This window comes from Falco rusticolus, chromosome 6 (genome assembly GCF_015220075.1).
Source record: "Falco rusticolus isolate bFalRus1 chromosome 6, bFalRus1.pri, whole genome shotgun sequence".
Classification (NCBI taxonomy): Eukaryota; Metazoa; Chordata; class Aves; order Falconiformes; family Falconidae; genus Falco; species Falco rusticolus.
Window position 1 is genome coordinate 74,691,943 of NC_051192.1, and position 72,089 is coordinate 74,764,031.

Consider the following 72,089-nt stretch of genomic DNA (forward strand, 5'->3'; position numbering starts at 1 on the left):
TGTTGTGGTTTGGGAAACTGCATTTTTGGGGTACAGTGGACTGCTGTGCTGTTCTGAATGCTTGCTTCCAGTCCAAATTTGTCAGAACAGGAACAACAAGGATCTCTGTTTATACTTATGTTTGTTTAATTTTCTCCTTCAGCCCTCCTGGTTGCCCTAGCAGAAGTGATGCACCTACTCAGGGCACAGAATAAACTGTAATTCTGCAATAGTATAGACTCCATGGAGCTCAATACTGTAACTACCTGCATTGTTCTCTTTTTTAAGAGTTTAACCTTCATTCTGCTACACCTCCTTATGTTACCATGAGGCTTTTCCAACATTATTGCACATGCTATGAGTCTTCTAAAATCAGCAAATTCTGTACCCCTGTTCACATAGAGTTAAGATTAGGTATATACGTTACTTATATACCACATACTTCCAAATACATCAGATAAATTAGTACCTCTTCATAAGTGTGACTAGGTATGATTTTACTGAGAACAGAAGTAACAGAGGGGAAGGAACATTTCTTAAAAGAATTTAAACTTTTCATCCCATTATGAAAATATTACTTGATAACAGCAAGGGATTCTCCCTTTGGACCTTAATTAGAAGGAAAAAATACTTTAAAAATAATGATCGTTGATAGTAACAGACAGCAGGCAACTTTAACATATTTGGTAAACCAGAATTTCTTTTCTTCCCAGGCTGTTTTATAATTCATTATAACACTTGCCTGACAAGTGCTACATCCATTTGTTTCCACACAAGTCTCTCTGATGACACTCTCTGGACAGTAAGCAGAAAACATGTTCAACCTAGAACATTTACAAACCTGGAAGAGATATACACCGTCTTTCTGGAAAAACTGAACATTACTAGATGACCTTCTAGTAATCTTCCACAAAAATTATATTCAAAGCCATATTACAGCACTATTCTCACATATTTACTAATAAAATAATGCTTATGTCTTTAAGATGATGAAAAATACATAAAATTAGAGGCTAAATGCAAAGAAGGAAGTTCATGCAGCAAAGAGGTTTTACATAGCTGACGAGAGGAAATACAGCTGAAAAAAGATAACTGCGACAAAATGTTACATGAACAAAGATGGAAATAGATGAATTTGCAAGAGCAGAACTCTTAGGGAATAGATATTCTTTGCTCAAGGACTAACAACTCATATCCTATAGTAGGCTGGTTTTGTTGTAGCAGGTTTTTGCCAAGTTCAGGATGATGGAGAGCAAGATAAAATTCCATTGGTGTGATTAAGGAGAGATGTAGGCAGAAAAAAGGTAGTATCTTCTGAAAGCACTCTCAAATTATCCGTAGTATTCTTCACCCCATTTCTGCTAAGGAGAGCAACTCTAGATAATCCTTTAATCTCTGGTATGGGCTTTCCTTTTGTTTATTCTCAAAGAACACAGAAGTTTTGGAAATTATTGATATCAGAAATCAGCTCTGGTTAGTAATACTGCCCTGGCTGGCATGTGTAGAGATTGCTTTGAAGATGCATGGGAAACCTTGGATCTGCTGAGGCACTGGTAACTTTAGAATCCTTTCACCTTTAGCTTTGCTGCTTCTTCTCTTCTGTGGAATATTTTGTGGTTTTTCAGTCATTTAGAAGGTCTCTGAAAACTTTCTGAAAAAGATAATTGCCAAAAAAGCAACTTTCTCTGCTAAAACAACCAGACTCAGAAGCTGGACCTTGCATGACAAGATGTAAAGGATAGTTATACTTTCGTTGTGGGGTCACTGACATGATAGGAATAGGCCGTTATGAGTCTCTGGATTGTAGGGGAAAATGCTAGGAAGGTTCACAATCAAAATGTGAGTGTAGATCATTCTAATGAGTTTCTACAAAAGTGAGGCAGTTTATGGGTTTTTTACTAAGTCATAAGTCTGCAATAATTTTGTTAGGGTTCGGGTTTTTTCTTTACAGGTAGAACTTGCTCTCATATAAACTGTAATGCATAGACAGTTATGAGGCAAGGGGGGTAACCACTATCATCTGAGGCGGCAAAAACTGTGTCCCTGTGCTTTATGTGTCTACTTGAGCAGAAGCTTCATATTTGCTCTCACTGAAACAAAAACTGAGCAATCCAATATCGCTTTTGCTTGTGTGCCTGCTACTACTTGTTCTTATTCATATGATGCTAATGATGTGTGGTTTACCACACAGGCAGCATTACAGAATTATTCCAGAGCTGTGACATTTATGTTCCCACATATGGGACTGACAGACACCTTTCTACATAGGATTCAAAGAATTTCCAAATGTGGTAGTCATATTTTCAGAAGATCCAAGCACCTATGTAGGGGCTCAAGCACACACTGCTAGCTTATTCTGCTGGCAGACATCTATGAATAGACCCAGATGTTGTCAAAGTTTAGATGAGAGCCCAGTACTGTATATTCAGCATCCCTGGAAATTCTAGAGCATGTACACAATGGAAATAACCAGGCTTTTGGAAGCAGCAGTTGCAAAAAAAAAAAAAAAAAAAAAAAAGAAAAAAACAAAAAGAAATAATTCTAAACCACCAAGGAAAGCTCTAAATATGACAGCAATGAGTGAGACAGGCTTTAGCTTTAGCTTTATCTAAAAGGTAATTGAAATTATGTAATTGAAAGTGAAGAGAACTCATTGAGTGCTTGTTAAATGTGACTGTGATAGGCAGATATTGGTGTGAAATGGTACAACAAAGAAGATGGACACTGAGATCCCATCTTCAGCAGAGATTGCAGCTGTAAAATCTCAGTCCTCCCCAAACAGCACATTGAAATGAAGAGAACAAACATTACAGTGACCTGTATTCTGAAAACTGACATCTGCTGCACACTGAGAGCAGACTGAATTCTGTATTTCAGACGTGGTAACAATGACCGCATAGCAGATCTGGTTGCATGTTTAAAGTACCATGGAAGACAGCAAATAAAACGAAGTGTATTTTTCTCAGGTTGGAGGGCATGTTTAGAGATAGGCTGCACATGACGAAGGAGGCAAAGTTACCATGTTAATAAATGACTTGTTAGATACCAAAGACAAAAGTGAAAGCAGCCATATCAAAAGCAACAAGATGTCTAAATTGTTTTGAAGCAAGCAGCTTTACAGATGAAAGAAGGCAGCAGAGTCTACTGTGTGAAAGAACTGTGGCTTCCTTAACCCACAAAGGTGAAACAGGTAGACATACTTAAGTCTCATACTTTCTTCACAGTCTCAGTATCTCTCAAAGATGTCATCCCAATGAGCCCATTTTCAGTCTACTTTGATACTCAGTGTCACTCAAATGCTGGTAATAAGCTTACAGTGTTCATATGACTGGGTATGAAATTAATCTCATCCTAAAACATGTTTAAAATAAACCCTGCTTCTTTTTTTAAAATCTAAAGGGAGCTGTGGTTTGATCAGAGGCAGATATGCACAGTATAGATGTTGGAAGTTAAGTGACTCTGTCCTGTCTGGAGAGGTATAAAATTTTTGGGTGAGGCTCAGTGGTCTGAAGGTCTAATATCTTCAAAACATGCAGCAGCAAACAGTTTGAAAGAACATATAGGCACATTCTTGGGTTTTTTTTAATGAATGCTGAACGTCTAGCAGAGGTGAAAGATTTGAAATATATATGAATTATTCATAAAAGAAAGAATGTCCAAAATCAGGCTTCCTTCTGTGAACAGAAGTTCAGGCATAAGAATCACGTGAGTGCCCAGGAATGTTGATAAATATAATTTTATCACCTGATATGATTATATCAGGTGAAATGAACCTTTACAGAAGAACTTAATGCTACCTAAATAAATCTTGATTTTTACATATATTTATATATATATATATATATATATCTGTCTTAATAAAAGTATAAACTCTGCCGAGTACTTGAGATTTGATAAACCATACTAATTAACTTTTACATCAATATGATTGCTGTTAAGGGTGGTTTAAAGTAGTGAGCTAGCATGAGAGAATTCAAAAACTACATTCAGTTGAAAAAAAAGTATCCAGTTTCTTAGTAAGTTTTTCCAGGATATTATAGAAGAGTTTCTGGATAGGAATTTTTTTTTAAGTTGTATGTTTAAGTTCAGTTGACAGCAAAGCAGATGTCTTAGGGGTAGAAGTCTCTTCCAGCATCTATGAATAATCATAGAAACCCTCTGGAATACCACAAGGTAACGGAGATCACACTGGAGCCCCAGGGGCCTTCAGTGATGCTATGACAGATACAACGTGGATGGAGCAGGAGCTCGGTTAAAGAAGAGGTGGCATAATTCTGTGGCACAAAACACTGTGTTGTGCTGCCAAAAAACGTTCACTTGTGTGTGTATATATCCTGTCAATAATATTGAGGGATTGGAAGAAAACATGAAAAAAAAAGCTTTATATACATGGACAGGCTTTTCAGAGTCCCTTTCCTGGACCACTGGACAAATGTAATTCATATGGCAAAGACTAAACAGACAGTAATAACTTCTGTCAGGTCATAGAATCACAGAATGGTTTGGGTTAGAGGGGACCTTTACAGGTCATCTAGTCCAACCCCCCTGCCATAGGTAGGTAAATGAAATGTGTTCAGATGACAGGCCATAGATATGATTAGTGGGCTGGACCACCTCTGCTATGAAGACAGGCTGAGAGAGCTGGGGTTGTCTAGCCTGGAGAAGAGAAAGCTCTGGGAAGACCTTGTAGCAGCCTTCCAGGACCTCAAGGAGGCTTACAAGAAAGCTGGAGAGGGACTTTTTACAAGGTCGTGCAGTGGTAGGACAAGGAGCAATGGCTTTAACATGAAAGAGGGTAGATTTCAATTAGATGTTAGGAAGAAATTCCTTACTGCGAGGGTGGTGAGGCACTGGAGCAGGTTGCCCAGAGAGGCTGTGGCTGCCCCATCCCTGGAAGTGTTCAGTGCCAGGCTGGATGGGGCTTTGAGCAACCTGGTCTAGTGGAAGGTGTCCCTGCCCATGGCACAGGGCTTGGAACTCGATAGTCCTCTTTAAAGTCCCTTCCAACCCAAACCATTCTATGGCAGTATGATCCCATGACAGGGTTCAAAAGGATTGACTTGCCTGCATTAAGGGTACAGGAAAGCACGACCAGTATTTAAATAGAAAAAAAGAAAAACCTGGTGAGAACTTTGTCTTACTTATGTAGAAAAGTGATCCAAGCTGGAGTGCATGAAGCCCTGATATGGGGAAGAGATTAAAATTCTATTTGTATAAATTATTTTAAAAAAACAAGTATATATCCTTGCTGGAAGAATACTAGATACAATACATGGCATTTGTAGAAGAAATGGATTCATTTCCTTTAGCTTCAAATATGTGCAGTGTTTGTACTTTGTAACCAATGGAGAGGAACAAGCACTTTAGAGATCGTAAAATGCATGGGTCAGAAGATCTATTTTAGGTCATAAGAATTAGAACTTAGCAGTGCCATTAATGCCACAAATATATTAAATAAGGTAAGTGAATACCTACCTTACAATTTATACTGTAATATCTTAAATCAAATACTGTATATGAATATTATATGCATTTTTGCATATGTAATGTTATATATGATTACATAGTATATAGACATATATAATATTATTAACTTTTTTCCTGAAATTTTCACCAGGGTCATTTTCTAATCTATTCAGCCTTCAGTAATTGATACAGGTTTGCAACTTGCACATGCCTTTGCACTTAAGTGGCTTTCTAACACACGTGTGTTCACTGATTTGGCAGGAAAGAATGACATTGTATTCGTAATTTCTGGGGTAGCTTTGGGTGCTGATGATCCAGCCATTCTATGAATATCCAGATTCCCTTTGGCATTAGTTGTCCCACCCCAGATTTTTGAATTGAACAGGATGAATTCATGCTGCAAAGACTGCCTCCAAATTCCTGCCTAACAGTTTGTATGCAGGGCAAGATGGAACAGATGGTCTTCACATGGCAGGAGCTTGCTACAATCAATTTCATCTCTTTTTGCTAGGACAGCTGACAACAGCATTAATTTATATCAGTTGTTGCACTCTTAGGAGGGGATAGGTAACGTAAATTCTGACAATTTCTAAAAGAGATCCATGAAATCTCTTATGCTTGCACAAATTCAGAAAATGTCTGTTGGGAATGGTGCTCTTTTTGTGTAAGACTTTTTTTTTTTATTCAGTTCCAAGCTTACCTGTGCCAGGAAAAATTTTAACTGTTGCATTCCAAAGAGACATGCAAATCTCTCAATGCTCTGAATGCATCATCAGTCCCATGGAACTGACATCTTTTAGATACAGCATCCACTGCCTCTGCCTGGATACTTTTACTGACTGCAATATAATGTCCATTGTTTCAGTGTGAGAAATTCAATATGCTGTTTTATTTTTGTTATGGCCAATATCATCATAAACATTATATGCATCAGTTCTTTTTACAAGTGGAAAATATCACAGGTTAGTAAAGGAGATCTTTCACAAGTACCTCATATACGATTTTATGGAGCCCATGTAAGGGGTTACGAAGTTGGCCTTTCGTTAACTGTTATTTATGATGCTAAATTGTATCTCTGATTCTGGAAAACCTGTATCTTGAAATATTTACCAGTAACACATAGAATGGTATTTGGCACAGGTATGGATGAGAATAAGGTCTGAAACATTGCTATTTTCCACTCAACTTTGTAATTGCCAGTGCTGAGGCCCTGTGATTAGTTAATATCATGGGAAAGGAGCCAGAAGAAGACGTTAGAGGGGAAATATAGGGCAAGAACACAGATTTTTTAATGAATTCACATGAAATAATTTTGCAAAAACTAACCAGTTTATTATATAAATATTTGACCTAGATTTTGAACCAGCTCAGTGTCTGAGATTTACAGTCCAATGTTAAAATATGGCCATAGTTTCTCTGGGAGGTTTCACGAACAGCACACAATACAGATGATGCAGAATGAATCTGTGAAGTACACTGTCAAAAATTGTAGTCTGCTGTTTGGTGCTATATTAATAAAATGTATTATTGAGTTAGTTACAAATGGTTCTTGAATAGTGTCAGCATCAGTATAACAGATAAATGAGATAACTTTTGAACTCTCTCTAACATCTTTTATGAAGCTTAACCAATGAAACCTTTAGATTCCAGCACTGATCTCTTGGCATATCTGCAATGGTAATATGGAAGTCTTCTGCATCTGTAGGTGTAGAATTCAAGGACTGGTTGACCATTATTCATCATACTTAGATTGCACATATATAGTTTGCATGTTTTTTTTCTGTTATTTTTAATAAAGTAAATCTTCATATACTCCATTAAAGGCTTGAGCATCTAAATCAGTTGAAGAAATTGTCTTCTAGATGGGACACTGATGGTCCAGCTGCATAGTGGACTCTAATGACTGTGCCACAGAGGATGTTGTAATGTTTAAAAGGCTTTCAAAATTCAAAGAAGGATGCAAAGGTTTTAATGGAACTGTGCAAGAAGTTGATAGGATGAGATTCACCAGAGGTCAGAAAATAGTTTATTCGTTTCCTTGAATTAGGAAATGTTTTGGTCTATTAATCATAAATAAAATGAAAGTAGCTGCATAGTTTCATACATTGTTCTAATAAATATTTGGAGTAGAAAATAAGGATTTAACTTTCTCTGAAAAACTAATTCTTGTATTAATAATAGCTGATATACTGCCTGTGTCTGTTATTTATTTATGAGCCATGAGACAATTGATGTTCTCAGCCTGTAAGTCGTTTAGATGTCTCTTTCATGGCTAATATCTGCTGCCTTTCATAGTTTATTTTCAGGTTGTTAACTTTATAGTTTTCTCAGAATACTACTCAGTGCTACAGACTATGATTTTCTTTAAATAAAGCTTGAACTTAAGAATACTTTAGATTTATATGTTAATAATAGCATCCACCAAGTTCTCTCTGTTAAGAATTGAATACTACTAGATGTAAAAAATTAAGTGATGGGAATAGAATATGGGAACCTGATAGGGAAAAGGAGATGATGCAAAGGTTGACTTCCATGGGAAAAGCAGTATAAACAGCCTTTCTTTGTAGGGCAGTGCCAGAGTAGGAGAAAAAATGAAAGAAAAAAGAAAAGGAAAAAAAAAAAAAAAAAACCAAACAGAAAAACAGAGAATGTCAGAGAGAGAAAATATGCCTTCTAAAGCCTTGAATTGGGTCTGAGTGACAAGGTTTTGGAAGTAGGGGAAGGAGACTACAGGGGTGGCTTCTGTGTGAAGCTGCTAGCAGCTTCCCCTATGTCTGATAGAACCCGTGCCAGCCGGCTCCAAGATGAACCCACCAGTGGCCAAGGCTGAGCCCATCAGTGATGGTGGTAGCACCTCTGGGATAACATATTCAAGAAGGGAAAAAAATCGGTGCACAACAGCAGCCAGAGAGAGGAGTAAGAATATGTGAGAAAAACAGCTCTGCAGCCCCCCAGGTCGGTGCAGAAGGAGGGGCAGGAGGGGCTCCAGGCACCACAGCAAGAGATTCCCCTGCAGCCCGTGGTGAAGACCCACGGTGAGGCAGGCTGTGCCCTGCAGCCATGGAGGTTAACGCTGGAGCAGATCTCCACCTGCAGCTCATGGAGGATCCCATGCCAGAGCAGATGGATGCCAGAAGGAGGTTGTGACCCATGGGAAGCCCATGCTGGAACAGGCTCCTGACAGGATATGTGGACCTGTGGAGAAAGGACACCATGCTGGAGCAGGTTTGCTGGCAGGACTTGTGACCCCGTGGAAGGGACACACATTGGAGCAGTTTGTGAAGAACTGTAGGCCATGGGAAGGACCCATGCTAGACAAGTTTGTGGAGGACTGTGCCCTATGGAGTGACCCCATACCGGAGCAGGTGAAGAGTGTGAGAAGGAAGGAGCAGCAGAGACAGAGTGTGATGAACTGACCACAATCCCCATTCCTCATCCCCCTGCGCCACTCAGGCAGAGGAGATAAAATCAGGAGTGAAGTTGAGCCTTAGAGGAAGGGAGGGGTGAGGGGAAGGTGTTTGAAGACTTGGGTTTATTTCTTATTACCCTATGCTGACTTTTTATAAGAAATAAATTAAATTAATTTCCCCAAGTCAAGTCTGTTTTGCCTGTGATGGTAATTGTGAGCAAACTCTTCCTGTCCTTATCTGAACCTGTGAGCCTTTCTTCAGATTTTCTCTCCCCTGTCCAGCTGAGGAAGGGGAGTGATAGAGCAGCTTGGTGGGCACCTGGCCTCCAGTCAAGGTCAACCCACCACAAGCCTGAAGACCCACCGCTGCACCGGTGGTAGGATACAACCTGATCCCAAGGAGTAACAGAGCAAAGAAACAACCAAAAGTTCCAGCTATTGGGAAAAAATCATGACCTGGCCAGAAATTCTTTTGAACAAAATGGTATTTTCGTATGGCCTGACCTAACTGAAAGGATAAAAACCTAGATAACTTCCATAGGATCTAGGGTGAAACCAGCAGGCATTTTTTTATGGGTTAAATATCCACCAGTTTATCTTACCTACAGAGAAGATGGTAAATAATAAATAAATATGTATAAAAAGAAAACAACCTGTAAGTATAACAACTTTCAACAAAAAAATGGCTTTCTTTTTTCATGAGTTAACCTAATGAGGACAAGAAATAGATTTCTATATTACTTTTCTAGTTGCTGTTTTTTCTATAGCTTAGGTCAATGTGTACTTAGGAGAACCGAGATATAGGTTCTTGTTACCCACATAACATTTAATTCACTGCAGTATTTTGCTTTCTTCTCCTAGGTTTGCTTCATGTACTCTAATTTTAATTGAATTTTCACCTAGATTTCTAGTTTTAATCTTTAAATAGCCAGCTGTGGTTTCCTCTGACTACACTGCAAATGGCAAGAACTGGATTAATCCTACTTATTTCTATGCTTCAGGAAATAGAGATGTGCTCTTCAGGACAATATTTTATAATCATGTATAAACTTTTCATAAATTTTTGTCCAAAATCTGATAAAATAATAAATACAGGGAAAAAATATATTAAAAAATAGTGGGAAAAATAGACATGTTTTCAAAAAGCATCTTATTTTGTGTATTTAATACATTTAGTATTTTGCTTCACGTAGAACACATGGAGTACATCTACAGTAGTTAATTTCTCTACCTTCTACTCGTAAAGCCATTTGGTTTATTGTTTCAAGTCTACCAGAGAGATACATTTGTCAGTTTATCCCAAAGAGCCATCTCGTTTTAAAACTGTAAATGTTATTTCTTTCTAATGGGATCCAGTATTTTCTGTTCTTCATACAAGATTTGGGTTTTTAGAGCTATTAACCATTTTTTCAAGCAATAGTTGAGGAAAATAAATTGGTTTAGAGTTTGTATGTACAAAAAATTAAAGGGAAGCCTTAACATGGTAAGTCTGTGCTCAGCATGAGAAGTTTGGACACTGCATAAATCCCATTAGTTGCTCACAACTCAGTCCAACAAGCAGTATTCAACTACAGTAGAAGAACTTGAAACTGAAAAATAATATCCAATTAACAGAGGTAACTGTTCTGTGGACAGAAACATGAGGAGCACAAATAAAGGAAAATGAAACTGGGGTGTCTGGATGTTTATAAGAGTAAAATGAGGAAAACTCATATCAAAACTTAATACTTTGAAAAATAAAACAACTAAATGAAAAACCTGTTTACTTTGGAGAAGGAAGAAAATAAGGAAAAGAAAAATAGTCTATGACATACAGAAATTTTGGGAGTGGTTGATGGCTTGCATAAACAGAAGGCGGCAAAAGTCTAATTAAATTCACCTGCCATTGGTGTGAAAGGGAAGCAGCTCCATTTAATTTTTCTCAGCTATGGAAATTACAAAAATTATGATCCTTAAGGCTGAAGTAAACATTTTACAAAAAATCAAGACAAATAAGGGCATTTACATATAAAAGGGCTTTCAGGTTTTTAATCTGCTCAGTCAAAAAAAGCCCACTTAGGAACAAATAAGCCATTTTTATAAACACCTGGGAGAAAAATGCCAATAAGTATCTGCTGTATTTGGGGAAATGCCATCTTCTTCACCATTCATGAATAAGGCTAGCTTTTATACATGACCACAGCTTCACCAAACTAACTCTGCTTGAAATCTTCTTATGGGTAGACTTATTTAAGACATGCATCTTTTACTCAGTTTGAAAGAGCTAGAAGATACAAGCTAGTGTTAAAACAACAAAGCTAACATATTCTAGTTGACATAAGTTAGCTTTTGCTAACATAAGTTAGGAGAAACGTTGGAGTGTAGTAGGTCAAATCCCAGCTGCAGAACACCATGGAGACCCTGATGTTAAAGTAACTGACTGTGTTAGCTCATAGCAAGATAAAAGTTGCTGTGCCACCTGGATGTTTCCAAATATGAGTAGAATGCATGGAATGGTCCAGACAGCAATGGCAAGGAAGGACAAGCTGTGAGGCTGAGCTGTGATTATCACTATAAAAATGACAGTACTGAAGATGGACCACTTTGGAATCAGTGGTGATGTGTTTACTGAGATCCCTGATCTATCACCTGATCTTGTGTCATCTCCATAACAATTTGAAGAAAGAGGACAACAATGGAGAAATAAAATTCATGTTTGCTGAAAGAGTTAGATCTGATTTCTCTGTTTGTTTAGGCAAAGATTCTACAGACAAGTGGAATATTTTCTTTTTTTAAGGTTTTCCAGGTCATGGAATCAAAGAATTGTTGAGGTTTAAATAGGTCTCCGGAGATTATCTTGTCCAAATCCTCTTCTCAAGCAGGGCCATTCTAGAGTTGGCTGTCCAGGACCATATCCAAACAGCTTTTAAATATCTCCAAGGATGGAGACTCCACAACCTCTCTAAGCAACCTGTGCCAATACTTATCACCTGCACAGTGAAAAAGTGTTTAGTGATGCTCAGACAGATCCTCCTGTGTTTCAGTTTGGGCCCATTGCCTTTGGTCCTGTCACTGGGCACACTGAAAAGAGCCTGTCTCTGTCTTTATATCCTCCCCGCAGGTATTTACGTATACTGATGGGATTCCCCCAAGCCTTGTCTTTTCTAGGCTGAACTGCCCCAGATCTTTCAGCCTTTGCTCATATATGTGGTGCTCTGGTCCTTTAATCATCCTTGTGGCCCTTCGGTGAACTCTTGCCAGTATGTCCATGTCTCTTTTGTACTGGGGAGTGCAGAACTGGACACAATACTCCAGATGTGGCTTCACCAGTGCTGATAGAGGGGAAGCCTCAGCTCCTTCAACCTGCTGGCAATACTTCAGTGCAGCTGAGGTTACCATTCACCTTCCTTGCAGCAAAGGTGCAGTGCTAGCTTATGTGCAATATGGTGTCCACCAGGACCCCCAGGTTCTTTTCTGCCAAGCTGCTTCGCAGCTGGGTGGCCCTCAGCACATGTCAGTGCATGAGGTTTTTCCTCCTGAGATGCAGGACTCCATACCGCCTCTTGTTGAACATCATAAGGTTCCTATTGCCCCATCTCCAGCTTATCGAGGTCCCTCTGGATGGTAGCTTGAACCTCTGACGTATCAGTCGTATCTCCCACTTGGCTGTCATCTGCAAACTTGCTGAGGTTTTCTGAAGAAGATGACAAAAACATGCAATACTCAACTATAGTCAAGTGAGTGAAGCAAACATGTTTTCTAGGACACAGCTGAACAGGATTAATCACTGCCTATTAATCTACCCTGGCCGCAAGGTACCTGCAATGTCCCACATGATATCTTGCTAGAAAGGGAAAAAGTGTTGACCTTTCCCGACACTCACTCTTTTTCAGGGTCTAATACAGCTGGCAAGAACAGTATTGTAATGGTAGATTTTTAGAAATTTGTAGATTAAAGCATATTCAGAAACATATCTGTCTATCATGTCCATATCTTGAGTTCCTAAGAGCTCATCATGTCCATAATCTAGATCCTTCATTAACTTCAGAACAGCTACTGAACCATGCCACTGCTATATTAAGGACTAAAGGTTTTGTGATGTGTTGGTGACAACAGTTATGTTATTTTGTGTCAAGGTTGATCTTCCAAGTCCTGAGGATAGAGCATTCCTGGTAAGAGAGACTGGTTTCTGGGAAGGACTTCCAGGACTATAAGGATTCCAGACTGTGGCCATCTGTAGTGAAAGCTGTGAAATTTTCCACTTTCAAAACAGCTTTCCAACATTACAAGTTCCAATAGCCTTGTCAAATGAAAACAAGGAAAACAAATAGATATTTCTATCTATCTGCTATAGAAACAGAAAAAGAGTTTCCACTTTATGTAAGTATCATATATATGACATACCTAACAAAAGAAACTTCCATTTTTTCTCAAAATCAGCTTTTATTTCCTGGAACTGAAGAATAAAAAGAAATGTCATGAAGTATCCTTGCTATTTATTTTGTCCACAAAGTATGAAATCAGTTGTGGTAGATAAGCTACTACGATTCAATAAAAAAATAAATAAGCATCCTGCGGCATAGCTCCTATTGTACCAGCTGGTGCTGGAGAAGTGGTGTACCTGGGATCAGCAATCTCTGTAAAAGACCATTTGTCTCTTATCAGTATTCTTTGGGTTTTTGTTTTATTTCTTTTACTGCAAATCTTTCACTAAAAGTAATAGGAAATGGGCTCTGTTGAGATAGCATTTATATAACTTTAAAACTCCACTTGCTGTAGTCTTTAAAAACATAAGAACCTTTTAGCCTCATTTCCCAAACAAACATGGCTTCTGTAATTACACTTTCCATTTTTCTGTCTCTTTTCACATCTACCCACTCATTTGTCTTCCTTTTGATTAATTGAATCTCCTAGCCAGGTTCCACCAAATTTGACTGAGTCTCATAAATTCACATGAGATTTGTGATGATCAGCAACAAGGATAGATGTATGTGTGAGGAAGGACAGGGAGAGGGAAAAGACAGGGAGAGGGACAGGGCAAAACTCCAACTGAAGAAGGAAGTTTACAGAATGTGGGAAAAGGGACAGTCCACTTGAGAGGAGTATTGGAACATTGTCACAACATGCAGGGAGGTGATGAGGAAGGCTAAGGTCCATTTGGAATTAAATCTGACAAAGCATGTCAAAGACAAGACGGGCTGTACATCAGCAAAAGGATGACTAGGGAAAATGTGGGCCCACTGCTGCATGAGGTGTGTGTGCCCTGGTGACAAAGGACACAGACAAGGCAGAGTTACTGAATGCCGCCTTCAGTCTGTACTGCCAAGGCCAGCCTTCAGGAATGCTAGTCACTGGAGGAGAAAGGAAGTCTGGAGAAAGGAAGACTTTCCCTTGGTCAAGGAGGAACAGGTGAAAGATCACTTAAGCAAACCTGATACCCACAAATCCATGGGCTTTGATGGGTTGCACCCACAAGTGCTGAAGGAGTTGGCAGATGGTATTGCTAAGCCACTCTCCATCATTTCTGAAAGGTCACGGAGGACAGGAGAGGTGCCTGAGGACTGAAGGAAAGCCAATGTCACTCCAGTCTTCAAAAAGGGCAAGAAGGAAGAGTCAGGAAACTACAGGCCGGTCAGCCTCAGCTCCATCCCTGGAAAGGTGATGGAACAGCTCATCCTGGGAGTCGCCTATAAGCATGTAGAGGAAAAGAAGGTTATCAGGAGTAGTCAACATGGATTCACCAAGGGGATATCATGCCTGACCCACCTGACAGCCTTCTATGGTGGAAGGACTGCCTGGGTAGGTGAGGGGAGAGCAGTGGATGTTGTCTACCTTGACCTCAGCAAGGCTTTTGACACTGTCTCCCATAACACCCTCATAGGTAAGCTCAGGAAGTGTGGGTGAGACGAGAGGACAGTGAGATGGATTGGGAACTGGCTGAATGGCAGAGCTCAGAGGGCTGTGATCAGCAGCACAGAGTCTAGCTGGAGGCCTGTAGCTAGTGGTGTTCCCCAGGGGTCAGTACTGGCTCCAGTCTTGTTCAATTTATTCTTCAGTGCCCTGGATGAAGGGACAGAGTGTGCCCTCAGCATGTTGCTGGTGATACAGAACTGGGAGCAGTGGCTGAGACCCCAGAAGGCTGCGCTGCCATTCAGCGAGACCTGGACAAGCTGGGGAGCTGGGCAGAGAGGGACCTCATGAAGTTCAACAAAGGCAACTGTAGGGTCCCGCACCTGGGCAGGAATAACCCCACGCACCAGTACAGGCTGGGGCTGGCCTGCTGGAAGGCAGCTCTGTGGAACAGGATCTGGGAGTTCTGGTGGACAGCAAGGTGACCATGAGCCGGCAGTGTGCCCTGGTGACCAAGAAGGCCAGTGGGATCCTGGGGTACATTAGGGACAGCAGGTGGAGGGAGGTGATCCTGCCCCTCTGCTCTGCCCTGATGAGGCCACATCTGGGGTGCTGTGTCCAGTGCTGGGCTCCCCAGTTCAAGAGAGACAAGGGACTACTGGTGAGGGCCCAGTGGAGGCCTACAAAGATGGTGAGGGGACTGAAGCATCTCCCTTATGAGGAAAGGCTGAGAGACCTGGGCCTGCTTAGCATGAAGAAGACAAGACTGAGAGGTGATCTTACAATTGTCTACAAATATATTAAGGGTGAGTGTCAAGAGGACGGGGCCAGGCTCTTTTCAGTGGTGCCCAGTGACAGGACAAGGGGCAACAGGCATAAACTGAAGCACAAGTTCCATCTGAACATAAGGAAAAAATTCTTTCCTCTGAGGGTGACAGAACATTGGAACAGGTTGCCCAGAGGGGCTGTGGAGTCTCCTTCTCTGGAAACATTCAAAACCCACCTGGATATGACTGTGTACCCTGATCTATGTGCTCCTGCTTTATCGGGGGGGTTGACTAGATGATCTCCAGAGGTCACATCCAGCCCCAACCATTCTGCGATTTTGTGATTCTATGATATGGAGACTGAACTGGGATTTTATTGAGTGGAAAGCTGAGCTGAAAGTTAATGGTGGTGGGAAGTGGGTAAGGCTGGAAAAAGGGAACGACTAGGAGATTTTATGGGAGTATATAGGAACATAAGTATGTAAACACAAAGCTAAAGGAAACAAGAATTTGTCTGTGTGACATACCAGCCAAATCAGTCTTTTCTACATAGGTTTCTTTAATAGTATAATGTGATTTCAGTCTTCCAGTTAATGATAGCTCTTTAACAGGAGGTAGAATACAAAGTATTCTGTGTATGAATAGAGTGTAATTATTGTATTGTGTGTCTAAGTGATGAAGGCTGAAAATAAAAGTAATGAAGTTCTGTCCTTTAGAAGAGGAAAAGTGCAAAATTCCTATATATCATAATGAGAAATTCCAACTTAAATTGTTAAAAGCACTTCTCTCAGTTTTTACTTTTGTAATAATTAATACTTAAAATATTGATTTATTTTCTTTCTTTTCCTTTTAAGTTGCAAACATTATATTTTTGTACATTTGGACTTGCACACATTTTGTACTCTTTATGGGGTTGATATACGCTAGCAGCTACAGACAAAAAGTCAAATTGACACACATCTACTGTTTCTTCAAGGAGTTACTTCACATGTCATTCAAACATTTAAAATACCGAAGTGCTGTCTTAATTCCTTGGAGCCTGTATAACTCAAAAGACATAGTAAAAGTGTTGACATCAAAGTGAATACCAAACAAACATGAAGTGAAAATCAGATCATTTAAAATGCAAACACATCTTATAACTATGAAAGCTGAAGATAAAAGCAATGGAAGTGCACAAACCTGCACATCCTTAAAATAAAGCATCAAGAATCCAGTAGTTACAAGAATGATGTAGCACCACACATCCATTCCTCAGTGATTTATATCAGAAGTAGCTGAAATATCTACTAATGCCTCTATAACTAACTTAATATCTGGTGCAAGTCTTTAACTGTCTTTTCAATAATATTGCTTTTACATGTTCCTTTTAATGTTCAGACTTGTTTATTCTAACCCAATTCCTGAACATGTTCAGTCTTATGATATTTTGAAGAAAAATAAGACAAGGCTATGCATAGATATTCTCCTTATGGTTCCAGATGTGTTTCTATCTTTTTTTTTTTTTTTTTTTTCCTAGTGGGGACAGAGATGCAGTTCCTGACAAGGAAATTGCACCGAGAAAAGTGAAGCATTGCCTTGCATAAGGAGGCAAAAATGCTGACTTAACACCACATGTAACTCTCTCTGTTTCCCCACCTCAGATTAGCTCTTAGACGAAGCAAAGGCCAGAGTTTTGTCTTTTGGGGACTCTCAGGTGCATTATATTGAATTAAGCCTCAAATCTATTCCATCTAAAGTCTAGAATTAAGACATCAATAGTGCTCAGTCAATTTCATAAAGAACCAGTTTCTTGTAAGCATATAAAGCATGCAGGAAACAGTTGATACAGTTTAAAATTGTATTAAGTTTGACAAAAAAAAAAAAAACCTGTTGGGAATTTATTGGCATTCTCTACACTTTTTGTGTTTTATACAGGGGTATACAACACTTTCACTGATTTTTAGCAGATACAAATACATGCATTTTTTTCTTCCTTCACTGATACCTGTCTTTAAGATATGACCACTCTACTGTTTCCTCTGATTTTTCAAGCTGAGAAGAAAAGCTTCAGCGCTGACCTTTTCCAAACACTTAATAATTTCTTCAATATACCAGGCATGGATTTAACAGCTGATCAATCTACTTAGCTTCTGGTGAAGCAAAAATTCTAAGTCTGTAACCAAAGTGGTCCAGGTGTTGGGAACCACACCTAAGGTAAGTATTTCTAGGACTCCACAAGCAGAGCAGCCTTCCCCAAATACGACCAACTAAAGTTGGTAAGAATGTGTGAATCAGTCTCAGTCAAAAGCAGTCAGACAGCAGCTATTGTGCCATAGCTGGTAACAATCTGCTTCATTTTCAGCTTTCTATGTCTTTCCGTAAGCCAGTCGCAATGGGAAATAACCATTATCTCAACAGAAATCTATTCTACTAGAGTAAGTTGCAGTGATGCTTACCTTTATGCAAAGTGATGTATTTGTTGAAATGTAAGCCTTCTGGGGAAAAAGCAACTCACGTTGCTACATGCATTAGTCATTCAATTAAGAGACCTGTCTTTAGCTTCTGTGCGTACAGCCTTCCTAATTTATACCCCAGTATTGGCTCATTCATTTCTCACATGGCAGGTACACAATGGGTGTCACAGGGACCCTCTGACTTGTTTTGCCTTGCAGTCTGTACATCTGAGGTTTGACAGACCATGTCTATGTTGCAAAAATAACAGGTTCAAGGCCAGTCCCACCAAGAGCAGTACACAGATGATTTAGAGAACAAACCAGTCAGGCTGGGCTGAGGCACAGACTCCAGTTTAGCTGGCTATTGAAAATTACTATACCATCAAGTATACCCAGATAGCCTGCTGCAGGCCTCCTGCTGTGACAGGCAGGTGGAAAGATGCTAGGGAGAGTTGAACATGCTTTCTTTGTTCAGAGCATTCTACACAATTCCTACATCCTCCCTGTGCCTGTCCCTTCTGGGGATTATATACATGATGTCACTTTGTAGTAAAAGAAACCTATGCAGGTAAGAAACCCACGGTGCCAGTTATCTTCTTGAGCAAAAGCAAAGCAGGGAAATGGCTGACTGACAGACTGCTTTGCTGCATGAGTACCCTTTTTACCCACACCTTAAATCAGCCCTATGCCCGTGCTCCCAATATCCATAATGATTGTGTGCCCTGGCTTCTGATTCATCAGAAACTGTTTACTCATGGGAATGTAAGGACAGTCTTCCAGAAAGGCCATTGATTAAAAAGACACATGAGCAAATGCTTATAGAGCTTCAAAAACCTTTTTCCTTTTTTTTTTTTTTTTTATTTATTTATGTTCTCCATTGATTTTAATTAAACTCACTTAAATTGCATCAGGGCATGGAGAAATATTAGTGGTTGTTAACCGAGACTGGGATTTTAAATTAAATATCTGTTGGAGGTGTTGAAGTACAGATTATGTAGGCTAACTGTAGGCACTCAGAAAATGTTATGTGCCATGATGTTTCTTTATGCTGGCTCAAGAGAGAAGCAGCCATACTGAAATATCACCAGCAGGTCTATTTCCAGAGAACTTCAAGTCACGAAGTTGTTGGGTCACAGCTTTGCTCTCAAGTTTATTTTTAAGGAGTCCCAAAGTCATGGCTACTGTAAATCATCATCCCAGTGTCACATCAAGTATGAGTATAATCTCTTCAAATATGGATTTGAGACTACCACATGCTTATATGCAAAACCAAGGGAGACATATTTAAAATAGTGATAATTTAATCTATCCATTTCTTTAGATTGCTTAAATATTCATACATCCAAAGCTCTGGGTGCACATACCAAATATTAATAGAAAATCCAGGAATATAATAAAGTCATGTGATCTATGTCTCAGAGCTACTTTGTCAGAGGAAATCACTGCATTCTAAAAGCTTTATTGCTCTGCAGAGTTGTTTGATTTTTGCCTCCTTTTTCTTTGACCTATATGTTAGTAGAGAACTTTAGGAAAAGAACTTCTTTCAAATAGGCTTTCAAATACTCTGTGTAGCTTTAAATGGAGAAAAAAAGAGAGAAAGGAGAGGTGAGATGGAGAAGGGAAGGACGAAGAGAAAAGGGGAAGGGGAGGGAGAAAGGGAAAACAAAGGAAGAAAAACAGAAAATAGAGACAGAAAAAATAGGAATTAAAAAGAGGAAAAAGAAAAATAAAATAGAAAAAACAAGTGCATGTTCTGGTTCAATATATTTAACAGGAAAAAAGTGTGTTTCTAAAATACCTTGTTATTGGGATAGAGCTTCATTATCCATTAGACTAGTTCAATGAAAAATGTATTTATTTGAAAAGCCTTCAATCAGAAAATTTGAAAAACAGTTTGCCATCTCAAGCCTCCTCAAAAAAAATTTCATCTGACCTGATAAGACAAATCAGGACCACAGTGGTGATTTAATGGACCAATCAGCAATGTGTCAAATCTGATTGATGTGCCCCTTCAGAAACCTGAGAGGTGATTTGATCCCCACCAGCACAGACAAATCTTCCCCAGAAGACCCCATTGCTAAAACAAGCTGTGAAAAAAAAATTCCAGTCAACTGTTTCTTATTTTGCCCTTGAATTGAGGGAGGTGATTCTTTTTTTTCTTTTTTTTTTGTCCAACCCCTTTGCTTTGACTTGATTTGAATAGTATTGTCCTGACCTAAAAATGTAATTTATGACAAAACATAGCTCTTATGTTTCAAAATGTCAAATGTTTTAGCAGCTGGTGAAAGTTATCTCTCTGCTAAATTAAGAAAGTAATAAAAGTAATTTGCACAAAACACCAGTTCTAATAGCTCTAAATGTATTTTTAAAACAATGACATTCACACTTAGAGTCAAGAAGCATAGCTACCTTCTTTCTATATTTTAAGTGAGTTACTGTAGAATTACTGCAGAGAAAGGCAGAGGGCAAACAACCAGAATACACCAATCAGGGGCTCATTTTGTTTCAAAACAAAAATTACAAATCATTTCATGTTTAATGATTATTTGGTTTTATAAAGTATGCATATTTGAAAGCTTTATTGGAAAATGTAATAAAAACTATGGGTTTAACTTGTGTTAATGGAAAACTACATGAGTTGCTTTGCTGCTTCCGAATCTGTTAACTGAAAAGGTCTCCATCCTCTCTGCTTCACAGCCTTACACACAGAAATCAATTTTTTAAATAAGGCCTTACTATAATTTGACATACTAGGCTGCAGATATACTGATCCTGTGTGTATTAGTAGATGACATCCTTGCTAAGGCCAGGGACATTAAAGGCATTGCAACTAATTTCTTGTATCAATTAATATTCATTGTTATATAATTAGGAAGTTAGCATACAGTTTGTGTAACGCTGAGTGCACCATGAAAAAGATAAAAGATGTAAATAAGCAGATTGTGAACAAACACTGTCAGCAGAACAAATGAGCTGGCCAGGCTTCTCCTCCCTGCCAGGACAACTCCGTGAAGCTCTGCAGCTTGCTGTGATGGAGGTGCGCACACAGAGGGAGATTTCAGGAATGCAGAGGTAAAGTGATGATAGCAGCAGCATCCTCTCTTCCAGAGCTGCCCCCCAAACCTGGTGCTGTGGGGCAGGGGAGAGGCAGCCCGCTGACAGTGCTGCTGTGCAGCCATCCTTTGCTATGGCTGTCCAGCGGCACAATCTAGTGTCCTGCCAGATCATCTTGGGAACAGCCTGAAAAAAAGCAGCTCAGCATCTGGGGGTTCAAAGGTTCAAAGACATCGTTTGCTCCTTGGTCTTTCTGGGTGCCCTGTGTACACCCAGCTCTTGAATGTGAACAGTGATGGATATGAGTGGGTAGGTAAGCTGCTAGGTAGATTTGCAAGAGAAAGGAAAAAGATAATCAGTTTAATATACAAAATGTATCTATATAAATTGTTTCTCCACATAAGATCTGCAAGTAATTTCCATTTAAAAGGCATGAGCTTGTAAGGGAGAATTGGAAAGAGAAAGCAGAATATAATTTCTTCTATAAAAACTTAGCTCTACATGATGTTTATTTTTCTTTATGAAGTATAAAAAAGTCTGTTTAACCCCTGAGCAGTTGAATAAGGTAATTATTTGCAATGCATTGGCAGTAATATGAAATTTCATATAAAGTATGCGTGATCTGAATCAAGAGCATGTAAGGTCATTTCTTTTTAATGATGTCAGTTCATAATTAAAATCAACACAAGGGATTTAGTTTTGGAGGATGGGAGCTAATCTTTAAATGTGCTTATTACAGATCTTGCATCCAATCCCAGTCTAACTGCTTTGTTAAAGTGTATTTGGTGTGCTGCTCTAACAAAAATCAATTTTAACACCTTTCTGCAAACAATTCCCTTCCTGTTAGAATAATTTTCATTTATAATTACAAAATCATCCGTGTAACAAGATACAGTTAGAGTTTAAAGAGTATAGTTTATTTTTTTAATTACATTTAATGAATAATCGAAAATTATATTAATCTAATGAAAAGAAATTTGAATTTATGATTGTTTCATTTTAATTTTTGTTAAACCCATTTATAAGATGTTCACTGCAAGAATACCCATACATGTTCTATAGCTTGAAGTTGTCATTAAATATCCCAAATAGGCTCAAAACAGTCTGATCACTTATACCTGCTAAGTCCTAGACTAGATGCACATGAATGTGGTCAGATGCCTACAGTGAAATTTGGTTTCTATTAAAACTGAAGACACAGTTTCTAGTGATGTAGAGAGGTCAGTAGTTTGTCCATGGAAATTCACATCATAATCAGCTAGGAAGGTCTCTGAGAAGAAATGCTGCTGAACGTCCTTCGGTCTATGCAGCTCTGACCTAAAAGGTAATGATGACCCTCGGCCCTTGTTAGCATCCATAGAATCTGAGGGTTTTCAGCATTTTCTCAGCAGCTTACAAGTGCCATGGCATAACCCCAAACCAAGAGCCTCTTAAAGGTACATGTACGGCTCTTGGTGGCTCTGTGGACACATGGGGTCAGATTTTTTCAGTTAGCCCTGAAGGTCAAAGGCACACTTACCCTTTAAAGGTACTGGAAGTCATTCTTTGACAAGGAGTATATAATGCTTTAAGAGATTCATCTGATGTATCTTTATCCAGCCAGAAGTTGATTGTCTAGTCCAAATCTTCAACTTTTTTTAAGTTTGGCTGCTGCATCTACTTTATAAAAATACCTTAGGTTGAAATAGTTTAGGTTCTGGAGGTTTCCCTTTTTATAGACTGAGTGAAAGAGAAGTTTAAATCAGTAGTTAGGTTGTATGACTGTCATGGTTCAAACCTAGACCACAACTAAGCCCTACACACCCGCTCACTCACTCCCCCCTGCAGTGGGATGGGAGAAGAGGATTGGAAGGGTAAAAGTGAGAAAACTCATGGGTTAAGTTAAGAACAGTTTAATAATTAAAAGAAAATAAAGTTAAAATAATATTCATGATAGTACTAGTACTACTAGTAGTAATAATAATAGTATTATCAATTTTAATGAAAAGGAAAATAACAAGGAGAGATAAATAAAACCTAAGAAAGGCAAGTGATGTAAATGAAAACAGCTGCTTACCACCTGCCAACCAATGCCCCGCCAGTCCCTGAGCAGTGGCCCCCTGGCCACCTTTTGCCCTAGTGTTACTGCTGAGCAGTATATCCCAGACCATATCATATGGTCTGGGATATCCCTTTGCTCAGCTGGGATCAGCTGTCCCAGCTGTGTCCCTTCCCAGCTTCTTGTGCACCCCCAGCCTCCTCGCTGACAGGGCAGTATGAGGAGCAGCAAATGCCCTGGCTCTGTGTAAGCACAGCTGGGAAATAAGTAAAATATCCCTGTGCTATCAACACTGTTTCCAGCACAAATCCAAAACATAGCCCTATACTAGCTACTGTGAAGAAAATACCTCTATCCCAGCCAAAACTAACACAATGTCTAATTTTTGGTAACCTTGATTGTAAGAGACAAATTCGCCATGAAGGCAACTAAAATTTCCAAAATATTTATCACTTCAGGTGTTATCAGTTTTCCTATATCCTGCTCCAGGCATCGCGAAGTCCCATGTGCTACAGAAAATTCTGTTCTGTAGGCACTGGGGAATGACAGTTGGCTGGATCCACCAATGGGCACAATCTTACATTATTTAGAAGTGCTGCATGAAGGAAAGAGCTGCTATTCAGGATGTTAAACTGAGCCCAACCTCTTAAAAAAAAAAAAAAAAAAAGTTCTCTCAGCTGTGATTCCACATAGAGTTAAATCAGGAATGGTTTTGATTACGAAATAGAGATACAAACTGTAATTCATACCTCCAGATTGCCTATTCTGGCCATGCAAATAGTCATTCTGGACTGCAGAAACACTTCTAGTGCCATTCTGAGATATATTATGAAATTATTCTGATGCAGATTAAGGAAAAAAACCAACCTGATTTCTGGATATTTTTAGGTTTACCAACTGCAGTATGCTCAATGTTCACTCCTGATCCATCAGAAACCATCTTTAAACTTGAGAAGCCAAGACTGTATCCCTAATTTATATTGATTTTCAGAAAATAGGGTTCAATTTTTATTCAAGCTCTGTTGGTAATGAGAAATGGACATTCCATCATGAAATTAACAACCTTTATATGTGTGGCTTGAAACTGTCATTAAACACACTTTTTATTTTATGACTGCACATCACACTAATATCCTTGACTTAGAAAATCTGTCTATTTGAGAGAAAAAAATGATGGAAGATAATGAAAAAAATTATTTACAACTTCGGTAACTAATTTACTATGGAATTTGCAGCAGGACTGTGTAGCACAAAATCTCCATGGTAAAACAATCTGCATCTCCTAGCTCACTACTGCTAAAATTGTAATCCTGATTAAAGATGTTGTTTCATATGGAATTATTTCAGTTCGAAAATCTATGCATAGTAGTGACCTATACTTTTTATACAATCAGCACAGAAAAAAAGAAAAAATAAAAAGCCAGAAAGTGCTGTTGGCATAATATTTGAACACAAGCCTAGGAAATAGATAGCATTTTCTTTCTTATATTAATTTATTCACTGTTTTGATATTGATGGCATTTCTGCATTTCCCTAAACCCAAAAAGATTCTTGTTTGTACTTTTCATAAGACATCCTCCTTAGGCACATACGATTTCAGTGTGCCTTGTTGCATGTAACATCTCTGCAGAGTTTACTTAAGGTGTGTGAGATGCTCTAATACTCTCACCTGATAGGTAAACTAAAAAACTAGGTAATAGCTGTGAGTGACAAAGTGACTGCTCATATTCATGTCCATATATTCTGCTGACTTTGAAAAAAAACCAACAAAAAGTCTTCTTTTGACAGTTAGACATAAGTAGCAATCACAGTTGGGTAGAAAAATAATCATGAAAACCCTTAAATTTATACGAGGTAAGCAATATAATTTTTCAAGTTTCTGACAAGAAATAGGTTCAGAGATCAGTTTGTCATATCATTTTGCAGGATACTGGGAGACATTTCTTCCTTCAAGGTTATCATATGCCATATGCCTTGCTCTATATGTTTGCCAAAAGTCACTTAATGCCATATGTCCTAAGCCATTTGTTTTCCAGATAGTATCTCAGCTGTTGTAGACACTATCTGATGAAAATACTCAGAAAAACCTAACGTTTCTGGGTAAAGTAGGTATCGTTAGAGACATGTACATTTTAAACTTAAATATTGACTTCTCCTTAAGGCAATTTTAAGTGACAACCATAGTTCCACCTCCCATGTAGAGCAATTAGCAGAGGGGACAAGTTTTTCTGCACAGGCAGCAGGATACAAACCCAAACGGGCCACACTACCTTTTCCTATCAAAGGTATTAGAACTTCAGGCTGAGAAACCTGTCAAAACAATGTTTAAGAAGCTGTGTTTAATCACAAAATGTTTACCAGGGTAGCGAATAGCTGAGAGGAGCGGAACGGGGGAGCGCATCCCTCATCTGTAATCCTTTCTTTCTTTCCCACAGCTGTTAGACAGCTGCCTTGTCAAGCAGTTCTTGAAGATTCATAAATATCAGTCTTTCTGAAAAAAAGGTTTGTCATGTGCCACTGCATAAGATTCAAGACCCTAACTTAGGGCAGAAACAGTGCAGCAGGCCACCCACCACGCTGAGCTGTTCTTACGGAGTTAACCACCGTCTTTCTCAAGAATCTAAAATAGGGATTTGTCAGAGTAAGAAGCATGTTTGGGGAAATATATTATTAGATACTGTTAAAAATCCTAGAACTTTGCCTTAAAAGTTTGAGTATCTTTTTTCAAAAGTATTTGAGTATATTTTATTACAAGTTTTTTCTAGATTTTTGTTAGTAATTTTAAACTTTATTACATTTCATAATTTTACCTTATATCTAGCTGTTAACCTCAATATTGGATAAAATAGCATTCAAAGAAAAGCTTGTTTTAAAACCTTGAAAATGACATATGAAAAAACGGAGATACAGGCATTGCAGTTGCCAATGATCTAATAACCAGATCACAACAGAGATGTTCTCTTACACCTAGATTATGCTAATTCCTTGTTTAGTTTAGACAGATCAGTTGTAGTCTTTGAATTTTAAAAAACAGTTGAGACAACATTACTCCCCTCCTTTGCAGGATGCTGTATGGATTAACTATTTAATGTTTATTTAACTCTTTGGAGATGGATTGCTCTATTTAGGTACTAAGTACTACTTTCATGAAGAAGAATAATGTTAAATGCTTACTAAATGGCAGCGTTGTGGCAACACAGCTGTTCAATTTGGAGTTACAAAATCATTCTTTCTCTCCCCTTCAAGGTCTGACAGCATTCACAGCATTGTCTCTGCAGAGCGGGAAAGCACCGGGCATGCATGGCCATCACTGAGGGCATCACGGTTCTGGAAAGGCTGTGTTTACCTGGCAAAAATACAGCAAGCCAAATACTGATCATATGCACAGTTGGAAGGCAATTAGAGTACTGGGAAAGAATAAAATGGTGACTAAAGTTGTGATATCATTTTAAAGGATTTTTGTGTACTTTTGTCCTATGCTTTCAGTGCAACCAGCTCTTTAGGCAGGGTTGAAAGTGCAAGATCAGAAATTGTGTTTTCCTTTTGGTATTGTACCCTATATGGGTACTGAACACCAAATATTTACTGATTTACACCCCAGAGAAAATACTATGAGAGCTGGAGACTGCTAAACATTAGCCTCTCTAATGAATGAGTGGGCAGCACATGCTGTTCCAGCCCCATAACTGCAGTTTTCAGTGTCACACAGTGGCACATTTTTTTTAATAAATTAAGGCTAGAATTCAGTTCTATATCAAAACATCTGAATTTAGATGACCTTATGTATGGAAGGCTCTGTTCCATTGACTGTTAGAGTTAGTGGAAGTGTGGTCAGTATGGCCAGCGGAGCCTGCAGAGGAAATTGGTTAACCAGGTCTTCGATGTTTATTTATTGTCTTCTGAATACCCTGCCTGCAGTGACTAGATTTTCACTGATTATAACAGGAGTTAAAACATCTAGTATAATTGCAGGCATTTGCAAATAAATCTGTAAATCCCAAACAACCTCTTTTCATAAGGGCACGAATCAATACTGTAAATTGAGGTGTTTTGAGGTAGAGATGGTCTTGGAGATCCCACTGGACATGAGATGTTACTTCAAAAGGGTCAGATGCCAGCATCAAGACAACTGCAAAAAAACTCTTAAACGTTCTATAAACACAAATAATGAAGTGGCAATGAGTTTTTTTAAATAACAGTCTGTCGAGCACCCACAATTGATTTCATTATAAGTAGAACCAGCAAAAGACTAAAGAGGAAAACCACAAAGAGATTTCATGCAGAATAAATTTGAATCCTCTCTAAACAAGTCCTAGTATAGGCATACATAATATTTTGTGGGTATTTAAATAGGGACAATAGATCTTGTAATGTTGTTTCTTTTTTTTTTTTTCTTTTTTTTTCTAATAGGAACGGCCATCAGGTGACAGTAATAAGCAGTTAAAACATGCAGTCACTCACCTCCTAGGAAGTGTGTTGCTGACAATTTGGAATGAGATATGCTACCCTGACCCAGTTTTCTGTAACAATCATAGAACGCAACAAATCGGATTTGTTTTGGTCTTGAAACTGCTAAAGATGGGGGTGGGGGTGTGTGTGGGGGTGATGGATATTCAAAAATCTGTATTTTCAATGCTACATGTCCAGTTGCACAGAATCATCACACGTCTTGCACAAAACCAGAGCTGTTGAGCTTCAGGAAATGCAGCTCTGAGTTATAACATGTCTTGTTCTATAAAAGAAGAAATTAACAGGGCTTTACAAGGAGAAGTCAATAGAAAATTTACCATCTTTTAAAACAGAGGTCTGAACTCTGCATGAAAACCCCTTCATGAATCTTGCTGGAAATATCTGTTAAGTTACTACAGTTGTTCAAGGATCAAAATAATTTATTTAATTAGAAGTGACAGAATATGTTCATCCCTGTACTGCATGGTATGGAATGTTTCAGATACCCATAAACTAGCAGACTGCTGACGAAAAGACCATTTCTATAGCAGCAAATTCGTCAGTGTCTCAGTAGCATTCCAAACACAAGCAGGTGATTGTCAGTGCTTTTAAATTGCTAATGTGCTTCCTGACATGTTTTTGACCAGCATGAAGCTCTCAGGCAGCTGATTGACATACTCAAAGTTGGTGGTCAGTACAATGATTTCTAGTCAGCTTTCTAACTTGGGGGGCGGGGGGGGGGGGAGTGTTCTTGTTTGTATGTTGGTTTGGGGGTTTTTTTGGAGTCTGTATAAAATGAAAAAAAAATATATAAGAAATAGAAATCAGTGGTCTGACACTTAATTTTCAAGGAAATTCACATTCCCTTTATTTTTGAACTTTTTTTTTGCCATTCACAACAAGGAAGTCTTAAAAGAACATTGAATTAAACATCTAACTAAACAATTAAAAATACAAGACTGCAAAACAAGCACAGTTACAGTTTTAAAAGATATACAAAGGGTAAAGAATTAAAAAAAAATCTGAGAAAAGTTACAGCATTTTTGAGAGAAAATATATAAAATAATTTTTCTGGCTGAAAAATCTTAATTTAAATATATAGAGATATGTATGCCCCAAAGAAACAATCCTATAAGAATTTGCAAATAGATCAGATAAGAAATTGTTTATATTTTTTAAAGCTAAAGATGAAAGCCTAAACAGCTACAGAAATTAAATATGGAACCCTGCTGCTTTAATGCATTAGTAAAGCTGTGATAAAGGAATGAAGCTCACCTAGAATTGTTTCCCACTGAACAGAAGCTCTTATCATTGAAATCACTTTAGATAAGCACAACTTTACACAAAAAATGTTCATAACAATCTCTAGACCTAACTCTGAAGACAGAAAGAAATGTTTATTTCTTCCTGCTGATGAAGAAAGGAGCGTACAAGTTGTAGGACAGTGCCATTTGGCCATTGCATGCAGCCAAACAATGTATTTAGGACCAAGGCATACAAGCTATCTATAATATCAGGGTGGGAAATTCTTGAGAAGTAGTGACTCAGAGATACATTAAGATTTTTTGCAGACAAGTGATTAGTTTCATTAGTTTAGTCCTTGGATGCCTAGTGGAAATATTTGCTACAATCAGAGAGGTGATCTTGAACACATACCCAGATTCCTTAGCTCACCAGTAACTGTAAAGAGATTAATTTTAATGTCACTTCTTTGAAGCTAATAACAGTTTAAAGGAGAGTCGAACATGCTGGAAAATAAGGCTTAACATTTGTGTTTAAGAGCTTCATCTATTTCTATTCAGTTTAGAAAGGAAAGGCTGTAAGGACAGATGTTTGATAGAAAGAAAAGACATCTGATGTGGAGAGAATGAAGAGAAGAGAGGAGTAAACAGAGGTGGTTTAGTTAAAGAATAGCATCATGACATCCCATCAATAGGTCAAGTTTCATTTCATTTGACCTATCAGATCTTGCTGTTCTTGAGCTGCATCCAGAAGTTTATGACCAGAAGGGAAAAAGATGCTTCAGGGTCACTTTATCCAAAGTCCTAATTTATAGAAATTTAAGAAATGAAAGCAACTTGTTTTGCAGCACTGAAATTTCGATTTGTTTTTTGCTGGTACAGGCAGGTCTTGATTATCCTCAAGCTACCACAGTCTGAGAACATGCAATTCCCCATTTCTTTTATTCTCTCAGACCTCAGTGGTTTTTGGATGTTTTTGTGAGAATCAGCATTTTTTATTTTAGTTTGTCATCAAGATTTTTCCTGTGCCATTGAACTGACAGCAGGAATTGAGAAGATGTCAAACTATAACTGGGGTTTTTTTGCTGACTACTTCCAAAATTACTTATCTGAATGAGTTACTGCTTTTTGGACAAAGCTTGATTCTTGCAGTTTGCAACACAGTAATGACATAACAATCAAATAAACATGGGCAGAACATGGTAACAAAAATAAAACAGCTTCCCAACCCCCACATCTGCTGCAGACACCACCATAGACAGTAACATGCATGCGAAATGGAACTGTACTGATTTGTATTTTTTTGCCAGAACTTTTAAAACTGAAGCAACCTTGACATTTCTAATGGAAATTTCAGACCAGTTGCCCCAAAAACAGTTAAAGGTAGTTCTGCCTTGGCAGTCCTATTTGAGCCGGGTCAGGACCCCATTTTAAATGTGATACCAGGGCACTATTCCATTTTGAGTATGATATGCAAGCAATGGTCTGACTTCTTTTTGTTAAAATCCAGTATTGGTTTCACAAGAATTATGTTACCGTTTTGTCTTCTGTTCAGGCTTGAACCTCATAATTCTGGAGTTCTCCAGTAGTTTACATAAACATGGTTACTATTAACAGTCACTTCACAACTCTTAGAATCACAGGCAATCCATCATTTGTACAGCAAGACTGATTTTCTGAGATAAAGTTTGGGGGTTTGATTTCTAATAATCTGTTTTCCTAAATACTTCCTGTGAGGAAAAAAAGGACACTGGAGCAAATCTCTGTGCAGTTGTCCAGCATGCTGTTTAACTCTCACCACAAGTCTGTGCAAGGACGATTTGCAAAGTAACAGATCTAAGATCCTGGCTAAACTTTAATATATCTTATCCATAAATATGACCCCCTCTGCTCTGTCTTTCACAACAGTGGGTAGCTGTAGAAGTGAGACACAGAAAGCAAATTGTTTTCGTGGTGAAGTCTCAGAAGTACTCAATCCTTCCTTTCCTTTCTCTGCATCACCTATTTTGTTTTTAGGCATGTTGGACAAACTTAGCTCTTGTGTGTTGAAACTAAGCTTGTTGCTACTACATCAGTCAAGCACTAAAATTCTCATGGATCTACTGCAAAGTGGGTAATTTGAGTTGGGTTTCCTTCTTCTGTTGCAATATGGTTCATTATTAGTAGCCCATGAACATGTATGAGAAAGTTCACAGGGTGGAGAATTACTCTGTGCATTCAACAAAGCTGGACAGGGTTGACTGTCCTGAGTTACATCTTTATGGTTTTCTTTGCAAACAAAGAGATGGAATAGCTTTTATTCTTTCTAAAATGCAAGACAGGACTTAAAACAACAGCAAGCTTTTCTTTGTGATGAGTCCTAAGCACCTTAATTAGCTAAATTATGCTTTGACTGTGGTGTTTATTCTTTGATTCAATGATACACTGAGTTTGAAGTGTAAAGCAGAAGAAATGTTTCTATTCTGAGCAATTAAAATACAACTAATTTCACAGAGCCTTACCTCAGAACAGCCTTAAATATGACAACCTACATTTCTTTATAAAGTCTGACCATGCATCACTGGTTTTTTAATATGTCCTTATTTCTCTATGCCTTTGCAGTATTTTCAGATTTATTTCCTTTCTATATATAGATTGCCTAATACATACTGTATTCAGTAAGTTGTCAACATTTTAAAATCATTGGAAATAATTTGTGCAGATCTGGGGGAGATTGAATTAGCAAAAGTCTAGTCCAGGGCTATTATCCTTAAGAGCTGTCAAAAGTAATAATACCATGCAAACCACTGAGTGTAATTGTTCTTAATACTTTCATAATCTGAAGTCACAACAAAGGTTTGCACCATGTTTGTATTAAACCACAATAGCAGATGAACTGTCTGCAACTATTTGTATAGCTGCAGTAGTTTAATCTTTCTTAATATTACAAAGCTTTGCTGACTTACTTTGGTGAGTACATGTGGCTCAGATGTATAAAGCTATTTAGGACTGTAGCCTGTATTTAGGTCCCTGGTTCCCATCAACTGTTAGAGGAACTAGCCACTGAGATGAATCAGGGGACCTCTGCCTGCAGTTCAAGAGGGCTGCCAGTAGTTTCTCATAGTCCAGAAGTTCACTGAAGTACTTTAGAGTGTTTCTGATAAAGCAAGAAGATAAAGAAAGATGTATTTCTTTGACATGGAGTTCCTCTTTGCAGCCTGCAGCTGGCTTAGGACAACATATTTGGGTTTATTCTACCTGAAGTCTTGCCCAAGACTCCAGCAATGTGATCAAGCTACATAACAGACTTCAGCTTGCGTTCCTTAACTATAGACTACAAGCAGGGGTACACAGCCTTTCGTATATCATGTCCTTCAAGGTTTCTGGTACCAACATCAAAGATGTACATCCCTTGGTCCTTGTTCTTTAAGAACTGAGAGCATATTTGCTTTGAACGTGCTCTGAAAGTCTGTGGACAGAGTATACCTAAGAGTGCAGAATACCACTATTTTGTTCTTCAGTACAATTAATACCTTTGCCACAGAAGTGGCAAGAATCTGCAGTCTTTCACTAATCCTGAAAATGGGAGGCTTCCCACCTAGATTGTATTTCCTCAGCACCTAACTGTCCTAATACACAAGGACTCTGAAGTTTCTGCCATACGAAGGAAGCAACAGCTATTAAGTAGTATCATTCCTAAACAAGACTATTTTGTTCCTTTTAGTTGAGAACCAGTTGTACTGAAATGACAGTTACTTTTTTTAATGTAACTGTTGCATTACCACAAAAAAAAAAAAAAAAAAAAAAAAAAAGTCATAGATCATATTCAGCACCAGTAAGATAAAATTTTATTTCCTCTTGTCTTAATTAGGGTCGCTTCTGTGAGTGGAGCCCCTCACTATGGAACACAAAGGTTTTATCAAAAAATAGTATTTGAATGAAGACAGACTTCAGACTGGCAAATCTCGCCAATTGTAGTGGGAAAAGTTACATATCTGCATTATCATCTTATCTTACTTAGAAAAAAATATATCCTTTACCATTATATTTAAGCAGTACTATTTTTTTACAGCACAGCACATATACTTTGATTCACTTTCCATCAAATAATTGAGTTTTTCTTTATCCTATAGTGTCAAATAATTTTTGTTGTTGATTATGTTTATCTAACATTTATAAAATTTGTTGCTGTTTTTGGTATTTGTTGGTCACATGTGACTTCCATATTGCTTTTGCTCTGCAACAAGTTTTCTATCTTAAGGTGCCATGGGGATCTGTTCCTTATCTGTCCATTCATTTTAAACCAGACATAAAACATGTCTGCTTATCCTGAAACTCCAAGGTAATAGAAGTTCTCCAAGCTTCTCAGAGCTTGCAGCCCTCTTACCCACTGCAGATAATTGGATTTGACCCAGATTCCAGTCTTCAGCATGATGATCGATGCTCCATTGTCTGGGTCTCATCACACTCTCATGACCTCGGCATCCAAAATTTATTTGACCTTAAGCATGCTTTCCGTGCCAAGTCCTGCAGCCTGGGAGCATCTTGGTTTCTGCTGACAAAGACATTTACCTAGAAGTTGCAGATTTCTGTTACTGTGTAAACGTGGTGCCACCTACAGTATATGGTCGAGAAAGCAATCCTTGCTCCTGGCCACTCCACTGCCCATCCCAGAAATCCTGTGACAACCTTGTAAAGTTTGTGTGATATGAATTCTCCTTCACACAGGCCATCTAAAAATTTGGGCATCCCAGCTTAAACTGGGTGGGTTTGCTTCCTGTTGCCAGTATGGAGAACTGGTGGAATGAAAACCCTCCTGAAAGAGATTAGTGAGGAATGTTAATCATCCTCGGGAAGTGCCTCTATAGACTGTGAAGGGAATGCAAACAATTGCTTAGCCTAGCCACAGTTTTAGATCGCTGAAATGACATGAGATAACTTGCACCCTTACTTAGATATCCCATGTTGCTCACTGTTTTCTGCTGCCTTTGTTCTGACTAAATCGTATAACCGAACCTAAACATTTGTGGGAGCAGAATCTCCCACAATTATGAACTGAATGAATTCAGTAATGAATTAATGATGAGTGCATCCATCTGCCAATAAGCTGGATCAGTTACTAAGTAATTCCCCATAAGAAAATAAACAGAGTCATCAAAGATAGCTGAAAGACAAAGTACTTTTTTGGGGAGCCATTTGAATGAAAAAAATTTTTTTTTTCATGTCTCTTACATGAAAATGTCATCAAGGGGTGGTTACATAAATTGTGAAAAATATGAACTGTGAAAAATCAACTAACATCCATGATTTACAGCATTAATAACTCTACATAAATGAATACTTATATGCTCTAATGTGCTATTCACATATTTTAGAGTTACCAGTGGCAACTTTTTGCCACACTGATATGATATCCTGATATGATCAACATGGTGGCAAAGGACTTCCACCTTCCTTTCTCAGCATGAAAGGATTTGGTTCAGGAAAAAAAAAAGGGCGATGGGGGGAGTGGGGGGGAAAAAACTCCTTGGTTTATAAGGACACTTTCCAATTTAAAGAATAATCTCAGAATAATTCTACTTTTATTTCCAGTGAATAAATATTGTAATTACTAACACTGTTTCTGCAAACCATCAAGTATACCAAAGATTTTAAGGAATACTAGTATATCTGTGAAACAGTCTGTTTCTAATGCATTCTGTAAGTGTTGTGGGCAGGCTTTTGCAGATGCACTTGTAAAGTTTCTGAGTATTTAGTATTTCTTAAAGTTTTTAATGCCTCTTGATCATTAAGCCAAATGACCTGTTTTCCATTCATACACTTATTTATTTTGTGGACTGGTAACAGTATATTGTGTTTCTTAAGCAAGGCTTTCAATTTTTTTAGATGATGTATTAAAAAGCACCTTTCCAATTTTCATACTGCTGCAAAAGAAAAAAATATTTTTCCAGATAAAGGTGAAAGACATAAATTATCTGTAGATAATTTTACTGGAGCTCCATGAGAATGCTGATAAATTTTTAAAATTTAAAAAAAAAAATGTTGAGGAAAAATATCACAACTTACATTATTCATAACTATATGAAAAGGAAGTGATAATTATCACTAATGTCCTTAATGTGAGCATTTATGAAACTTGCTCACATGCACATGGCTGATGTATCACTGCAGAAAAGTAAATTTTGCATGTAGTGCAGGGAAAACACAGTTTTGTTTCAGGTTGGCTTACTTACAGGCATAAACTAGGTTATCTGTAATCTCCAGAAAATTAGAACAAGACAGGCTTACAATACCTGAGAAATATCTCTTTTTAACATATCCCAAAGGAAAACAAAGTAAAACTACTGAAATATTTGCTATGATAGGTTTGTCATAAGAAAATGAATTGCTGTTCTCTTCAGGCTCTTCACACTGGCATATTTGAGTACAATCCTCACTGGAGAGTGGAGTTTGGAACAGCGTCCACTGGAGGAGATAAATGGTGAATAAATACAGTCAAACAGTGCATACACACATGGAGATGAATCATCTGCTCTTTCTAAACAGGTTCAAGAGGATGTGTTGACAACAAACTTCATTGTGTCTCTACAGGTCAGCAACAAAGGAAACTTGCTTTGGGGAACTACAAAGTACTAGCCCTGGGAAAGTCACGGAGTGTCTTCCTGACACACGTTTCTGTGCAGATGAAGGATAATCAGGTAATTGTGAACAGTCAACATGGATTTACCAAGGGTAAATCATGCCTGATCAGCTGATTCCCTTCTTTGGTAAAGAGAGTGAGGCAAGAACAGTGGATGTCATTTACTACAACTCCAGCAAAGCTTTTGATACTGTGACATTACAAACTAGATGGGTGGACAAGATTGGTTATGGTTGTGGTTAATGTACTGTGTTCCATCTGGAGGCCAGCACCAAGTGCAAAGGGTCTGACCTGGAACTTGTTTAACATTTTCATCAGTGACATGGAGGAGGCAAGGAAGGGAACTTCCATCAATTTAAAGCATTCAGAGGGACATAGATGGGATGGAGCAATGGGTCTAGGTGAACCTCATGACATTCAGTGAGGGCAAATGCAAAATCCTGCACCTGGGAAGGAAAAGCTCCTTGTATCAATCCATGCTGTGTGCACCCAGCTGGAGAGCAGCTCTCTGGGAAAGGCCCTGGGGGTTCTGGTAGGCAGCCAGCCGAGTGTGACCCGGCAGTGTGCCCTGGCAGCAGAGACAGCCAACAGCATCTGGGGCTGTACTAACAGAAGGATGAGCAGTCAGTTGAGGGAAGGGATATTGCCAGTTTTGGGTTCTCCGGTATGGGAAAAACACTGATAAACTGGAGCAGGTTCAGCCAAGGCCACCAAGAGCTCGGTGTCTGGAGCACTTGCCCTGTAAAGAAAGGCTGAAGGAGCTGTTTTTGTTCAGCCTGGAGAAGGCATGGCTTCAGGGGGATTTAACAGCAGCCTGCCAGTACTATAAGATTATGAAGACGACAGATGTAGACTGTTCAGTGGTGCATGGTGGGAAGATGAGAGACAGCAGACATAAATTTAAACCAGAGAGATTTAGGCTTATGGCAAAGAAAAACCTTTTCCCCATAAGGAAGGCACAACAGTGGAGCAGGCTGCCCAGAGAGATGATGGAGGCTCCATTCTTGGAGGTTTTCAAGACTCAACTGCAAAAAGTCCTGAACAAATTAGCCTGACCCGATAGCTGGCCCTGCTTGGGGGAGTAGGTTGGACTGGAGACCTCTTGAGGTCCTTTCACACATGAACTGGCCATATTGACTCTTTAATGAAAGCATGTCTACCAGGGCATGCTATCTTCCTTCATACGGGAAAAGGTGAGACAAACATGACATTGATGCATGCATCTGCACTACTGAAACAACATTTATACAATGCCTTTCTCGGTTGTTACAATAGCAATCCATTTTAACCATGAAAAAAGGAGATGTTTTTTTGTTGAACAATAGTTTTCACAGGACACACACAAAAATTCTAAATGTTCAGAGCTCCTTATTTGCTCTTCAAACAGGTTTCTAAGCCTGAAAAATGAGAACATTTGGTACAGAAAGCTGAGAAGAATGCAAAAAGCAGTGTCTAAAGAAAGAGAATCACACTGTGCTTACCTTAGGAAGCTGCCAGTGTATGAACGATGAGTTTGGAAAAATACTTCAAGTCATACTGAATGCTGTGATGAAGCTGAGGCAATAGCACAGAAAATGGAGAAACTTTAAATTGAAGAGTCATGAAGATTTGTTTCAGCCGGGGCTACAGTGCTAGATGTGATTTCTAAAGCTAATGTGCAACACTAGTCACATTAAGTATGTGTTTAAGTGCAATTTGAAATCAGAAGACCCCAGTGATATTGAGAGAGAGGATTGTGGTTCATATTCATTTGAAGAGGAGCTGAAATTTTATTATGCTTATATTAATTGGCATATTTTTATGAATTCATTTTTTAGTTTGGCACCCACTCAGACTTCATTGCTAATGCTGCAGTAGTAGTATGATGGATTACTGTGTTTTTTCCATTATTATTAAATTTAATTATTTTTGCTTATGTACCCAGATGTGAACACTGTCAAGAGTTCTAATCTAATAATACAGACTGTTTGGAAAATATGTGCTGTCAATTAGAGGCATTTTATAACAGAAACGATAAAAAGAGTCATTAATGAAAAGTAGTTTGCCTCCCTATGTACTGGCTTCAGTTAATCAAAGGTGCTTTGAAATTGAAATCATTAATTAACTTTGTCTGGTTTTGCACTGATCAAGCACTTTCAGAGTTGCTAGAAATCTGTGAAATTAAGTTCCTCCATAAAATAAAACAAAATTAATGTGGAATTTTTTCCAAATATATTTCATTCTTTCCTCTCAATAATGTATTATACATACACTGCTGCCAATGTTTAAGTAGAAGAAACAAGCAAAATTAGGCTGGGAAATTACATTGTTGCACTTCTTTTTTTAATGGTACCTCATTTATATTTTATATGATCGTACAATAGATAATGAAATACATCAGTCCAATGTATCTTATTTTTTTCTTATTTCCCTGTAATATTTTTAACAGGGGCACTGATTAGGACTCTTAAAAAATTTATTGAGAAACAGAAAAGCTGTATGACTAAATCCCTGTCAGGACGATTCTGCAAATGAATCTTTCTGACAAAAGTGTGCCCTCTCAACAGTTCTCTAGCATAAATTTTACACAAGGAGAGAGTGATGGAAATCAGCAAAAAGTGTTATATTAGCTTCCCTCCTTGCGCAGTACTTTCCAGGCCAGAATTTCTAGTGGCCGAAAACACCATTAGATCTGCTGCATGGGTTTTACTTCATTTTGACTAAATTATCTTTTTTTATTTTTATGGAAGGGGTTTCTCCCAAAAATGTTTTTAATTTCACCAGAAGAATATAAGCTTACATTTTATATTTTGTGGGGTCATATGTTTAAAGATTTATATGAAACCCATTTTCTTCTTTATAATTGCAGTCTGAGAGGGAAAATTCCTTCCTTTTTTCTGCAAAATGTTTAGTAAACAAAATTCATCAATAGTCCCTAGCTACTAAAGCATAAGCAACCAAATTGCACTTCTTAGTCCAGCTTTTAGTTTAAAAATAAAAAAGTAAACATGCACAGAACAATTATAAATATTAGCAGTTGGAATAAAGCAAAATTTAGCTATTTATTAACATTATTCATGACAAATTGAATATGGCAAAGAGAAACAGTCAGAAAATTGATCCCAGGGAAACAGTCATACCTCCATTACCTGCTAAGGGGTTTTCCCTGGGTCTATACTGCAAACTTAGACTGCAAAGATGTTCATGTAGGACTTGTTGTACAGAAGGCAACCAAGAGTCCTTGCCTTCCCCCGACAGCAGCAGGAGTTGAAAGGGCTCAGCTGTATGATAGGGAAAATACGCACCTTTTATTTCTCAGAGTCAATCATGTTCTGCAAGGTCACAGGCTAACAATAGAAGATTTTTAAAACCTTTTGGCAAAAGGGATGAATAAACTGCTTTTCAAAATTTGTGTTCATTTCAACTCTCATAGCTGTAACATAATAGTAATTGCAATAATTTGCTGTATTTCTAGCATGTTGATAACAGTATAACACAAAGGAAGAGTGACAGATATGTTCTAAAAATGGCCATGCATTTACTGTATGTCTTTGCTCTCCATGGGGAATGCCAATACTGTTCTGTGTGGGTGAATAAATCTAAGACTGTACATAACACTGGAGTCTTTGGGAATGAATAGTTAATCTTATAGAATCATAGACTCTTGATAGATTTAAAATTAAATGACATGTCAGTCATTTTAATATTAAAAAAAATGTATAGTGTTATATTATCCTTATGGAAGCCCATAAAATGGCTTTAAAAAGCTACAGCAAATTACTGACCATTAAATACTTATAGCAATTTCTGTATGCTTTTCTACATTCCTTACTAGTTGGCTGCCTTACTACTAAACTCCATAAAATTTCTTCATTTGTACTTGTGGCTGTAATTATCAAAGCTTGTGATTATATGACTGACCATATTCACATGCATGCATGTTTAGCATAGCTTGACTATAATCTTAATTGGAAAGAGCATGTTACTGAAAGCCGTAGTAATCTTAGCTCCAATATTATGAGCCATGTCTTCTTTCATTTTTCAGAGTTAGCTGTCATTAGGGTGACATATCAGCTCTCATTATGACAGTATGTCAGATTATACAACATAAGTGTTCATGATATGTCAAACCTGGTAGGACTGACTAAGGCAGGACTTGCTAATACAATATAAAAGTTTCCAGTTTGTTTCTTCCACCACAAATGTGTCCTGTTGTATCAAATCCCAATATAAACAGATGCAATTATTACTGGCCAGCATGTGTGAGCACTTACCACTCTGCCTTATTTTGTGCATTGTGAGATCCTTCTTTGGTGGATGTTTTCTGTGCTGTGCACAAGGAGAACTGGAAACTCTGAATCATAAATCCCCAACTCTCCCATTTTGTGCCTGAGTAGGTACCCCTATTCTGTGCCAAGGGATAGCCCTGAGCAAACATCCTCCAGCATTGTTTTCTGAAACTATTAAAATGAACATCTTCTAGTAGTTTTTCTCTGCCTCACACCCACACACACCCCCATTGGGCACAGCCCATTCCTCCACTGGAGGTTAACGTGGCAGCCGCACGTAGAGCTTGAAATCCAAAGAAACAAAGGAACAAGAACTCTAGGAGACCTTCTCTTCTGAAGCACACTTCCCACAAGGTCTTTTCCCTGGCACCACTATGGCTCCAGATACCCAGTAGTAGCCCTTCGTACCTCATTAGGTCAAGTTGCTGAAAGCATATTAACAGTTCAGAATACTGGAATCAATAGCTAAATGGAAGTAGGAGGCTAAGGACAAGACACACTCAAAATCAAAGCAAGAAAAGCAAAATAACCAAGAAGCTGGATGATGTCACACTTTACAGAGTTGTTGCGGGTTACATTGTAGTTATTTCATCCCTAACTGCAAAATATGCCAAAGAGCAAGTGCTAAAGACAAAACTGTTTTGAATGTGTAGGACCAAATAACAACTGCCAGAGCTTAAGGGGATTTCTTCAAGTGGCCAGGATGCCAGGAAGTTCTTAAGCACTAGAGGGAAACTATGAATGCATTGGTATTATATGAATGAAAAACTTGATTCAGTCAAGTGTAATTTGACAGGAAGATAACAAAAAGAAACCAGGATGGATGCAGTAGCAAAGATTTTTATGGTAGAATAACCTGAATTATCTATAGTTAATAACCAACATGCAAGTGAGGTGTTTCTGACAGATTCCTGGACTGTATAACCATTCTTATCCATGTTTTATTCCTTAACTTTACTAATGGTATAAGTGAAAGTATTAAAAGATTGACAGCAAAACCTGAACTCAGATGGCTCTACTGTCATGGTTTAACCCCAGCTGGCAACTAAGCACCACACAGCTGGTCACTTACCCCACCCCCCCCCCCCACCCCCTTCAAGAAGAGCAGGGGAGAGAATCATAAAAATAAAGGTGAGAAAACTCACCAGCTGACATAAAGACAGTTCAATAGGTAAAGCATCTGTTACGATGGTCACTCAGGACAGGAGAGGTGTTTTGTTGCATGGAGTAACTGGACACCAATTATAAAAAGTAGGCTGAGAAGCCCTTTATAGCAGAAAAGCCCTTTACAGCAGAAAATCTCCTCACCCTAAAAGGAAAGAAGCATTTTAAGAACTAGAAGCCAGAGTCCAAATTTAAGATACATTTAGACAAGACAGAAGGCCCTTCTTTTTTAAAAGAAAAGCTAACTAGCTATAAAAACTTCGTAGTGTTCTGTCATATTCCTAGCTATCACTTTGAATCAATATTGGCTGTCAATCTTTAAAATGTGCAGTAATACAAGTTCCACCAGTACCACAGGAATCACTGAATTCTGCAGCCTGGATTATGCAGTATTTTATACTAGCTGATTTACTTTGTCCTGAAAAATTTACAGCCCATACACAGTACAAAAATATCCAGACCTGTAGTAAAAGCAGTTAGTTAGAACCACCTGTTAAAAAACATAGAAATTTCCCAAACTGCCTGCTAAACAAAGCAATACTCTGCACCTCCTTGCAAGCCCGTTTCCTCCTGCTGCTTCTCTCTGCCAGAAAACCCCTTCTCCATCCATGGGTTTTGGCAGATTACATTTCTTTTTCTGCCCTCTTTCTCTTGCATCAGGCCGGTAAATCTCTTTTGCTGGCCTGTTTTTTGTCCCAGTTCAGATGGTCTCTCTCTGCCTCCAGACCTGCTCTGTTGTCATCTTGTGCCAGGCCACTGGAAAGGTGTCTGGGCTCAGAACTGCCTTCCTGCTTCTTTGGAGGGTACACAAGGGCGTCTTTCCACAGCATTTGCAAGTAATGCCAATATTCTGCTAAGCTCTGCCTGAAGGACTATGACTCACTCTTCTGGCACTGTAAATACACCTGACAGTATAAATATATCTGGGTAAACTGCTAAATATTAAACATCTTGGTGGGAATTTTAATTTTAAAATCTCTTTGAAGCTAGTGTACAGGTCCAGCCAGGGGGAAAAAAACTGAAAACTTTAGCATCCGTTGCAAAAGTTGTGGGAGATATCTTGGCTAGCCTTTAGTAAATGACTCTAAATTAATCAAAGCAGGGGTTTGGACAACGATAATGCCATAAGCATCCTGTATGTGCATGCTGGCATCTGCTTTGGTGGTGAGAAGACTTTTCAGGTGATGAGTGTGAGAAAATTGTCTCTGTTACAGCTCCAAAACTTTGCAAAGGATGTTTTCAAAATATTTACAGACTTTGCTTTTAAAAACAACAAAAGGAACAGTCTTCCAAAAAAAAAAAAAATCAGAACAATATTGAGCTGTCCTCTAACCACTACAGATTATTGAAGAATTACAACTCTATTAACCTCTGCAGGACATTTGTCCAAAGAGGATGAAAAATCTTACCTTTTGTCTGTTGTTGCATCCAAGAAGAGGATCTTTCCATTTTATCAAAACCCTGAAAAAACTATGGAATTCACTTAGTAGTTTTTGCATCAAATCCTAAAAGGAGAAAAAATATATATCCACAGTCCTCTGTAGGCATTTTTCAAATTAACTAGTCTGCAATTTATGTAATATATAATCAATTCAACAGATTTTAAGGGAACTTCAGAACAGTGCTTTCTGGAAAATTTAAGGATACTTCTCTCTGAAATTGCCATAAATATGACATTTATCAGGACTGCCCTGACAATCAAATGAAATAACTTTTTGTCTACTGACAAATGAGGAAATTTTTTGAAAAAGGTTTTTTAGTGGTACGGAATAGTTCAGACACAGTATGAAAACAAAGCAGATGAGAAACAAAATTTTCTCTGGATCAAATATAAGAAATAGATATTAAAAGATTTTTATAATCTGAGTGAAGAAAATGTGACACCTGCTTGTCGTCCATTTTCCTGTTCTTAATACATTGACTTTTTTCACCCTTCTGTAACCCATCAAGTTCCCTAGAAAAAAGGAAAATATAAATCAGTGCTATAGTAGTTTAACTAAGATATTTCCTTTGTAAACAGAGAAACTATGTGAGTATGAAAAAAGAATCAGGAAAACAGTCATCAGCACTGCTGCTTAAAATTCTTCCACTGATGCAATTTCATTTGGACATCAGTTGGTAGAGTCATTTTGCGCTCATGTATACTGTCATTGTTGGCACATTTAACAGGCAGGCTTACCTGATGCTCAGCAGAGTAAATTATGTCACTGAACAGAAGTGGATTGAGGGGATATTTTTTAAGTGATCTAAGGGAGATCTTCTTTTAGCCATATAGCTACTGCCAAGATTCTCAGTACCTCTGCTCAGCTGCAACTATATTTTCATGGGTACACTGCTGTAATTTCGAAGTAATTTTTTGCTGTAGGATGAATCTTACATTCATGACTTAAACTAAGCTGTTTTTAAGGAAAAAGGAAATGTAAACAGTAAAGATAAGATCAAAGATGATGTTTTACAAAGTCAGCCAGCTATTTAGGAGGGCAGTTCCTATTTCAAACATGACTGCCACATTTAGGGTCAGATTTTCTGGTACTCAAACCCAAAAGTTATGCTACCTCTGTACTGTGAGTTTCTTAGTTGTGGCATCAGAGTTGAGATTATCCTTGCTTTATTTTGGAGGATATCTCAGCTCTTGGAGGTCAGCGTGCCTGCTGAGGGATGTGAAGATTAAGATGAGTTGCATGCTGATGCAAACTGGAGTTCCCACCTTGCTTATACCATTGAGTTTCTTCCGCGCTGGGAGCAGGTTTTAAGGAAGTCTGACACGTGCTTGAGTCTTTCAAGAGTAGACTCAAGATGCTGCCATGGGATAAACTGTCAGGTGAATTAACAGCCACTTTCACTCCCTTTTATCCAGAATCTGAATGCTGTAAGGCCAGGAACATACTCCAGAGCTTAACAGGGGTTCTTTCATGATGCATGAACACAAACATTAAGAGCCAAGTTAATACTTTTTCCCAGTGTATAGTACATTGCCTTGAAAAGGAGTTCTAGAAGGAATAAAATGAAGCATATAGCCTGCAAACATCCTTAACCAAAAATCCAAAAACCAAACCAAGAGTAAGAATATTGAAGAACCAGATTACTTATTTCGATTTTAATTAAATATTTAATCATTTATATTTAGATATTTAACTTCAACCAACTTCTTTTAACTCTGAGAAAATCTATATTTAAAAATACAGATTTTAAACTCAAATTTGCAAAAGAAAAACAGCCATAGGTAAAATTCAAGATGGAGGTGGGACTACATTGCTCCAAGCACTTTATTCCAGGTTATAATAGTTTTGATTTTGATATTGATGGTAGTTCAAACCAAATCCAACAGTTTTCTCATTTCAATTTGGGGCTTAATATTGAACCAAAGGAAGTTTATTGCCTTTGCGGTGTATAATAGGTGTCGTAAGTGGTAGATAGTATGTGCAAGAGGTTAAATTTGTAAATTGGATAATCTTGGAATACTTTTTGCTAGAAGTGTCATACACTAACAAAAAAAACCTATTGATGAATGTATCAGTGTAACATATATTAAAAAGAGAAGCTTATGAAAGCTATACATAATTAAACAGAGCATTTATAAGCAAAAATATCATAAATAAAACATCAAACATAACAAGGGAACTATGAAGAGGCATTTTAAATATATAGGAAGCAAATAATCTTTAAAGTCTGATACTTCAGGCAATTACAGGGAGCAAGGAGGAAGTTTGACAAGTGTTGTATTAATATTGCTAAGTGCACAAATGAAGTCTTTGCCTTCAGAATTGAAGCTTATTATCAACACTTCAAGTTTGAATATAATTTGCTAGAGTGAAGAACTATTGTAATAGCATCAAGCCAAGTAGCTCAACTCAGCTTATTGAGTTCAACATAGAACTGGTTTTAATTTCTGTGAAGTCCAATTACAATTCCATGTTTTTACAAATAATGCATTTGAATCTGGAGCCTATGAAGTGGACAGGAAGTAAGAAACTGGGTTTTCTAGGTGTTTTTCTTGTATGATACTCAGTGAGGCATGATGCAACAAGTTATCCTTCCCCCACATTATGCTGCTTCTGAGGCCATTCCCTAAAAAAAACCCCAACTAATCCAATCAATTTACATTACATTAATTTAGTGTAATGTTGAGAGTTGTTCTTGCAAATTAGAGACATCACCTGTAATTCTGCCTAAATCGCAATCTGTAACACATCAAAAAGTAATACAAACAGTTGGGAGGGCTCCTTTTCACTGCAAAGATCTTCTGGAGATGTTTTGGTGTCACCTTTTAGCAGTAAGAAGTAATATTGCAGAGCTAATCCAAAATAAGTTATAAAAATGAATACAGTGCAAGACTTTCTCAGGTTCTACAGAAACGGGTACAATCACATTTCAAGAGAGTTAAGAGCTCATTTGGTGCATAAAACTCTAGGTTTTTTCAATACTTCATATCTTGTTATCATGTGTTCTTACTGGGAATTGTTCAAAAAATTCCTTTGACATCCAGTCTACAGCCCTGTTTTACTAGCATCCAAGAACAATAAGATTTTCTCAGTACTTGCAATATGCACTGTAAGTAACTGATAACAGTAAAAGAAAAAAATTACAATTTGTGCCAAATCTTTTAGGTCTACAATTTAGATGATGAGTTTTCTGAGCACTCACACTGTTCCATACCTTCCACGGAAAGGAAACCAACAGAAAGAGGCACTATATACCCATTGGTCTATAAGTCATATATTTGAACTCTATAAATCCTGAGCCTAAAAGTTCACCCCACACGGAGATTAATCATATATCAATGTTCAAGTACTACAAATGGATTTTTCAAAAGAATATAGACAAGGTCGTTCACAGTCATGAGTGGCTGAATGTGTTTTTGACTTACCTATATCTCTTTATTTTTGTTCTTCTAAACCCAGAACTCATCTTGCTGGCAAGTTTGCCATCCACAGTCTCACTTAGATGCATCAATTTGTAAAATTCTCCTTTTTATGGTTACATGTGAAAAAGAGAAAATATAATTTGAAGCAATGATTGGAAAACAAAGAATGATAAGCTAACACTATTATCTCCTCAGGTGATAGGATTTTGTTATTAGAAGGAAGTCTTTGCCTTTCTCCCTTTGAAAAATGTGGCTTGGATTAATGAAGATGCTTTTCCTTCAAGAACTGCCTGGTTAATACAGTGGAACTGATCCATCCCATTAGAGACCCAGGAAGAATCTTCACAGCAGATGGATACTGCCAAAGGAAGATGACAAAATTTCCCGGTATATATGGGATGTGATCAGAGCCACTCAAGCTAGGAAGGACACTCAGAGGAGACCCTTCAAAACTGCTCTTAGTTTAACCAGACCTTAGTGGATCTGCTTACAGTAGGACAGCAATCGCATATTTTGCTGTAGTGGCCATTGTGGACTCCAGAATATAAGAGTTTATTTAAAAACATCACAGTTGTTCTACTAAACACACGGCGAGTGCCTGTGGAGGGAGCACAGCATATAACTGTCTTGGCAGTGACTCAAAGATTCCCTCAGAAATTTTCTTTCACTCCTACCCAGAGCAGCTTATTATCTCATACTGAGAAAACAACATTTGCATTTTCAACAAAAAGCCTATTTGATCTTCCATCATCCCTTAGATGTCTGCAGCTTGATGACTTTATTTCTCTCTGAAGTTTTCTAGGCTGTTCAGTCAGAAAACACCTCTACCCTTTCTCCTGTTGTATTTTATTTGCATGGCAAGGTTTTGGTAGCAGGGATGGCTACAGGGGTGGCTTTTGTAAGAAGCTGCCAGAAGCTTCCCCCATATCCAACAGAGCCCATGCCAGCCAGCTCCAAAACGAACCTGCCACTGCCCAAGGCTCAGCCCATCAGCAGCAGTGGTAGTGCCTCTGGGATAACATGTTTAAGAGGTGAGGAGGGAAAACCAACCACAGCTGCAGCTGGAGAGATGATTGAGTATAGATTAGAGGAACAATACTGCAGCCCCCCAGGTCGGTGCAGAAGGAGGGGCAGGAGGGGCTGCAGGTGCTGGAGCAGAGATTCCCCTGCAGCCCGTGGTGAAGACCCACGGTGAGGCAGGCTGTGCCCTGCAGCCATGGAGGTTAACGCTGGAGCAGATCTCCACCTGCAGCCATGGAGGACCCCATGCTGGAGCAGGTGAATGCCTGAAGGAGGCTGTGACCCTGTGGGAAGCCCAGGCTGGAGTAGGCTCCTTCCAGGACTTGTGAACCCTTGGAAAGAGGAGCCCACACTATAACAGGCTTGCTGGCAGGACTTGTGACCCCGTGGGAGACCCACACTGGAGCAGCCTGTGCCTGAAGGGCTGCAGCCCATGGAAGGGACCCACGCTGGAGACATTCATGGAGGACTGTATCCTGTGGGAAGGACCTCACGCTGGAGCAGGGGAAGCATGTGAGGAGTCCTCCTCCTGAGGAGGAAGGAGCAGCAGAGACAGCGTGTGATGAACTAACTGTAACCCCTGTTCCCCATCCCCCTGCGCCAATACAGGTGAGGAGGTAGAGAATTCAGGACTAAAGCCCAGGAAGAAAGGAGGGGTGGGAATAAGGTGTTCAGGGGTTTATTTTCTCGTTATCCTACTCCAATTTTGATTGGTAAAAAATTAAACTAATTTCTCCAAGTCAAGTCTGTCCAGCCAGGGTAACCCATCACACCTGTCTGATCCAGGGAAATCATTACACCCTTCTGTCATCCCTGACCTAACAAAATCATCAAGTAAATTTTTTCATTGCTTTCCCATTTTCTATCTTATCTAGACTTCTTGGCTGCTTAGCAGTTCTCAGATATCTTTAGGAAACTGCAGCAACTCTTTGCAACGGATGTTCTACCCAGTCCCTGCCACCTTGTTTTGCCCTTTTTTTTTTGTGCTTAACAGTTCCAGCTGCCAGCAGGTTACTTCATCCAATTTAGGCACACTGTTCTACTATAGACACACTGAATCTGGTTTGTTAATAAATGGTATCTCTCTACTGTATATGACTATGGTAATGACAAAACCGATGCAAAGAACAGAGCCATGTGGAGCTACCAGGTCTTTCAGGCATTACTAAGTGCTCAGTGGAATACGATCTATGCTGGTAAGAGAGTGCTAAGCCCACAATCTGTCTGTATTACTTTAAAACAGTCTAAGAACCAGTAAGATAAGCCATCTTCAACAAAATCCCTGCAAGTATCAAGCCCATGTGTGATGTTTTCCTGTGGTCTGCTTCTCCTGATCATTAGTTTCAACTGTGTTAGGAACGCCAGCAGTTTTTTAAAAAAAATCTCATTGTACTTTTCAAACAAAACAATTATTCTTTGGGACAGGTTTGCTTGCTTTGTCAGTTTTGTTGACATTATATATTTTACATTATATTGTAATGATATAAAGCTGTCTAAATTCCATCTTCCAGTTTCACGCTGACAGGTAACTCAGAGTGCACGTCCTTCCTGCTCTATTCCAGCTTGGTGATGAATTCCAAGACCTCAGATTTCTGCTCCAACTCAAGCATGTTGCAGGATAAAGACCTGTGTATTTTTCTTCCAAATCCTTCAAACTTGTATCAGTACTGACCTACATTTTTTCATTATGACCCTCTTGAATGATGAAGGATATTATCATTCAATACTAGCAACAGCACTTTGCCAAAGCACTGTCCTGAGCTATCAGAGAAAATTATAAGTGAGAAAGATAATAGTCTATCTTAGCTACTCTGTGTGAAGATGCAAGGAGCATCATTTGTTACATGGCCTTATGATCCTCAACTCAAAAGAAGTTATTTTATTTTATTAACATCCTTTTGGGTAGAAAACAAGAGCAAATACTGCTTGTGCAGCAAAGTGCTACAGCTGAATTGCTTCTAAAATTATTCCAATTCCAACACCAGTTCTGCTTGATAATCCCAGAAAAATATCTACAAAAATAAATGTCAGTAGTCTTTTCCTTTCAATTGCTTTGTTAAGAGACAAGTTTAGGAACGTGAGTTCTGCAATTTTTAGACAATTACAGTCTTAAGGATTTTTTTATATATCCTTGCTGAGGATTAATTTTTAAGGACTGTTGTGAATTTAAAAAGTAGAGTTAATTCAATCTGACAATAACAGAATCTTTTCAGCCTTGTAAAACTGGTATTTTTACTTGAAAGTGTATCGTAAAGGAGTAAAAAGTGATATTAATTCACTGTGCCCAAAGCAACCTCTTTAAACTAAAGCTTTCATTTGAGAAATCTCAAAGTATTTTGAAGAACAGTTTAAACTGTTTGTTATGGAGAAATACAAGGCCTTTAAAAACAAAGATCATAACATTTGCTTAGCTCCATTAGAATTTACATGAAAAAAACCCCAACATGATTTATCAGAAGAATCTGAAAAAGGCAGTCTGAACAAGCTGTCACCACTTGGCAGAGGAGGTAGAGGCAGCAGCCTCTCTGAGAATAAGGCAAGGATTTACTCAGGAAAGTCAGCCTAAAATATATCTCACCTTCTATCCAGTGTGCATATTTTGCTGATGCCTTTCCCAGGTTTGAGATAGCTTTCAGAGTCATGCCAGTGACATTTAAGCCAATGCCCACTGAAGACTGCTCCTACAAGGAGTGGGTTGCCTGCTGAAGAGGCAGCCTGGCCCCTGCCAGACCTCAGCCAAAGGCAAGTTCACCTCCACCTGGGTCTGCCTGCAGAAGAAAATCAGATGAAGCCTGGAGCTGCTGCCTTGTTCAAAAATCCCGTGGCTACTTACCCTAGTGATAGCTGGAAGTTCCTGTTTCTCACCTGTGTTTCCTCTGGGATTTCTCCAGCAGAGGGTGAAGGAGCTGGGCTGAATATCAGAGAGGTAGAGTCCGAGGTGCTGGGCATGAGGAGAAGTAACAACTCAGGCTGCCAAACCTGCTTAGGCCAGCTGTCTGGGACCCCAGATCTGCGGGGAAAAAGGTGGGATCCAAATAATTAAGTCAGAGCCTTCAGGCTGAGTCTGGTGAAGAGGAGATGGTGTCAACTGAGGAGAATCTGGCAAAGGGAGGGCTCCTCCGCTGGTGAAATAACCAGGCAGGAGATTTCTCAAAACTAACTGAATTCCCTTTCCCGTCTGTCAGAACACTGATTTGTACAAGAGATGCAGAAAGATTAAGATCCCCTCAGAAGAGAAGGATAATTTTACATCAAAAGAAACATTGTGAAACAAATTAAAAAAATAGATCAAACAGGACCTTGCTCTCTATTTAAACACATGCACATGCTATGTTTTGTACTCCTTTCTTTATGACTTCTAAGTCCAGAAGGTATATTTCAGGAGAAAGCAGATGCAAGGTAGGACTATACTGGAAGAGTATACTCCTGCTACACTGCCTGTAATTTATACCCAAAAGGGTTTTTGTTGACTGACGTCTGATAAACAGAATGTGTGAGCCCACAAAACATTTACCTCTCCTATTTTGTCCTTTTAATACCAATTAAAGGAAGCATTCCCCTACTACACATGCAAAAGCACTGTTGATGGTTTGGAATTGTCCAAAACTAATGGCTGAAGCTCGGCTTTACATCCTATTTAGCAGCCCAGAATGAAAACGAAAACTTCCTCAAGATTCAAGCTGAATAGGGACATAGAAATTAATGATGTTAGCCATTCTCCAAGATAATATCTATCATTCATTGTTTGGTACAGAACATATCCATGCTTATATGTACAAGGATACCTGGATATTGCTAATAACATTACTCCATGAGCTCATCAGAAAAATAAGGTATTGCTAGTATCACTGGTCTCTTAGCAAGGGCAAATCCCTCCTTATATAAGAAACTGACATTTTGCGTGCCTTCAAAGACTATTATTTGCACAAAGCTTTTCAGATTCAAACATGAAAGTTCACCTTTTCACTTCAAATTTTCCTTTGTATACATCTCCTTTAGGGTGAATTAATGGGAACATTTGTCTGCTGAAATTCTGCCAAAATACAGTACCAAGAACACAAAGCCATAAATAGTATACTGTAGTAGTTTTGCATCATCTAAAATACAAGTTGACTCTATAACCCAGCTTATTTTCACTTAATAGGTTTGTAAATTCTGTAGTGCATCAGTTCTGCACACAGTAAAAATCTGCTAGCTGTTTTACTAACATTGGTATGTACAGGATGCTGCCTACTAAGAGATAAGGGTGCCGAGGGACTTGTGGTCTTTTCTTATGGTCTGCAGAATGGCATACATCATTCACAGGATAGAGAAAGAACAACGAAATAACTCACATAAGAAATTTAAAAGACTTGTGAGTGCACCTGTAGAATAGCACAGGAATTTATGCTCATGATTCACTGATTTAATCCATACCAACTCCAGCAATTATGTTTTTTGCAATAATACAGGCACATTTTATCAGCAAGTGTGGACATAGCTGCACTGCAGCATTTAAGTATAGAGGAGCAGTTATTGTAGTCTATTAGTATTTTCTGCAAGTTCAATATGCTTTTAAAGCATGCCACTGTTATAAAGAATCGTAGAATGAGCCATATATACTACACTGCTGAGAAATTAAGGGTTGGCAGCAGCAACTCAATGTAGGCAAAACTGAATTAACCCTCTCCACCCTCAAGGGATGAGATCAAAATAGCTGATGCTATGGTACAGTATCTCTGGAGCAGAAAACACACAAAGTTGCAGTAGAAGAAAAGTTCATGAAGGAAGTTGGGGGAAGTTTAGAGGGAATTTGAGATCAAAACATTGAGGATATCTGAGTATGGAGAAGCTGTGAAAGTCATATAAGTTTCTGAGATGCAACTTACAGGGAAACTGGGAACAGAGATGGTGAAGAAAAAGGGCTATGCCCTAATGTTGGGTTATTTCCTTCAGCAGCAAAGATCACCACGTTCAGTTTTGTTCTTCCTGCACTAGCTTCTTTTAGCCTGCCTCCGACTCAGAACATCAATCCAGATGTCTCCCACCGAACTTTGTATTGGCTGTATAATTAACGCCATTGGCGTCTTGCCCTGAAATGGTCTCTTTGAGAATCTGGGAACCTGCTTCCTGTTTGCATACCCTCTTGCACCCATCCTCTCACATCCATCCTCTTGCACTTCTGGGCTGACTTTATGTTAGAATTCTCATTTGTTTTAGTGGTGGGTTAAACCTGGCTGGCTGTCAGATGCCACCCAGTTGCTCTCTCACTCCCTCTCCTCAACAGGGTAGGTGGAGAAAATAAGGTGAAAAAGCTCGTAGGTCAAGATAAAGACAGGGAGATCACTTACCAATTACCATCACAGGCAAAACCGATTTTCAGCTTGGTAAAAACTAGTTTAATTTATTGCCAAGTAAAAACAGAGCAGGATACCAAGAAACAGAGAAACACCTTCACCCCACACTTCCCTTCTTCCCAGGCTCAACTTCCTTCATTCCTGATTTTCTACCTTCTCACTGGCCCGTGAGTGGCGCAGGGCGGATGGGGAATGGGAGATTGTGGTCAGTCCATAATAGTTCCTGTTATTCATTCAGTGTTGAACTTCATACATGTCGGTAAGACTCCTGTGTGTGAAATGACAGCAGGAGAGGGGACTAGGGCACCAGCTGTAAACAGAAGGAAAACAAAGCAAAATTAAAATATTATTCACTGGATAAATCTGATGGTTATTTCTGTTCTTATGATTTTTTTTGAGAGAGATTGAAAAATGAGTACTCTCAAAAATCTATTTCTGGAAAATTGACGAAATTATGCTGTTCTGTTATTTCTTTTCTGTATTTTCATGAAGGTTCTTGAGAGTGTTCTTTTGTCCTTGCAGGTAAAATGAGAATTAATAAATATCAATTTTCTTATATTTTGATATAGTTTATATTTTAGAATCTTCATATTTATTTAAAATATACCTTACACTTCAGCTTTATGTGTATTCATAGCAAATCAGGTGTTCTCCTAACAGTCAGAAACACTCCAGAGGAAACTGCATTATCACACTACAGAATAACTTATAATTGCCAGAAACCAGGGAACGGACTTATGATTAACCACAAGCAGGCAGCATGAGTAGATGTCTGGTTAATTTATGATCTTGAATTCAGGAGAAATTGTTCAAGAAATTGTCTCACTTTTCAGGTAAGAAATTTTTGCAGAATGCTGTTTTATAGTTTAAATGCTATTTTGTGTTGCACAATGATTGATGAAACCGATACAGTCATTTATATATTGACAGATCAGACTTGGAGAAGAGCCACAAAAAGTAGTCTTCTACCTGTAACTGGAATCTGAGAAAAACCTAAAGCCTCCAAACTGTATGGCATTTCTAAATGGATTAAATTCTGTTTGTCTGATTTCTGCTTATTCCAGAAGATTCATAAAACATAATTTCATTACTTGTCTTAAAATCTTCTATTTGTTTATGTGAGAACCTGGCCAAATGCTCTATTGAACTACTTTTATATGAGTTCTATTTCACCAGAAATTCAATATCTTCTTTCCAATAGCAAATAAAAATTGGGTTTGATATTATATTTACCACTGCAATGGCCATGGTTAATTTAGTTATTGCTAATGGAGTTCATTAATCCTGTATGATTCTTTCACATTAGAAATATACTGCACTAAATAGTGTGCACTTTAAAATATTTAGTTGACAAACCAGTAAAATTGAGCATTTGCACTTCAACCTAGTTTATGTAAACTGTATTTTATGGTTCGAGCCTAATGTTTTGAGTAGTTACTCTCAAGAATAAATAATAAAAACCCCACAAATAGAAAACAGTGGCACTATTTGTATGTTTTTTTATTGATCTCTATTTCTGTTAGTCTAGAATATCCTTTTACGTCACTTCTCTCATTCATTCATAAGTTCCTCTCTAATACAGAGATATATAATGAACTTTCAAGTAAAAACCAGATAAACCATTTGCTGAGAAAGACAGCGCATTCGCTGTTGTCTTCAAACAGCCAAGACAGAGATTTAAATGTTTTACGTAATTTACAAAGTTCAGCATTTGAAACCATGCCCACGCAAATGACTTGCATCAATACCTCCTTGTTACAGAGCCTTCCTTGAGAGAAAGAGCAAAGCACAGACTGCATTTGTTGGAAGGATTCATCTCACATTAAATTTCTCTTTGGTTTGTGCAATCCATACATCTCCACTGTCTCCACAGCAGTGCCTTTTTCACTGACGAATTATCTGTCATACTCCATAATGAGGTGCACTTTCACAAGTATATTATATGGATTTTTATAACAGCACCTCATTGGTTTTGTAATCCTTTTTCCTTAAGAACAGTCACCCTTTTACAAAATGTTCAATACTTTGGAAAACAGAAAGGTTATATGGCACGGAAGCTTCTTTTGTGGTCCTTCAGACTGCAGAGTCTGAGAAGTTTCTACAGCACCTCTCCATAGATGTTTTCCTATTGTACACTTACAGGTGCAATAAAAAACACTTCTTCTGTGGATCTCGTACATAAAGATAAATGTGATGTAATTTTCCATAGGGTGGGTTTGGTTTTTTTTCCCCAGCTTGGATATCCTTAGTTTCATCTTCCTCATTAGAAGAGGTAAGCTACTCAGATGATCTCGGTCAAAGTTAAATGGAAGTCTAGCTTATGTTTGGAGGGGTTTGGGGGATTTTTGCTTTACCAACTCTACAGACAGGGGAAAAGATTGTTTTCTGGAAACAATAAGCCCTGAAGTCGAACTAATTCCCACTTTTAATGCTTATATCCACAAAAGGAGTCTTTAAAACCATTTTTTCAGCTGCTGCCTGATTTGGCACATTCTTAGCCCAGATAAGCACTGATGTTTTAACATTGGTGAAGTTCTGCTTCTGTCTTGACATCACTGCACAGAGCTATGTATATCTCACATTAAGCACCATTGAACATGACCCACCAGGCCTTTCAGAGCATTGTCCTGGTCCAGGCTAACCATGAACTGATATAACAGAACAGCCCCTAGGGCTGGCAGCTTCATATTGAACTCCACCAAATTCCAGCAGTTTAAGCATTAACTTCCACGTAAATTTCCACTTCAGTTCATTCAAATTTATGCTCAAACTGACTGCTGCAATATTTTGGCAAGCTAAACATACTAAAACAATTAGGAAAGAAAATCCTAGAAAAATATACTGAATAGATGTTATGCAGTTATTTGTCATATAAAGTTAGAAGCTAAATGAGTGCATTTACATTTCTTAAGGTTCTGTTTTCTGTTAATTACAAGGCCTCCATCCTTTGAAGAACTGCAGTAGCCACTAAGAGATAGGCAGAAAGGAGACATAGCTTTATCTTGTAATTTTGGAAGACAGGAAAAGTTATGAAAGGCTCTAAAAATTATTACAATTCAACCAGTCCAGAGGACATAAGGGATGTTTTCTTCTGAATTTCTTGTCCTGGGCAACGTGATGCTCTGAAGAGATATCCTGCTCATTGGCTGACTCTGCTATTGCTACCAGTTAAGCCATAACTTTCCAAGTTCCCTCTATTTCCATGCCATAGAAGACATATAAGGTACTGTGAACCTCTCATATGTTCCAAACTCAACGATTTCACACATACACTTACTTCCAGGGTCTTAACCACAAATTGAGACAATCTTGCAGAACAGACTAAAACCAATTGAGATAACATGTCCCTATACATAGTCTTATTGACATTTTGCAGAAGATATAAAGACCACATGGGAGCAAGTGAAAACATAACAGAAAATGAACATCAGATTAAGAAAACCTAACAGTTTGGGAAAATTTTCTTCTTTCTAGGTTTAATTCACTATATTACATCCATAAGAACCCAATGTGCTTCAGAGCTGGGCCTGGCTTAGCAATTGTGTAAGATGGCATAGAAGTTGTGTGGGGATGATTCTGTCTCCTTAAGGCCACATGAGAAACATCAGCATTTTTTTTCTTAAAAGACTTCGAGATCTTTCCGAAACTACTATGGAAGCAACTATGGGAAGGGAACATGAAGTCTTCAGCTTAGATGAGAAGCTGGTATGAGAAACTTATTAGCCTTGTGCTTACTGTTCCTCCTCAGCTCTAGCAATGGGTACCACCCTATCTTTGAATTCAGATATCCTCTTACTAACAATAAACAAAATAAAACATAGAAGTGACTAAGTTCCTCCAGAATACAAGATAACATTGCACTTTTTTTTTTAATTATTTATTTCAAAGCTCAATTATTAGTAGTTCACATTTCACATATGGTTCACATTTCATTGTATATGGCCCATGGTTATGTGTTTCAAGCTCTGGTGTATTCTGAATGCCATAAAAGGAGAAGCAGAAGCTTCTTCATTCCCTCCTATAGAAGCTGGTTTACTTTGCCTAATGAATTAAAGAATCCCTGTGCCAGAATTGCAACACAGATACTATGTTATAAATTAACAAATTCAAACAGAAAAAAAACATCATATAAACATAGGCTAAATATTACAATGATCTTTACAGCAGGAACTGGAATCTATTTCTTCTCCACTCTACCTAAATTGCTTAACGTCAAATTACAGCAATAGTACACTCATTTGGTCTGGTTTAATGACTTCTGCAAAATGCAAGACAGCTCTAGTTTTTCTTTCCTTGCCAAACTGAGCCAAGGCATCCCTGAGATTTGAGTATCAACTTCTTTTATGTACCAAGGCATGACTGTCCCACAGGGGCAGATGACCTAAGCCTGATTCCTCTGGCCAGGAGAAACACTCCTGAAGGTTCAATCTTCATGTGAAATAATTTACACTTTTGACCCTTATGGTTGTAAAAAAAAAAAAAAAAAAAAAAAAGACTGTATGATGCGAGTTAAGTATAGAATAAATGGTTTCTTGATTCAACTCAACCTGAAGCAAATTCAAAACCCTAACTAAAATGTGAACACCATCATTGTTAGCTATTCAAATATTGACTAAAGAGCATAAAAAGAACAGGAAAGATCACAGTATGATAATGTGATTTTATCATGAGTGTATTTTGGCATCATATGTAGCTTGGCCTTAGGTTATGAGTGGTTTGAGAGAGTACAATCACTTATTTTTCAAGCTTCGCATAAATTTTACCTTCAGAGCTGTACACTTTCTACTCCTAGTTGGCTGAATTTAAGGGCGAAGGAAGAAAAAAGTTCTTTGAAAGTAGCATTCTTACAGAGTGCTTGAATTTACAGGCAATTTATTTAATAATTTTCGCTGTCTATAACAACCCATGCAGTATTTAGACTATGAGCAGCTGAAATTGAAAAACAAATTTATGTACAAGTTAATGTAAGTTCACACAGTTAATGTACTGCACTTAAAAGGTAACTTGTTTCTGATGTTAAATGTATAAACATAAACATTTTGGTATACAGAAAAAGCTTTTGTAGGATTTATCTATATTATAGTATATTGATAATTACTTTATCTGTGCTGAATATGCATGCACATGTGCTTCAGCTATTGAGTTTTCACTATATATCTTCTATTCCTGTTGCAGGGAAGTCTGCATTTTATAGAAATGTATAATTGCAAGGGACATCATTCAGTCATTTACCCAGCTATATACACTTATATAAGGTCAAGTATATTTAGCTTAACCCTGACACATCTGCCATATCTTGCTATTACCCAACTGGTTTAAGCAAATCAAAACTGCATTCCATTTCTTGAAATATAATGCTGTCTGTCTCAATCACACATATGTAAGAAACACAGTCAATTTCTACAGCAACCTGGAGTCCCAGAATTTACAACATTTTTTAGTTCTTACACTGAGAAAGAAAATAAATATTTTTGTAAAAATCCAATATGTTAGAAAAATTATTTTCCTCTGTTGTCATTTTTTAAATCTAGCTAAGGTTTCAAAGTGAGACATTTTACTTACATTAATTGTAATATCTTCTTATTCACTTGTTACAGCACTGTGAACAGTAGGCAATTGCATTCCGTAATTCCCTCTACAGGTCTTGGCTACAGATACGTTCTAACCCATTATAATTGGCTAAGAAAAAGCTTAACTTCCAAATACAGTCTCGGTTTCTTCCTTTAGGTTTCTGCGTATTCTTCCACTACAGAAAGGAGCAGAACTATAACCAAGAAAATATTTCATTCCATTGACATTTAATTAGGGGAATGAAATGAGAGTTAGGAAGAGTTTGCCCTGAATAATTTTGTAAACTGAGAGTTGCAACTACTTTTTACTTGCAATCTGAGTAGTTTCTACTTGATGTTTTTGAATGGTAAAAATTCTGAACCCCATCATTGCATCATTGCATTGTAGTTCAAAAATGACTTTGTACAGTAAAATCATACAGCAAGGAGTCCACTTTTTTTACCATAAAATCTTGATTTTATGACCAGTATGTCTTGAACAGAAAATATTTCTGTTCAAGATTTTTTACAACGATCATTACCTCAAAAAAGTTTTGGGGTTTTTTTTTTTTCTGAAAGTCTGAAGTTATTTTGAAATAAAAATTTGAGGTATTTGAAATTGAGGTAGTTCACTTTAGTTATGGAAAAGTCTAATATCGTGATTAAGTATTTGAAAATTAGTTTATTCTAGTCAGTCTTTCAATTTTAATTTATTCCTTATCCTTCAATATGCAATGAGTTGAGACTGTCTAACAATATTTTCTATATTTGGGCTTGAAAGGGACACAGACTTCATGGAGACAGGTCTAAAAATAAACTTTGCCCACTTAGCATAAACTATGTTCACTTACAGTTCACTTTCTTTCATAATTGGTTTAACTTCCTATCAATATCTGTTTATTTAAAGATTTGCATGCAATGGAAATATGGTGTTTGTGTGTCATCAGCCTTCCTGTGTACTCTAAAATATTGTCATATTTTATATGGATGTCAATGACATCCATATCCTGTCCATTAAATTGTTTCCCAGGGCAAAGTTTCACTGAACTCCCAAGACTACAGAGCACCCAGTGCCTGGTAGTTAGCTATGATGAATTGAAAGATACCTTAATTTTCTCAGAGGGCAATGTTCTATGGCAAAGCCTTGTGGACAGCTTAAGTCATTGTAACTGGTAGCACTGACATACACCTACCTGCCACAGCCAAGTTTTTCTTCAATAGGTCTATTCATCAAATGATCCTCCCTAGAAAGTAATTTATGTGTTGTTAAATTTCATAGCATCTCATATCTCCATCATTATTTCTACATCCTGTGACAATAGATATACAAGAAAGCACACATTGACAGTAGGCAGGGAATATAACTGCAAAAAAATTGCATATGGGCAGGTGAAGCAGCAATGAATCAATACCTCCTCGATAAGCCATACCTTTGTTATATGTCATTGCTACAAATCACACTGTTTGCTCTTTGGTCTATTATTGTCAATAAACTATCTTGTCTGGAAATCTGACCTTTAGTGACTTCTCAGTGTCATGAGAAAACCTCATGAGATCAGAACAAAGTGTATGCACAACTGCAATAAACAATCTTTTGGGGCCAGGATGGGATATAAACCTATTCTGGATATCTCCAGTGTTCGCAGTGACCAGGATGCCTGGCAGAATATTACTTAGGAGAACAGACACAGAAGAAGAAACAGCAATAATTAATTATTTCAGGAAAGCTGCTGAACACAATTTTACTATCAAGACTATCTTTCAGCATTTGAATAAGAAAAAAATAATTCTTAGTTACACCTCATACCCAAATACTGATACTTATTTAGCCACTGTAAGACAGAAACATCAACAACACCAAGTATAGAAGAGAAATTTAATGTTAGGCAGACCATCCTCTCATCTGTTCAAAATTCAGCCTCTCTGCCTATCATCTTCTTTCTGCAGTAACTTAGGAAAAAGCTTTTGAAGAAGCTGGATTACAATAAATTTTCTAAACGGCAAAACATTGTAATGCAAGCTGAATTATCACTAATACAACCTCTGTCAATGTTTAATCACTTCAGAAGTGTTTTCAACACAAATGTTTTGAACACTCTTGATGCAATGGCCTGGAAATATAAAGACCAGTTCTATGAGGCAGTTTTCAGGAAATTGCTTGATTGAAAATATTGCTTGTATTAATCCTAAATAGCTTACAGACTATCAGCATCTAGGAAAAATCTTTACAATCTTCAGGATAAATTGAAGTTATGCATAATGCCTGGATGGCATGAAAACAGATGAGCTGTGATAACAATTCAATCAAAATGACATAAAGTCTAATGATGATCATAAAATACAGTATGGTTTTCCTAATGGCAGTTCCACCCCTGGTGTGAATTTTGGATAGATTACCTTTCTGGCTGGAAAGAACTGAATTCTTGAAACTAAATGTCAGCATTTAAATTTTTATTCAGTAAACAATCCACCATCAGCTACAAGGCTACTGAACACCTGTCTTCACAGCCCATCAGTTCACTCTAGCTATCCCTTACTGTCTCAGAAATTCAGGTGACAAAGTACTTACTCTCATTTAAATTGAGACTCTTTGAGGCTTCTTAATCCTTAGAAAGCTCCTTCTGCTTATGTGAGATAGTGATCCCTCAAGACTATAAACTTAGTCTTTGAATGTCTCTACAAGATGGATAGCTATTTCATACGCTTCCCTCGTTGAAGAATTCTCCTATTAAAAATTCTTACTGTTATTACTACAAGGTCCATATTTAACTGCCTTCGCCATATAACAAAGGTTTTTGCTTGGCAGCAAATTTTGTTTCAGAGAATGAAATCAACAACAAACAATCTTTTTTAGCTAACACATTGAATAGAAATAGAGAGAGGTCTTTTATGTCTGCTCCATCTTTGTTGACCTGACAGAAACATTTGACATTGTCGGCAGGACCTTTATTTTGGAATTGGCTGCTTAGACAATTTCATTCTGAGGTTTAGACAATTTCACGACAGAATGAAGGCAGGACTGGAGCAAGCTGGAATGCTTTCAGTGCACTTCCTCCAGTTACACAAGCTCATGTCATCTCACCAGCACTGCTCAGTATACATTTTGTCATACTGCTCTCAGCTGATTCCTACATGCTTCAGGTACCCAGATCAGATTTGGGGCTTGATGAAGAGCTGTTAAATGCCATCGTTGTGAGCAACAAGACGGCCTGATCTGTCTGCTGACAGCTATACCCTGATTGCTCATGCCCAAGAGCTAATAACAGCGAATTGAGTTGCCTCTGCATGTTCAGGTTTTGGAATGATTAATGACCTTAAAAACATCACTTCTCCTGGTAAGCAATCAGCCTTTAGTTGTAACTAACATAAGGTGTGTGCTTCCAGTTGTAGAGAAATTATACTCCCAGAATACCTCAGTGGTGGGAACAGATAAAACTTTCAGCAAACCACAGATGCCCGGGGCAGCCTTCAGAAAATATCAAAGATATCTTTTTGACAAGAAAGGCATAATTTTGCAGATAAATTGAAGTCTGAAAGGTGTCTGTCAGGGAAGGCGAGCTGGGGTGACAGCAAGGTGGCAGGGCAGTGTCCTCACCAGCAAGGGCACAGTCCCACAGTGCCTGAGCAAGGAAAACAGGACAAGTCTGGTGATGGTAACCAGGGTCGGTCACAGCCCAGAGATTCCTAGGCAAGTCCCTGGGGATAAGGTGGGTCTGAGGTCAGGCTGGGAAGCCAAGTCAGCAGGTCAGGGTCTATACAGTTGAATTGACTACATGTAGTACATTTTATGAATCTTCTGTGCCTTCTTTTTGTTCTTCTAGCTACCCCTATTTTTTTTTCCAGATCTAGGTTTGCTTTTCTTTAAATGACTAAATGACTGCTGGTGAGTCTCTGCCGCCAGCCTATTTCCACTTCTCAAGGCCACCACTACCATACCATGCCTCTGTTCCTCTACTCTGTAATTTGTGCACATTTAAGCCATAAATGTGTCAGTCTACCTGTTTGCCATCTATATAACACTATGGCTATGCCATGTGAAGATAAGCAAAAGTGAAACAAATTAAGCATAGCCACCTGATCATTAGCAAAACTGTTGTTGCAGCTAAACCAAGTAAAAACAAAGCTCCAGGCAGGTCGAAGTAAGTTCAAACCCAACAAGCCTGACAAGCCTCAGTACTGAAGCCTTGAAAACATAATATTAAGCCTGTGTTCTGTTACTATCAATAGCAAATTGTATTTATGGATCACAGGACTACAATATAGTAGCCTGCTTGGAGAAACAAGGGAAAATTAAAAAAGGGGGGGGGGGGGGGGAGAATTTCTGCATTAGAAACTATTGCACATTCTTATTCAAGAATTAATTGATATCTTGATTTTGGAAGTAATTTTATTATTCTGAAGAGTTAAATAAAATTATATGCTTTGGCAAGACTGTTGTCATCCAAGTGCGTACAAATAGAGACTTGGGAGTATCACTAGAAATGTATCTGTTGTAGTAATGTTCAGATTAAGGATCACAGCAGCTATGAAGTAATTTATTCCTAAAATTCATTAATACATTCAGGAGGTTAAATAAGTGTGGAGAATTTGATGCACCTGCCTGTGTGTAATTCTGACAACAATTTAGTTACAACTTCTAAAAATAATGTTGAATTTGGGCTGGGAATAAAACACCAATCATTTTTGTAAATGCTAGTAAACAAAGACAGAAACATTCATATGAGCACTTATTGTATAATCTTAAGGCAAGGCTATGTATTCCTCACTGACCTTCCACAAGCTTCAAGATGTAACTGGGACAACAACTGTAATATTCTTCAACAAATTTACAGCTTAATATTTGTTGAGCCACAGTGAGCTCCAGTTCAGCTGAGTTATAAGAAAGATGAGGTTTTTAGAAGAAATGAGCTATTGATGGACGCATTTCAAAGTGCTTGGAGGCTTAATTCTGTTCTATGAAGAGGAAAATCCAAGAGTCTGGATATATATACAAAACATCTAAGCTTTCTCACTTATAAAAAAAAAATACAGACCAGAGATCTTAGTCTTTCTTTGAATATTTTAGCATTCTCATTCCAGATCAGAAATTGAGTTAGAGACACTCAAACGGAAATTCACAAATACATCAAAGTTAACCAAAATGTTACAAAACTCAGAAGTTTCACCTGTGTCTTGAGCTAAAACCTCATAGATTTAGGATCCTACCCTAAATCAGAAAAGTTTTCTCATCCCTATTTTAATCTTGAGTAAAAGATTTTATCTTGCCTGCTTGGAAGTAGTTGGAGTTGTAAATCTTGATTATTCAGACTTCCCTGAAAAAAAGATGTTATTTTGCTTTTAGCTAAACCATGGGTTGCTTTTCCTAGAAATATCCACAGGTCATACGACTTTTGATATCTTGATGACAGATAACCATTTTTCTTCCATATACCCCTGCATTAGATACACAAATAACAGATTTCATTTTCCTGAGAGGTGTCTGGGCAGGGCACTGTGATTTAAATACGACTTACTAAGAACATTTTCATAAGTATAACAAACCAAACCCACTGCAGACTGCTGGTTAGGAAGAATATTAGTTGAAAACACAAATAATAAATTTCAAAAGAAACCAGAGAAACATTAATATATTAACATTAAAGTGACTTAGGATAGTGTGGGACTCTACATTAAACACAACTGAAAGATCCACACAAACATCAGAGAAGTAATATGTGTATATAACTGTTGTGACTACATCTGGAATGACTCAAGCACTTCTGACTGTAACATCACCTACACTACTGTGTTGGAGAGAACTCTATATAAGTAAACATAATAAAGATAAGGATGGCAAATTAGTAAAGGTACAGATAACAGCCTTTAAAAAGCAAATATGTTTTAAGATGTATGTATATTGCATACATCATGGTAATCATTGACCATCATGGTTAACAGTCCTACTCACATGGTTCAGTATTCAGACTTATCATATATGCCTTGTTGGACTGGCCATAAATAAAACAGCCATGTATTTTCTTAAGTGAAAGGTAAAGAAAAAAATTCTAAAAACACTCTGGAAGGTTGTTCTTATAAGGTAGTAATTATTTCAGTGAGGCACAAAATGGTATGACTAAAATCAATAGGATTAAAATTGTAGAAAGAAAATGAAGGTTATACCTTAGATAAAAATATTTTCACTCTGAGATCTACTGGACTGTGGACCCACCTATTAACTGTGGTCTTACTTCAAGGAAGAACAGAGAATTATCATCTCTTTTGCTGCTTCCTGTGACTGATAAAATCAGATTGAAAGAACCTTTAGAGAAAACACACTTGAGTTTTCAGCTCATTTTCCTTATTATAATCTCCTTCTACGCCCTTTTTCTGCTGTTAAGAATGGCTTCTGGAAAGAAAATATAGTCTTACTGTTGTAAAAATGCTTCCTAGGAAAAGAATTAAAGGCAGATTAATTCAGCTTGAAAGACACTTGGCAAATGCATTTCTGCTTCTAATATTAGTCTGATGTTGAAAGGATAATGGAATATGTCCAAGGTGTCACTGAACTTCTCTCCTCTTCTTGATAATGTAACTCTGAAAAAGTTGATAGATAATGCAGACTTAGAGTCTTCCAAAAACAGCTTCTTACATGAATGTGTCTAAACACCTTTTACATATTCCTAAAAATGTGTAAGGGAAAACTAGTTGGTTCAAAAGTAGCTGTCTATGCCTATCTAATATTGCAGACATTCAGCCAGACATATTTGGGAATTATATTAAAATTGTCTATATGCTAACTAAAAATCCTTTAAAACAGAAGTAATAAAAACTGAGATGGAGGTATAATTATTTTCTTGCACAAAAGAGAGTAAAACACTGAAAATGGATTTAATGTGGGAGTTGTAAGTTTGGGAATGTAAATATGGAATACTTGTATTCTCAACTAGCCAATGGTTGAGGATTTTTTTTCATTTGATCTTTCTATAAGACTATTTGCATTTCATTCTTTCTTGCAAGTATTAGTGATAATATGGTTTTCAAGCAGATACAAATATTAAAATATTTCTTACTAAATACTACGTATGATGTAGTGTATTATAGTTAGCAGAGCTAAGTGAAATTTTAAATATAACTCAAATTAAAACCTATGCTATGAAAACCAGTAATAATTTAACCATTAACTTCAATATTGCTAGTATTTTTTTGATTAAACATACATTCATATGCAAATGAAAGCTAAGAACTAATGTTACATTTGTAATCATGTCTTGATAAGTCCATACCATAATTTATGTAGAATATACTTGAGCAATTAATAGCACATTGTAGGTATGGACAAAGCTTTTTCATATTAAGTTAAATCAATAGCATAACTTTGAAACAGATCTTGGATTTATCTGCAGAGAAAAATCTATATCTATCATTGCAAAAAGGTTAATAGTATCTATTAAAATAAAGGCAAAAGTATTTTTGGTTAGTAATTCATGATGTAGTTAACTGGCATTGATAGAAATATTTATATTGTCCACACATTCCTATGATGAGAATACACTGATTCTAAAATTTGTTAATTCTTTGGTTTTAACAGCCCATCTCACAATCATTCTCATTGGTACCAGTAGTAATGGTTTAAACTAGTAACCTCAAAAGTTTTAGAAACAGTCCCACTGGAGCTTTTATTCTGAAGCAGCTTTAAAAAGTAAATGAGATACCTCTTCAGGCTGTTTCTGTGTAGTCCTGAGAAGAGAATTTCCAATTCAGTTTTCCAGTGTTGTGCTTTCTCTACTGAAGTTCAAAATCATCTCTGGATTAGATACAAATAAAAGGCACAAAACATTTAGCTGCACAGAGATATCAAAAGATTAGATAGGACAGGATAGCTATGAAGAAACTGAGGTGAAAAGAATTGAAAGTAAATGGTCAGTCATTGAATGACAGCTCAAAGTTCTGTAAAGCAATCAGGTAACATCATTAATGTTAGACCTCTACTTATCCATCTCTACAGGGACCGGTCATCACAGTGCTGCTCCCTGATGCTCTTGAGGGACCAGCTCCATTTAGGGGGAGGAATGATGTGCATCATTAACGTGTGAGAGAAGAAGGTGTGGGTGGTAGGCTTCCTCTACCTCTTTGCCTTCAGACTCATCAGGACTTTATTGACCTGTATCAAGCATGCCTAAATACCCTCTTGCTTGAAACTCAGACTGAGAAAAAATTTTAAAAATCCCAACCAATTCAAGCCATTTTTCAGTAGAAGTTCAGAGTTCATTGAAGCCTACACAGGCTGGACTCCACACCCTGGACCTCCTCAAGAAACAGAAGCCTCCTGTAAGCCTCCACAGGCCCAGTCTATACCAGTAGCATGTCAGCATATTACATCCACTCAAGGCATTATTTCTGGCAGCCTGAGAGCACAGAAGAGAAAACCAATTTCAGACCTTGCGGGTATATGCTCTAAGGCACGACGACAGGCACACTGATCGAGATATTTCAGGTAAGGCAGCAGCAGAAAGTAGTGCTCCTACCAAATGAGCAGGCAAACCCTCCATTTCCCAGTGCACAACTAATTTTCTAATCTTTCACAAATGCAGCTGGAAAGAAAGAAAAAAAACTTATTTATCCATTGTTCTCTGATCCTATAGAGAAGTCAGTTTTGCCTAGATCTTCAGGTGTTTACTTTAGAGTGGAATAAACTGAGTATTTGATTTACTTTGAGGATTTAAGCATATTCCTATTGCTTCAAGCTTTTTTTTTTCTTTCCTGTCCCTTGAGACTCCCTCATATTACTTTGCTTTATATATCTCTTATGGTCTAAACTCACTGCAGCCTGTATTTTCACAATACCCTTTACAACAACCTACACTCTACAAATGCAACTTTGTGCCACATTACGCTTACCTGGGAGATAGAGACCCTCTGCAGTTTAAATCTGGAGCATCAGGTGCACCTCTCTCTTCTAATTTACAATCAAGGAAATTACCCCCAGAAGATACTCTCTTGTTTCTTATGGAGAATAGAAATGGAAGGAAGAATACATTGCTTAGGTTTACAAGCCACTATTCTTTCACTTAAACCACTAAGTAAATGAATTTAATATTCTTACATTGTGTAATCTTGCTGCCGTGCACTGCTTAAGTACAGAAGCTGAGCTACAAAGACAGCCTATTCAAAACTAAACCAACGAAAATATTTCTGTATGAACTTATGAAACTGGATTTTTCTCTCAAACTCAGACACAATATTTGGTATGAGACTCTTATTTATTGTGGAGTACGTGTTTAATATTGATATTCTTGTCTTTAAAGGGTATGATTAACCTGTACGTATAATTTATTTGCAGGACTTGAAACAGCAGACTGGGTTTTCTCCTCTTAGAAGACTCTCATGTGAGTTTGAGCTGGCACACAGAGGACTGATATTTTGTAGTTTACAGTAGATAAATTCTCTGGAATGTCATAGAGAAAATTTAATTTAAGATCTCCTCTAGCTATACTGCTTTACTTCGTGTTATTGACTTACTTGCAGCCTATTCAACGTTGTGCTAATTTTAAAATCAGATGGAATCTGCATTTTAAAATTCTACTTGAGTAGCCAATTAGATGCAGAAATTGTGCTTACAGTTTCTGCAAGAATGTCTATGAGGTGTCCTTATGTTAATACCTTCCATTACATTGATTGCATAATGCCATATGACATTCTGTGTTAATAAGCTTTTATTAAGCTGGATTCAGAGGTTGCATCTCTTGGGGAAGAAGTTATATGAAGTACTTTTCTCAGTTCAGTGGTGTTGGGAAGGATAAGGTGATCTAGTTAGGAAAAGTGATGGCTTTCACCCATTTCTCAGTCATCAGGCACGTATTTTTCCTGTTTATTCACTGTTGTCAGACCTGAAGCAAACAGGCATGTTTCAATAAAATCAGCAAGCATATGTGTTTGTTATTTAAATAGTCAGTGAAAATTAATTTCTTCATTCTGTTGATGATATGTGATTTTTCCTGTTCATTAAAAGCCAGCTTTAAAATTAACTCACCCAAATATATCAACTGCAGTATTTAACATTATGTGCATTAAGATATTCATTAGACACTGCTCAGCTCAACTTTCTAATTCACATTTCCAATGTATACCTACAACATAACTGTTCTAAACTATATCCAGTGGATTACTTTGGGCTTCAGCATAATAATCCTAGCTGTGGTACACAGATAGAAGTTTTCATTCCCCAGAATGGACACTGGAACTCTGTACTGGGTGCCTAAGGTCAAAGTCTACCTGCAGAGTAGGAGGAAGAGACTAACAAATGAGACACTCAAGGATCACTGAAGTACAATTCCCTGCCCCAGTTCAATGCCAGGGTACCATGCTCTGAATTGACATCACATAAGGAGCTCTGTACAGCTAGCCAACAAACAAACAGACCCTTAATCCTTGTTCCTCAAAGTCATGGAACTACACAGAGACGGCTTTGTTTATATGGCATCCACAGCCTGGAAGCTGCTCCTGAGATTGAGTATCAAACAACTGGTTAATATCAAACGGTTATTGACCAGTTTAGCGCACATCTGGCATGTTTCACACCTTGCTAAATCACGCATTCAATGATCAATTGTATTTGGCACAAAGAAAGTTTACTTTCAAAGTCTTAATAATTAGGAGGCCTAAAAGAATGGAAGGAAATAAGAAAATATGTACCTTTCCTACCTGTTGCCTTCCAACTTTTCTCTGGGATGATAAGGTACAATGGATGATTTATTAAAAAACTTGGTTTTTTCTCTCATCAGAATTTATGTCTAAAGGAATTAATTTTTTTTATAGGGGACATGTCATTAATGGAAAGACCTGAAGATTTGGGAAAATCTGTTCTGTTGGATGTTAAAGGAGAAGGTCCTTCAATACCAGGTCACTTTAATATCTTGATAGTCATGGGAATGTGTGAATAGAAAAAGCAATAGTAACAAAGGATTTAATCTTGAGACTTTGATTTCTAGAAGTGTGGTGCCAATCCATTCCCCTTCCTCACCCATCTGGTATATGTAACACTTTTTAAGCAGATAAGAGTTAAACTGCTCTTAATAGGCCAGTTCCTTCTGTTTTCATAAGAGCTAGCACCAGAGGCTTAAGAGTTCATTTATGAGTTATGAAGAAATGTAGGAATTAAAAGATAGTAATAATCCTTGTGAAATTTAATATTTCATCAAAGCTAATCATCAATATCCATTATGCATATAATTTTCTCTACTACCTTCAGTGTCAACATGAGGCATTTCTGCCCTTTCCTTTGAAGTAAGGCAAGATTTTTTAGGGAGGAATAATACCCGTTATTAGACCATCTGATTTTGCTGGGGAAAAAGCAGACAAGTTTGCTGAAACACAAAACCTTGAGACGTCACAAAACCGAACATCTTTCCAAAATAAATACGGATTAAAAACATTGTGTCCAACCCGCCTGGAAAAAAAGTTGGCTAGTATCTGAGAGACTATTATCTTAGGAATAGTTGATAAGGTGGTAATTTATGAGAAAGGGAAAAAAAGATGGTAATTTATTGCTTGTGGAACAGGAAGGGGTTAACCTGGAAGGCAGAGAGAACTATGGTATGTCATAAAGTATATATATATATATATATATATATATATATATATATATATATATGTTGAGTCCATTGGTTTTAGCATCCAATGCTGTGTATCTAAGCTTAGGTACCATTCCAGCACCGTTTCCTCTCCCTGGATCACTTTGCTCCTTTGCCTAAGGAACTTTTGTCTTTGACTCCCCTAGAAATTAAATTCCTTAGACTTTCATGTCCCCTACTGCCTGGTTTAGTCTGGACACTATCACTTTTATTCTGTTCTGCAAATTAAAGCTGTTACTACACAGAAGAGAACGCAGTATTCACCTGCACATATAGATGCCATGGTAGGGCTCTCCTAAGCATGTGGGATTTATTTCATACGCTGTCAATATTGAATGTACCACCTAATACTACTTAATGTAAAATATAAATGCAATCCTTGAATCTGTGGATAGTTTACAGTGGTGATTTCTGTCTTTCAAGCAGTGACTACCACATGGTGTACTGTATCAGCAAGGATATTCTCAGGGACTTTCCAATTTGTGGTGGATAAAGCTGTTTAGATATCAGCCTGGGAAGGGTGAGGATATCCCACCTCTCCTTTCCTGTCAAGAAAATCTCAGAAGAGCTTAATAAAGAAAATGATATGCCTACATGCTGACATAAGTAGGGGCAGATTTTGACTGAATAAACATAGTCATATGCATACTTAGCCCATCCCCTTGAATCCACTAAGCAGAGGTCCAAACTTTCTCTTCCAACATACTGCTCAATCTGCTCACCGCCCATACCCCAGGCCATAGTTTGGATTTGAGTTGAGTTCACATTAACATGCAATATGTACAGTGGAAATGGAGCTGTAGAGCAAAACATTTGGTGCTGAAGACCAGATTTCCATACTGTGTATTTTAGAACCTCTCTAAAATTTCTCTCTGAAAATATTTTGGCTCCATGGAATGAATGCCTGTTGGCTGGAGTTCATTAAGTGTGCTCTCAGGGTGACCCTTGTGGCTCAGTTTTATTTCAAAGAAACTAAATTTATGTGCTCTGGTATTGATGTAAAACAAAGAATGATACACAGGAAAGATTGGAAATTTATTTATGAAGCTCAGTCCTGACCTTATCTGGAACGCTAACAGAGGTAAAACCATCATGTAAACCTTCCACTCTATCTAGCTGGACATAGAACTGTAAATAGGTAAGAAATGCAGAACGTATGGACAGCATGGAGAGACTGTCAGGGGCACTAGGTAGAAAACCACTAAAGGGATAGCTAGGGACTGCAAGCAAATTGCTTGCTACACATTCCAGGTGGCACTGACAGAGTAATGGGCACCCAGATCAGCAGGTGCTCAACTTGTCCCTACTGGTTGATTAGGAAATTTCTACAGTTGGGAAGTACAGTTGATCTGAACACAGGTACTTCCAGTTTCTGACCTAACTGGGACATTGTAATTAAAGGATGATCACTTCTACATTTATTTCTACTTGGTATCGAGTATGAAGTCTTAAGGTATCTGAACATGCTTTAATTTATCTAGCAGTGACACCCATGATAGGAATATCAATTCTTTTCAGCCTTCCGGCAAAAATTCAAGACACTGGGACAATTTGGAACTGTTCTCTGCCAAAAGAGCATGGCTACCAGCTCACAACTGTTATTGCTGCCTAGTGCCAACAAGTCTACCTCCACCCCTGCTGCAATCATACACACACCACACCATTGCAATATAGTCTAGATTGTTTCTCTCTGATGGTGCCAGACTCATTCTATCTGTAATATGAAAATTTGGAACCTGAGTTAACTACAGAAGAGCTTTCAATGTAGAGTATAACCATACTTTTTAATTCCGTACCCACTTTATATCTCTCTGTTTGATTAGCTCGAATATTTTGTTATTCTTATCCGTTTCATATCATCACATTTTTATTAGTGCAGACACAAAACAAAGTTTTTTAGCATCTCTTCTTCCCAGTACGTTCTCCATGTATTTCCATTGTTATATATTGCCTTTTGTGATTCACAAAGTTACTGCTTCTCTGGAAATCAAAGGCAACATTAGAATGCAAAACAGCAAACAACTGCTACATGGTGACCAAGCTGAAAAGAAGTCAGACAGATGTCAGACAAATCAATACAGAATAATTATATTTTGAAACTTGAAATAACTTTAAAAAAATATATAAAAACATCCAACCCAAAACAAAACAAAAGTTATCCAAACATGTCTGAGAAGTTTTTCATAAAAGTAGAAGTTGCTTCTTTTAATGATTCAAGGGGAAGATCCCATTAGCAAAATGCACATTTAATTATGGATATTTTGAACGGTATGATGAGCAAGATGCAAAACTATTGAAATTCATTAGTAGGGTACAGCTGTTTTATGTACTTTTAAACTGTAGCCTAAATTGATTGTGCCTTTTTGTCTGTAAACCAGCTGTCCATTCTTTATTAAGGCATCTGTCAGTTCTTCATAGAATAAGATAGTAAAAATGAGTGCAGAACAGCTTTTAACTCAGAACCTCGCAAAGTCATTACTTTAAAGGAATATAAAAGAAGAAAAGAAAATGTAAACCAGACAACTATAAACAACAAAAACACATGCAATCTGCATGAAATTTAATCTCTTTTATGGCAACTAATTTTATGAGCTTTCAGCTGAGGCATTAATGTTAGGATATATTGTTTTACTAATGAAAATATTTTCTTCCACCTTTGTCTGTTAACAATAAGGATGATAATGTGAAAATATTAACCCTCTCACTCTCCATTAGGAATTAAAAAATTAATTATAATGGGTTACCTTAGTTTTGGTACTAGCCCTGAAAACAAAGCCTTATACCTCTCAACCTTCAATAAAAAGTGTTAGTGGGATTTTGTTAGGGCATTGGTTTCTACAGATTCACAACTTTGCAGTTAAGAATATGAACCTGTTTTCGGTTCTCCCAGTGATCAACACTAATTGCAAATATGCAAGTATAGTTCAATGATTTCATGCTCTTGGTTCACAGAACTGTAATCAGGACAAGGCTTTAGTTTTGATGTAAGAACA